Source organism: Rissa tridactyla, chromosome 25, assembly GCF_028500815.1.
Source record: "Rissa tridactyla isolate bRisTri1 chromosome 25, bRisTri1.patW.cur.20221130, whole genome shotgun sequence".
Taxonomy (NCBI): domain Eukaryota; kingdom Metazoa; phylum Chordata; class Aves; order Charadriiformes; family Laridae; genus Rissa; species Rissa tridactyla.
This window is the reverse complement of record NC_071490.1, coordinates 1,999,598-2,067,124: the sequence shown is the minus strand read 5'-3', so window position 1 is coordinate 2,067,124 and position 67,527 is coordinate 1,999,598.

Here is a 67,527-nt window from a genome sequence, read left to right as displayed (position 1 = left end):
AAAGAGCTTTAGAACAAGGCATAGTTTTCCGTGCTGCCTCCTTGGGCGGGGGACCCATCTCTAGCCATAGGCCATTTTTCTGCCTGGCGCGACGCCCAGAGGGAAAGGGTGGTGTTGAGGCTGAAGGCAGCAGGAAAGCCCGCAGCCCCCAGGTCTGTGGGGCTACGCAAGCGGTTCCCAAATAGCCTTAGAACAAGGGATATTTTTCCCTGCTGGATCTTTGGGCGGGACACCCATCTCCAGCCGTATGGCCATTTTTGTGCCTGGTGCGGTGCCTAGTGGGAAAGGGTTGTTTTGAGACTGAAGGCAGCAGGAAAGCCCGCAGCCCCCAGGTCTGTGGGGCTACGCAAGCGGTTCCCAAAGAGCTTTAGAACAAGGCATAGTTTTCCCTGCTGGCTCTTTGGGCGAGGGACCCATCTCCAGCCGTATGGCCATTTTGTGCCTGGCGCGGCGCCCAGAGGGAAAGGGTGGTGTTGAGCCTGAAGGCAGCAGGAAAGTCCGCAGCCCCAAGGTCTGTGGGGCTACGCAAGCGGTTCCCAAAGAGCTTTAGAACAAGGCATAGTTTTCCCTGATGGCTCTTTGGGCGGGGGACCCATCTCCAGCCGTATGGCCATTTTTGGGCCTGGCGCGGCACCAAGTGGGAAAGGGTGGTGTCGAGGCTGAAGGCAGCAGGAAGGTCCGCAGCCCCCAGGTCTGTGTGGCTACGCAAGCGGTTCCCAAAGAGTTTTAGAACAAGGCATAGTTTTCCCTGCTGGATCTTTGGGCGGGACACCCATCTCCAGCCGTATGGCCATTTTTGTGCCTGGCGCGGCGCCAAGTGGGAAAGGGTGGTGTCGAGGCTAAACGCAGCAGGAAAGCCCGCAGCCCCCAGGTCTGTGGGACAACATAAGCGGTTCCCAAAGAGCTTTAAAACAAGGCATAGTTTTCCCTGCTGGCTCTTTGGGCGTGGCACACTTCTCCAGCTGTATGGCCATTCTTGGGCCTGGCGCGGCACCAATTGGGAAAGGGTGGTGTCGAGGCTGAAGGCAGCAGGAAAGCCCGCAGCCCCCAGGTCTGTGGGGCTACGCAAGCGGTTCCCAAAGAGCTTTAGAACAAGGCATAGTTTTCCCTGCTGGCTCTTTGGGCGGGGGACCGATCTCCAGCCGTATGGCCATTTTTATGCCTGGCGTGGCGCCCAGAAGGAAAGGGTGCTTTTGAGGCTGAAGGCAGCAGGAAGGCCCGCAGCCCCAAGGTCTGTGGGGCTACGCAAGCGGTTCCCAAAGAGCTTTAGAACAAGGCATAGTTTTCCCTGCTGGCTCTTTGGGCGGGGGACCCATCTGCAGCCGTATGGCCATTTTTGGGCCTGGCGCGGCACCAAGTGGGAAAGGGTGGTTTTGAGGCTGAACGCAGCATGAAGGCCCGCAGCCCCCAGGTCTGTGGGGCTATGCAAGCGGTTCCCAAAGAGCTTTAGAACAAGGGATAGTTTTCCCTGCTGGCTCTTTGGGCGTGGGACCGATCTCTAGCCATGTGGCCATTATTGTGCTTGGCCTGGCGCCAAGTGGGAAAGGGTGGTTTTGAGGCTGAAGGCAGCAGGAAGGCCCGCAGCTCCCAGGACTGTGGGGCTATGCAAGCGGTTCCCAAAGAGCTTTAGAACAAGGCATAGTTTTCCCTGCTGGCTCTTTGGGCGTGGCACCCATCTCCAGCCGTATGGCCATTTTTGTGCCTGGCGCGGCGCCAAGAGGGAAAGGGTGGTTTTGAGGCTGAAGGCAGCAGGAAAGCCCGCAGCCCCCAGGTCTGTGGGGCTACGCAAGCGGTTCCCAAAGAGCTTTAGAACAAGGCATAGTTTTCCCTGCTGGCTCTTTTGGCGTGGGACCCATCTCCAGCCATATGGCCATTTTTGTGCCTGGCGCGGCGCCAAGTGGGAAAGGGTGGTTTTGAGACTGAAGGCAGCAGAAAAACCCGCAGCCCCCACGTCTGTGGGGCTACGCAAGCAGTTCCCAAAGAGCTTTAGAACAAGGCATAGTTTTCCCTGCTGGCTCCTTGGGCGGGGGACCATTCTCCAGCCGTATGGCCATTTTTGTGCCTGGCGCGGTGCCCAGTTGGAAAGGGTTGTTTTGAGACTGAAGGCAGCAGAAAAGCCCGCAGCACCCAGGTATGTGGGGCTACGCAAGCAGTTCCCAAAGAGCTTTAGAACAAGGCATATTTTTCCCTGCTGGCTCTTTGGGCGGGGGACCCATCTCTAGAAATAGGCCATTTTTGTGCCTAGCGCGGCGCCAAGTGTGAAAGGGTGTTTTTGAGGCTGAAGGCAGCAGGAAAGCCCGCAGCCCCCAGATCTGTGGGGCTACGCAAGCAGTTCCCAAAGAGCTTTAGAACAAGGCATAGTTTTCCCTGCTGCCTCCTTGGGCAGGGGACCCATCTCCAGCCGTATGGCCATTTTTGTGCCTGGCGCGGCGCCCAGAGGGAAAGGGTGGTGTTGAGCCTGAAGGCAGCAGGAAAGCCCGCAGCCCCCAGTTCTGTGGGGCTACGCAAGCGGTTCACAAAGAGCTTTAGAACAAGGCATAGTTTTCCCTGCTGGCTCTTTGGGCGGGGGACCCATCTCCAGCCATATGGCCATTTCTGTGCCTGGCGCGGCATCAAGTGGGAAAGCGTGGTGTCGAGGCTGAAGGCAGCAGGAAAGCCCGCAGCCCTCAGGTCTGTGGGGCTACGCAAGCGGTTCCCAAAGACCTTTAGAACAAGGCATAGTTTTCCCTGCTGGCACTTTGGGCGGGGGACCCATCTCCAGCCGTATGGCCATTTTTGTGCCTGGCGCGGCGCCAAGTGGGAAAGGGTGGTTTTGAGGCTGAAGGCAGCAGGAAAGCCCGCAGCCCCCAGGTCTTTGGGGCTACGCAAGCGGTTCCCAAAGAGCTTTAGAACAAGGCATAGTTTTCCGTGCTGCCTCCTTGGGCGGGGGACCCATCTCTAGCCATAGGCCATTTTTCTGCCTGGCGCGGCGCCCAGAGGGAAAGGGTGGTGTTGAGCCTGAAGGCAGCAGGAAAGTCCGCAGCCCCAAGGTCTGTGGGGCTACGCAAGCGGTTCCCAAAGAGCTTTAGAACAAGGCATAGTTTTCCCTGCTGGCTCTTTGGGCGGGGCACCCATCTCCAGCCGTATGGCTATTTTTGTGCCTGGCGCGGCGCCAAGTGGGAAAGGGTGCTTTTGAGGGTGAAGGCAGCAGGAAAGCCCGCAGCCCCCAGGTCTGTGGGGCTACGCAAGCGGTTCCCAAAGAGCTTTAGAACAAGGCATAATTTTTTCCTGCTGGCTCTTTGGGCGGGGGACCCATCTCTAGAAATAGGCCATTTGTGTGCCTAGCGCGGCGCCAAGTATGAAAGGGTGTTTTGGAGGCTGAAGGCAGCAGGAAAGCCCGCAGCCCCCAGATCTGTGGGGCTACGCAAGCGGTTCCCAAAGAGCTTTAGAACAAGGCATAGTTTTCCCGGCTGCCTCCTTGGGCAGGGGACCCATCTCCAGCTGTATGGCCATTTTTGTGCCTGGCGCGGCACCAAGTGGGAAAGGGTGTTTTTGAGCCTGAAGGCAGCAGGAAAGTCCGCAGCCCCAAGGTCTGTGGGGCTACGCAAGCGGTTCCCAAAGAGCTTTAGAACAAGGCATAGTTTTCCCTGATGGCTCTTTGGGCGGGGGACCCATCTCCAGCCATATGGCCATTTCTGTGCCTGGCGCGGCGCCAAGTGGGAAAGGGTGGTGTCGAGGCTGAAGGCAGCAGGAAGGTCCGCAGCCCCCAGGTCTGTGGGGCCAAGCAAGCGGTTCCCAAAGAGCTTTAGAACAAGGCATAGTTTTCCCTGCTGGCTTATTGGGCGTGGGACCCATCTCTAGCCATAGGCCTTTTTTGTGCCTGGGGCAGGGCCAAGTGGGAAAGGGTGGTTTTGAGGCTGAAGGCAGCAGGAAAGCCCACAGCCCCCAGGTCTGTGGGACAACGTAAGCGGTTCCCAAAGAGCTTTAGAACAAGGCATAGTTTTCCCTGCTGGCTCTTTGGGCGGGGGACCCATCTCCAGCCGTATGGCCATTCTTGTGCCTGGCGCGGCGCCAAGTGGGAAAGGGTGACTTTGAGGCTGAAGGCAGCAGGAAAGCCTGCAGCCCGCAGGTCTGTGGGGCTATGCAAGCGGTTCCCAAAGAGCTTTAGAACAAGGCATAGTTTTCCCTGCTGGCTCTTTGGGCGGGGGACCCATCTCCAGCCGTATGGCCATTTTTGTGCCTGGCGCGGTACAAAGTGGGAAAGGGTGGTGTCGAGGCTGAAGGCAGCAGCAAAGCCCGCAGCCCCCAGGTCTGTGTGGCTACGCAAGCGGTTCCCAAAGAGCTTTACAACAAGGCATAGTTTTCCCTGATGGCTCTATGGGCGTGGGACCCATCTCTAGCCATAGGCCTTTTTTGTGCCTGGCCCGGCGCTCAGAGGAAAAGGGTGGTGTCGAGGCTGAAGGCAGCAGGAAAGCCTGCAACCCCCAGGTCTGTGGGGCTACGCAAGCGTTTCCCAAAGACCTTTAGAACAAGGCATATTTTTCCCTGCTGGCTCTTTGGGCGGGGGACCCATCTCCAGCCATAGGCCATTTTTGTGCCTGGCGCGGTGCCAAGTGGGAAAGGGTGGTGTTGAGGCTGAAGGCAGCAGGAAAGCCTGCAGCCCCCAGGTCTGTGGGACAACATAAGCGGTTCCAAAAGAGCTTTAGAACAAGGCATAGTTTTCCCTGCTGGCTCTTTGGGCGTGGCACACTTCTCCAGCCGTATGGCCATTCCTGGGCCTGGCGCGGCACCAAGTGGGAAAAGGTGGTGTCGAGGCTCAAGGCAGCAGGAAAGCCCGCAGCCCCCAGGTCTGTGGGGCTACGCAAGCGGTTCCCAAAGAGCTTTAGAACAAGGCATAGTTTTCCCTGATGGCTCTTTGGGAGTGGGACCCATCTCTAGCCATAGGCCTTTTTTGTGCCTGGCCCGGCGCTCAGAGGAAAAGGGTGGTGTCGAGGCTGAAGGCAGCAGGAAAGCCTGCAACCCCCAGGTCTGTGGGGCTACGCAAGCGGTTCCCAAAGAGCTTTAGATCAAGGCATAATTTTCCCTGCTGGCTCCTTGGGTAGGGGACCCATCTCCAGCGGTATGGCCATTTTTGTGCCTGGCGCGGCGCCAAGTGGGAAAGGGTGTTTTTGAGGCTGAAGGCAGCAGGAAAGCCCGCAGCCCCCAGGTCTGTGGGGCTACGCAAGCGGTTCCCAAAGAGCTTTAGAACAAGGCATAATTTTCCCTGCTGGCTCTTTGGGCGTGGCACACTTCTCCAGCCGTATGGCCATTCCTGGGCCTGGCGCGGCACCAAGTGGGAAAAGGTGGTGTCGAGGCTCAAGGCAGCAGGAAAGCCCGCAGCCCCCAGGTCTGTGGGGCTACGCAAGCGGTTCCCAAAGAGCTTTAGAACAAGGCATATTTTTCCCTGATGGCTCTTTGGGAGTGGGACCCATCTCTAGCCATAGGCCTTTTTTGTGCCTGGCCCTGCGCTCAGAGGAAAAGGGTGGTGTCGAGGCTGAAGGCAGCAGGAAAGTCTGCAACCCCCAGGTCTGTGGGGCTACGCAAGCGGTTCCCAAAGAGCTTTAGAACAAGGCATAATTTTCCCTGCTGGCTCCTTGGGTAGGGGACCCATCTCCAGCGGTATGGCCATTTTTGTGCCTGGCGCGGCACCAAGTGGGAAAGGGTGTTTTTGAGGCTGAAGGCAGCAGGAAAGCCCGCAGCCCCCAGGTCTGTGGGGCTACGCAAGCGGTTCCCAAAGAGCTTTAGAACAAGGCATAGTTTTCCCTGCTGGCTCTTTGGGCGTGGCACACTTCTCCAGCTGTATGGCCATTCTTGGGCCTGGCGCGGCACCAATTGGGAAAGGGTGGTGTGGAGGCTGAAGGCAGCAGGAAAGCCCGCAGCCCCCAGGTCTGTGGGGCTACGCAAGCGGTTCCCAAAGAGCTTTAGAACAAGGCATAGTTTTCCCTGCTGGCTCTTTGGGCGGGGGACCGATCTCCAGCCGTATGGCCATTTTTGTGCCTGGCGTGGCGCCCAGAAGGAAAGGGTGCTTTTGAGGCTGAAGGCAGCAGGAAGGCCCGCAGCCCCAAGGTCTGTGGGGCTACGCAAGCGGTTCCCAAAGAGCTTTAGAACAAGGCATAGTTTTCCCTGCTGGCTCTTTGGGCGGGGGACCCATCTGCAGCCGTATGGCCATTTTTGGGCCTGGCGCGGCACCAAGTGGGAAAGGGTGGTGTCGAGGCTGAAGGCAGCAGGAAGGCCCGCAGCCCCAAGGTCTGTGGGGCTACGCAAGCGGTTCCCAAAGACCTTTAGAACAAGGCATAGTTTTCCCTGCTGGCTCTTTGGGCGTGGGACCGATCTCTAGCCATGTGGCCATTATTGTGCTTGGCGCGGCGCCAAGTGGGAAAGGGTGGTTTTGAGGCTGAAGGCAGCAGGAAGGCCCGCAGCTCCCAGGTCTGTGGGGCTATGCAAGCGGTTCCCAAAGAGCTTTAGAACAAGGCATAGTTTTCCCTGCTGGCTCTTTGGGCGTGGCACCCATCTCCAGCTGTATGGCCATTTTTGTGCCTGGCGCGGCGCCAAGAGGGAAAGGGTGGTTTTGAGGCTGAAGGCAGCAGGAAAGCCCGCAGCCCCCAGGTCTGTGGGGCTACGCAAGCGGTTCCCAAAGACCTTTAGAACAAGGCATAGTTTTCCCTGCTGGCTCTTTGGGCGTGGGACCCATCTCCAGCCATATGGCCATTTTTGTGCCTGGCGCGGCGCCAAGTGGGAAAGGGTGGTTTTGAGACTGAAGGCAGCAGAAAAGCCCGCAGCCCCCACGTCTGTGGGGCTACGCAAGCAGTTCTCAAATAGCTTTAGAACAAGGCATAGTTTTCCCTGCTGGCTCCTTGGGCGGGGGACCATTCTCCAGCCGTATGGCCATTTTTGTGCCTGTCGCGGTGCCCAGTTGGAAAGGGTTGTTTTGAGACTGAAGGCAGCAGAAAAGCCCACAGCAACCAGGTATGTGGGGCTACACAAGCGGTTCCCAAAGAGCTTTAGAACAAGGCATAGTTTTCCCTGCTGGCTCTTTGGGCGTGGCACACTTCTCCAGCTGTATGGCCATTCTTGGGCCTGGCGCGGCACCAATTGGGAAAGGGTGGTGTGGAGGCTGAAGGCAGCAGGAAAGCCCGCAGCCCCCAGGTCTGTGGGGCTACGCAAGCGGTTCCCAAAGAGCTTTAGAACAAGGCATAGTTTTCCCTGCTGGCTCTTTGGGCGGGGGACCGATCTCCAGCCGTATGGCCATTTTTGTGCCTGGCGTGGCGCCCAGAAGGAAAGGGTGCTTTTGAGGCTGAAGGCAGCAGGAAGGCCCGCAGCCCCAAGGTCTGTGGGGCTACGCAAGCGGTTCCCAAAGAGCTTTAGAACAAGGCATAGTTTTCCCTGCTGGCTCTTTGTGTGGGGGACCCATCTGCAGCCGTATGGCCATTTTTGGGCCTGGCGCGGCACCAAGTGGGAAAGGGTGGTGTCGAGGCTGAAGGCAGCAGGAAGGCCCGCAGCCCCAAGGTCTGTGGGGCTACGCAAGCGGTTCCCAAAGACCTTTAGAACAAGGCATAGTTTTCCCTGCTGGCTCTTTGGGCGTGGGACCGATCTCTAGCCATGTGGCCATTATTGTGCTTGGCGCGGCGCCAAGTGGGAAAGGGTGGTTTTGAGGCTGAAGGCAGCAGGAAGGCCCGCAGCTCCCAGGTCTGTGGGGCTATGCAAGCGGTTCCCAAAGAGCTTTAGAACAAGGCATAGTTTTCCCTGCTGGCTCTTTGGGCGTGGCACCCATCTCCAGCTGTATGGCCATTTTTGTGCCTGGCGCGGCGCCAAGAGGGAAAGGGTGGTTTTGAGGCTGAAGGCAGCAGGAAAGCCCGCAGCCCCCAGGTCTGTGGGGCTACGCAAGCGGTTCCCAAAGACCTTTAGAACAAGGCATAGTTTTCCCTGCTGGCTCTTTGGGCGTGGGACCCATCTCCAGCCATATGGCCATTTTTGTGCCTGGCGCGGCGCCAAGTGGGAAAGGGTGGTTTTGAGACTGAAGGCAGCAGAAAAGCCCGCAGCCCCCACGTCTGTGGGGCTACGCAAGCAGTTCTCAAATAGCTTTAGAACAAGGCATAGTTTTCCCTGCTGGCTCCTTGGGCGGGGGACCATTCTCCAGCCGTATGGCCATTTTTGTGCCTGTCGCGGTGCCCAGTTGGAAAGGGTTGTTTTGAGACTGAAGGCAGCAGAAAAGCCCACAGCAACCAGGTATGTGGGGCTACACAAGCGGTTCCCAAAGAGTTTTAGAACAAGGCATAGTTTTCCCTGCTGGCTCTTTGGGCGGGGGACCCATCTCCAGCCGTATGGCCATTTTTGTGTCTGGCCCGGCGCCAAGTGTGAAAGGGTGTTTTTGAGGCTGAAGGCAGCAGGAAAACCCGCAGCCCCCAGGTCTGTGGGGCTACGCAAGCAGTTCCCAAAGAGCTTTAGAACAAGGCATATTTTTCCCTGCTGGCTCTTTGGGCGGGGGACCCATCTCTAGAAATAGGCCATTTTTGTGCCTAGCGCGGCGCCAAGTGTGAAAGGGTGTTTTTGAGGCTGAAGGCAGCAGGAAAGCCCGCAGCCCCCAGATCTGTGGGGCTACGCAAGCGGTTCCCAAAGAGCTTTAGAACAAGGCATAGTTTTCCCTGCTGGCTCTTTGGGCGGGGGACCCATCTCCAGCCATATGGCCATTTCTGTGCCTGGCGCGGCATCAAGTGGGAAAGCGTGGTGTCGAGGCTGAAGGCAGCAGGAAAGCCCGCAGCCCTCAGGTCTGTGGGGCTACGCAAGCGGTTCCCAAAGACCTTTAGAACAAGGCACAGTTTTCCCTGCTGGCTCTTTGGGCGGGGGACCCATCTCCAGCCGTATGGCCATTTTTGTGCCTGGCGCGGCGCCAAGTGGGAAAGGGTGTTTTTGAGGCTGAAGGCAGCAGGAAAGCCCGCAGCCCCCAGGTCTGTGGGGCTACGCAAGCGGTTCCCAAAGAGCTTTAGAACAAGGCATAGTTTTCCCTGCTGGCTCTTTGGGCGTGGCACACTTCTCCAGCTGTATGGCCATTCTTGGGCCTGGCGCGGCACCAATTGGGAAAGGGTGGTGTGGAGGCTGAAGGCAGCAGGAAAGCCCGCAGCCCCCAGGTCTGTGGGGCTACGCAAGCGGTTCCCAAAGAGCTTTAGAACAAGGCATAGTTTTCCCTGCTGGCTCTTTGGGCGGGGGACCGATCTCCAGCCGTATGGCCATTTTTGTGCCTGGCGTGGCGCCCAGAAGGAAAGGGTGCTTTTGAGGCTGAAGGCAGCAGGAAGGCCCGCAGCCCCAAGGTCTGTGGGGCTACGCAAGCGGTTCCCAAAGAGCTTTAGAACAAGGCATAGTTTTCCCTGCTGGCTCTTTGGGCGGGGGACCCATCTGCAGCCGTATGGCCATTTTTGGGCCTGGCGCGGCACCAAGTGGGAAAGGGTGGTGTCGAGGCTGAACGCAGCATGATGGCCCGCAGCCCCCAGGTCTGTGGGGCTACGCAAGCGGTTCCCAAAGACCTTTAGAACAAGGCATAGTTTTCCCTGCTGGCTCTTTGGGCGTGGCACCCATCTCCAGCCGTATGGCCATTTTTGTGCCTGGCGCGGCGCCAAGAGGGAAAGGGTGGTTTTGAGGCTGAAGGCAGCAGGAAAGCCCGCAGCCCCCAGGTCTGTGGGGCTACGCAAGCGGTTCCCAAAGAGCTTTAGAACAAGGCATAGTTTTCCCTGCTGGCTCTTTTGGCGTGGGACCCATCTCCAGCCATATGGCCATTTTTGTGCCTGGCGCGGCGCCAAGTGGGAAAGGGTGGTTTTGAGACTGAAGGCAGCAGAAAAGCCCGCAGCCCCCACGTCTGTGGGGCTACGCAAGCAGTTCTCAAATAGCTTTAGAACAAGGCATAGTTTTCCCTGCTGGCTCCTTGGGCGGGGGACCATTCTCCAGCCGTATGGCCATTTTTGTGCCTGTCGCGGTGCCCAGTTGGAAAGGGTTGTTTTGAGACTGAAGGCAGCAGAAAAGCCCGCAGCACCCAGGTATGTGGGGCTACACAAGCGGTTCCCAAAGAGTTTTAGAACAAGGCATAGTTTTCCCTGCTGGCTCTTTGGGCGGGGGACCCATCTCCAGCCGTATGGCCATTTTTGTGTCTGGCCCGGCGCCAGGTGTGAAAGGGTGTTTTTGAGGCTGAAGGCAGCAGGAAAACCCGCAGCCCCCAGGTCTGTGGGGCTACGCAAGCAGTTCCCAAAGAGCTTTAGAACAAGGCATATTTTTCCCTGCTGGCTCTTTGGGCGGGGGACCCATCTCTAGAAATAGGCCATTTTTGTGCCTAGCGCGGCGCCAAGTGTGAAAGGGTGTTTTTGAGGCTGAAGGCAGCAGGAAAGCCCGCAGCCCCCAGGTCTGTGGGGCTACGCAAGCGGTTCCCAAATAGCCTTAGAACAAGGGATATTTTTCCCTGCTGGCTCTTTGGGCGGGGGACCCATCTCCAGCCGTATGGCCATTTTTGTGCCTGGCGCGGCGCCAAGTGGGAAAGGGTGGTTTTGAGGCTGAAGGCAGCAGGAAAGCCCGCAGCCCCCAGGTCTGTGGGGCTACGCAAGCGGTTCTCAAAGAGTTTTAGAACAAGGCATAGTTTTCCCTGCTGGCTCTTTGGGCGGGGCACCCATCTCCAGCCGTATGGCCATTTTTGTGCCTGGCGCGGCGCCAAGTGGGAAAGGGTGGTGTCGAGGCTGAAGGCAGCAGGAAAGCCCGCAGCCCCCAGGTCTGTGGGGCTACGCAAGCAGTTCCCAAAGAGCTTTAGAACAAGGCATATTTTTCCCTGCTGGCTCCTTGGGCGGAGTACCCATTTCCAGCCTTATGGCCATTTTTGTGCCTGGCGCACTGACCAGTGGGAAAGGGTGCTTTTGAGGCTGAAGGCAGCAGGAAAGCCCGCAGCCCCCAGGTCTGTGGGGCTACGCAAGCGGTTCCCAAAGAGCTTTAGAACAAGGCATAGTTTTTTCCTGCTGGCTCTTTGGGCGGGGGACCCATCTCTAGAAATAGGCCATTTGTGTGCCTAGCGCGGCGCCAAGTATGAAAGGGTGTTTTGGAGGCTGAAGGCAGCAGGAAAGCCCGCAGCCCCCAGATCTGTGGGGCTACGCAAGCGGTTCCCAAAGAGCTTTAGAACAAGGCATAGTTTTCCCGGCTGCCTCCTTGGGCAGGGGACCCATCTCAAGCTGTATGGCCATTTTTGTGCCTGGCGCGGCACCAAGTGGGAAAGGGTGTTTTTGAGGCTGAAGGCAGCAGGAAAGCCCGCAGCCCCCAGGTCTGTGGGGCTACGCAAGCGGTTCCCAAAGAGCTTTAGAACAAGGCATAGTTTTTTCCTGCTGGCTCTTTGGGCGGGGGACCCATCTCTAGAAATAGGCCATTTGTGTGCCTAGCGCGGCGCCAAGTATGAAAGGGTGTTTTGGAGGCTGAAGGCAGCAGGAAAGCCCGCAGCCCCCAGATCTGTGGGGCTACGCAAGCGGTTCCCAAAGAGCTTTAGAACAAGGCATAGTTTTCCCGGCTGCCTCCTTGGGCAGGGGACCCATCTCAAGCTGTATGGCCCTTTTTGTGCCTGGCGCGGCACCAAGTGGGAAAGGGTGTTTTTGAGGCTGAAGGCAGCAGGAAAGCCCGCAGGCCCCAGGTCTGTGGGGCTACGCAAGCGGTTCCCAAAGAGCTTTAGAACAAGGCACAGTTTTCCCTGCTGGCTCTTTGGGCGTGGGACCCATCTCCAGCCATAGGCCTTTTTTGTGCCTGGCGCGGCGCCCAGAGGGAAAGTGTGGTGTCGAGGCTGAAGGCAGCAGGAAAGCCCGCAGCCCCCAGGTTTGTGGGGCTACGCAAGAGTTTCCAAAAGAGCTTTAGAACAAGGCATATTTTTCCCTGCTGGCTCCTTAGGCGTGGGACCCATCTCCAGCCATATGGCCATTTTTGTGCCTGGCGCGGCGCCAAGTGGGAAAGGGTGGTTTCGAGGCTGAAGGCAGCAGGAAAGCCTGCAGCCCCCAGGTCTGTGGGGCCACGCAAGCGGTTCCCAAAGAGCTTTAGAACAAGGCATAATTTTCCCTGCTGGCTCCTTGGGCGGGGGACCCATTTCCATCCTTATGGCCATTTTTGTGCCTGGCGCACTGCCCAGTGGGAAAGGGTGCTTTTGAGGCTGAAGGCAGCATGAAAGCCCGCAGCCCCCAGGTCTGCGGGGCTACGCAAGCGGTTCCAAAGAGCTTTAGAACAAGGCATAGTTTTCCCTGCTGGCTCTTTGGGCGGGGGACCCATCTCCAGCCATAGGCCTTTTTTGTGCCTGGCGCGGCGCCCAGAGGGAAAGGGTGGTGTCGAGGCTGAAGGCAGCAGGAAAGCCCGCAGCCCCCAGGTCTGTGGGGCTACCCAAGCGGTTCCCAAAGAGCTTTAGAACAAGGCATAGTTTTCCCTGATGGCTCTTTGGGCGTGGGACCCATCTCCAGCCACAGGCCTTTTCTGTGCCTGGCCCGGCTCCCAAAGGGAAATGGTGGTGTCGAGGCTGAAGGCAGCAGGAAAGCCCGCAGCCCCCAGGTCTGTGGGGCTACACAAGCGGTTCCCAAAGAGCTTTAGAACAAGGCATAGTTTTTCCTGCTGGCTCTTTGGGCCTGGGACCCATCTCCAGCCGTATGGCCATTTTTGTGCCTGGCGCGGCACCCAGACGGAAAGGGTGGTTTTGAGGCTGAAGGCAGCAGGAAAGCCCGCAGCCCCCAGGTCTGTGGGGCTACGCAAGCAGTTCCCAAAGACCTTTAGAACAAGGCATAGTTTTCCCTGCTGGCTCTTTGGGCGGGGGACCCATCTCCAGCCGTATGGTCATTTTTGTGCCTGGCGTGGCGCCAAGTGATAAAGGGCGGTTTTGAGGCTGAAGGCAGCATCAAAGCCTGCAGCCCCCAGGTCTGTGGGGCTACGCAAGCGGTTCCCAAAGAGCTTTACAACAAGGCATAGTTTTCCCTGCTGGCTCCTTGGGCAGGGGACCCATCTCCAGCCGTATGGCCATTATTGTGCTTGGCGCGGCGCCTACAGGGAAAGGGTGGTGTCGAGCCTGAAGGTAACAGGAAAGCCCGCAGCCCCCAGGTCTGTGGGGCTGCGCAAGCGGTTCCCAAAGAGCTTTAGAACAAGGCATAGTTTTCCCTGCTGGCTCCTTGGGCAGGGGACCCATCTCCAGCCGTATGGCCATTTTTGTGCCTGTCGCGGCGCCAAGTGGGAAAGGGTGGTTTTGAGGCTGAAGGCACCAGGAAAGCCTGCAGCCCCCAGATCTGTTGGGCTACGCAAGCGGTTCCCAAAGAGCTTTAGAACAAGGCATAGTTTTCCCTGCAGTCTCTTTGGGCAGGGGACCCATCTCCAGCCACAGGCCTATTCTGTGCCTGGCCCGGCTCCCTAAGGGAAATGGTGGTGTCGAGGCTGAAGGCAGCAGGAAAGCCCGCAGCCCCCAGGTCTGTGGGCCTACACAAGCGGTTCCCAAAGAGCTTTAGAACAAGGCATAGTTTTCCCTGCTGGCTCCTTGGGCGGGGGACCCATCTCCAGCCATATGGCCATTATTGTGCCTGGCGCGGCGCCAAGTGTGAAAGGGTGGTTTTGAGGCTGAAGGCAGCATGAAAGCCCGCAGCCTCCAGGTATGTGGGGCTACGCAAGCGGTTCTCAAAGAGCTTTAGAACAAGGCATAGTTTTCCCTGCTGGCTCTTTGGGCGGGGGACCCATCTCCAGCCGTACGGCCATTTTTGTGCCTGGCGCGGCGCCAAGTGGGAAAGGGTGGTTTTGAGGCTGAAGGCAGCAGGAAAGCCCGCAGCCCCCAGATCTGTGGGGCTACGCAAGCGGTTCCCAAAGAGCTTTAGAACAAGGCATAGTTTTCCCTGCTGCCTCCTTGGGCAGGGGACCCATCTCCAGCCGTATGGCCATTTTTGTGCCTGGCGCGGCGCCCAGAGGGAAAGGGTGGTGTTGAGCCTGAAGGCAGCAGGAAAGCCCGCAGCGCCCAGTTCTGTGGGGCTACGCAAGCGGTTCACAAAGAGCTTTAGAACAAGGCATAGTTTTCCCTGCTGGCTCTTTGGGCGGGGGACCCATCTCCAGCCATATGGCCATTTCTGTGCCTGGCGCGGCATCAAGTGGGAAAGCGTGGTGTCGAGGCTGAAGGCAGCAGGAAAGCCCGCAGCCCCCAGGTCTGTGGGGCTACGCAAGCGGTTCCCAAAGACCTTTAGAACAAGGCATAGTTTTCCCTGCTGGCTCCTTGGGCAGGGTACCCATCTCCAGCCGTATGGCCATTTTTGTGCCTGGCGCGGCGCCAAGTGGGAAAGGGTGGTTTTGAGGCTGAAGGCAGCAGGAAAGCCGGCAGCCCCCAGGTCTGTGGGGCTACGCAAGCGGTTCCCAAAGAGCTTTAGAAGAAGGCATAGTTTTCCCTGCTGGCTCTTTGGGCGTGGCACACATCTCCAGCCATATGGCCATTTTTGTTCCTGGCGCGGCACCAATTGGGAAAGGGTGGTGTCGAGGCTGAAGGCAGCAGGAAAGCCTGCAGCCCACAGGTCTGTGGGGCTACGGAAGCAGTTCCCAAAGAGCTTTAGAACAAGGCATAGTTTTCCCTGCTGGCTCCTTGGGCGGGGGACCCATCTCCAGCCGTACGGCAATTTTTGTGCCTGGCGCGGCACCAAGTGGGAAAGGGTGGTGTCGAGGGTGAAGGCAGCAGGAAAGCCCGCAGCCCCCAGGTCTGTGGGGCTACGCAAGCAGTTCCCAAAGAGCTTTAGAACAAGGCATAGTTTTCCCTGCTGGCTCCTTGGGCGGGGGACCCATCTCCAGCCGTACGGCAATTTTTGTGCCTGGCGCGGCACCAAGTGGGAAAGGGTGGTGTCGAGGGTGAAGGCAGCAGGAAAGCCCGCAGCCCCCAGGTCTGTGGGGCTACGCAAGCGGTTCCCAAAGAGCTTTACAACAAGGCATAGTTTTCCCTGCTGGCTCCTTGGGCGGGGGACCATTCTCCAGCCGTATGGCCATTTTTGTGCCTGGCGCGGCGCCAAGTGGGAAAGGGTTGTTTTGAGACTGAAGGCAGCAGAAAAGCCCGCAGCACCCAGGTATGTGGGGCTACGCAAGCGGTTCTCAAAGAGTTTTAGAACAAGGCATAGTTTTCCCTGCTGGCTCTTTGGGCGGGGCACCCATCTCCAGCCGTATGGCCATTTTTGTGCCTGGCGCGGCGCCAAGTGGGAAAGGGTGGTGTCGAGGCTGAAGGCAGCAGGAAAGCCCGCAGCCCCCAGGTCTGTGGGGCTACGCAAGCAGTTCCCAAAGAGCTTTAGAACAAGGCATATTTTTCCCTGCTTGCTCCTTGGGCGGAGTACCCATTTCCAGCCTTATGGCCATTTTTCTGCCTGGAGCACTGACCAGTGGGAAAGGGTGTTTTTGAGGCTGAAGGCAGCAGGAAAGCCCGCAGGCCCCAGGTCTGTGGGGCTACGCAAGCGGTTCCCAAAGAGCTTTAGAACAAGGCACAGTTTTCCCTGCTGGCTCTTTGGGCGTGGGACCCATCTCCAGCCATAGGCCTTTTTTGTGCCTGGCGCGGCGCCCAGAGGGAAAGTGTGGTGTCGAGCCTGAAGGCAGCAGGAAAGCCCGCAGCCCCCAGTTCTGTGGGGCTACGCAAGCGGTTCCCAAAGACCTTTAGAACAAGGCACAGTTTTCCCTGCTGGCTCTTTGGGCGTGGGACCCATCTCCAGCCATAGGCCTTTTTTGTGCCTGGCGCGGCGCCCAGAGGGAAAGTGTGGTGTCGAGGCTGAAGGCAGCAGGAAAGCCCGCAGCCCCCAGGTTTGTGGGGCTACGCAAGAGTTTCCAAAAGAGCTTTAGAACAAGGCATATGTTTCCCTGCTGGCTCCTTAGGCGTGGGACCCATCTCCAGCCATATGGCCATTTTTCTGCCTGGCGCGGCGCCAAGTGGGAAAGGGTGGTGTCGAGGCTGAAGGCAGCAGGAAAGCCTGCAGCCCCCAGGTCTGTGGGGCCACGCAAGCGGTTCCCAAAGACCTTTAGAACAAGGCATAGTTTTCCCTGCTGGCTCTTTGGGCGTGGGACCGATCTCTAGCCATGTGGCCATTATTGTGCTTGGCGCGGCGCCAAGTGGGAAAGGGTGGTTTTGAGGCTGAAGGCAGCAGGAAGGCCCGCAGCTCCCAGGTCTGTGGGGCTATGCAAGCGGTTCCCAAAGAGCTTTAGAACAAGGCATAGTTTTCCCTGCTGGCTCTTTGGGCGTGGGACCCATCTCCAGCCGTATGGCCATTTTTGTGCCTGGCGCGGTGCCCAGTGGGAAAGGGTGGTGTCGAGGCTGAAGGCAGCAGGAAAGCCCGCAGCCCCCAGGTCTGTGGGGCTACGCAAGCGGTTCCCAAAGAGCTTTAGAACAAGGCATAGTTTTCCCTGATGGCTCTTTGGGCGTGGGACCCATCTCCAGCCGTATGGCCATTTTTGTGCCTGGCGCGGTGCCCAGTGGGAAAGGGTGGTTTTGAGGCTGAAGGCAGCATGAAAGCCCGCAGCCTCCAGGTCTGTGGGGCTACGCAAGCGGTTCCCAAAGAGCTTTAGAACAAGGCATAGTTTTCCCTGCTGGCTCTTTGGGCGGGGGACCCATCTCCAGCCACAGGCCTTTTCTATGCCTGGCCCGGCTCCCAATAGGGAAATGGTGGTGTCGAGGCTGAAGGCAGCAGGAAAGCCCGCAGCCCCCAGGTCTGTGGGGCTACGCAAGCGGTTCCCAAAGAGCTTTAGAACAAGGCATATTTTTCCCTGATGGCTCTTTGGGAGTGGGACCCATCTCTAGCCATAGGCCTTTTTTGTGCCTGGCCCGGCGCTCAGAGGAAAAGGGTGGTGTCGAGGCTGAAGGCAGCAGGAAAGCCTGCAACCCCCAGGTCTGTGGGGCTACGCAAGCGGTTCCCAAAGAGCTTTAGATCAAGGCATAATTTTCCCTGCTGGCTCCTTGGGTAGGGGACCCATCTCCAGCGGTATGGCCATTTTTGTGCCTGGCGCGGCGCCAAGTGGGAAAGGGTGTTTTTGAGGCTGAAGGCAGCAGGAAAGCCCGCAGCCCCCAGGTCTGTGGGGCTACGCAAGCGGTTCCCAAAGAGCTTTAGAACAAGGCATAGTTTTCCCTGCTGGCTCTTTGGGCGGGGGACCCATCTGCAGCCGTATGGCCATTTTTGGGCCTGGCGCGGCACCAAGTGGGAAAGGGTGGTGTCGAGGCTGAAGGCAGCAGGAAGGCCCGCAGCCCCCAGGTCTGTGGGGCTACGCAAGCGGTTCCCAAAGACCTTTAGAACAAGGCATAGTTTTCCCTGCTGGCTCTTTGGGCGTGGGACCGATCTCTAGCCATGTGGCCATTATTGTGCTTGGCGCGGCGCCAAGTGGGAAAGGGTGGTTTTGAGGCTGAAGGCAGCAGGAAGGCCCGCAGCTCCCAGGTCTGTGGGGCTACGCAAGCGGTTCCCAAAGAGCTTTAGAACAAGGCATAGTTTTCCCTGCTGGCTCTTTGGGCGTGGCACCCATCTCCAGCTGTATGGCCATTTTTGTGCCTGGCGCGGCGCCAAGAGGGAAAGGGTGGTTTTGAGGCTGAAGGCAGCAGGAAAGCCCGCAGCCCCCAGGTCTGTGGGGCTACGCAAGCGGTTCCCAAAGAGCTTTAGAACAAGGCATAGTTTTCCCTGCTGGCTCTTTGGGCGTGGGACCCATCTCCAGCCATATGGCCATTTTTGTGCCTGTCGCGGTGCCCAGTTGGAAAGGGTTGTTTTGAGACTGAAGGCAGCAGAAAAGCCCACAGCAACCAGGTATGTGGGGCTACACAAGCGGTTCCCAAAGAGTTTTAGAACAAGGCATAGTTTTCCCTGCTGGCTCTTTGGGCGGGGGACCCATCTCCAGCCGTATGGCCATTTTTGTGTCTGGCCCGGCGCCAAGTGTGAAAGGGTGTTTTTGAGGCTGAAGGCAGCAGGAAAACCCGCAGCCCCCAGGTCTGTGGGGCTACGCAAGCAGTTCCCAAAGAGCTTTAGAACAAGGCATATTTTTCCCTGCTGGCTCTTTGGGCGGGGGACCCATCTCTAGAAATAGGCCATTTTTGTGCCTAGCGCGGCGCCAAGTGTGAAAGGGTGTTTTTGAGGCTGAAGGCAGCAGGAAAGCCCGCAGCCCCCAGATCTGTGGGGCTACGCAAGCGGTTCCCAAAGAGCTTTAGAACAAGGCATAGTTTTCCCTGCTGGCTCTTTGGGCGGGGGACCCATCTCCAGCCATATGGCCATTTCTGTGCCTGGCGCGGCATCAAGTGGGAAAGCGTGGTGTCGAGGCTGAAGGCAGCAGGAAAGCCCGCAGCCCTCAGGTCTGTGGGGCTACGCAAGCGGTTCCCAAAGACCTTTAGAACAAGGCACAGTTTTCCCTGCTGGCTCTTTGGGCGGGGGACCCATCTCCAGCCGTATGGCCATTTTTGTGCCTGGCGCGGCGCCAAGTGGGAAAGGGTGTTTTTGAGGCTGAAGGCAGCAGGAAAGCCCGCAGCCCCCAGGTCTGTGGGGCTACGCAAGCGGTTCCCAAAGAGCTTTAGAACAAGGCATAGTTTTCCCTGCTGGCTCTTTGGGCGTGGCACACTTCTCCAGCTGTTTGGCCATTCTTGGGCCTGGCGCGGCACCAATTGGGAAAGGGTGGTGTGGAGGCTGAAGGCAGCAGGAAAGCCCGCAGCCCCCAGGTCTGTGGGGCTACGCAAGCGGTTCCCAAAGAGCTTTAGAACAAGGCATAGTTTTCCCTGCTGGCTCTTTGGGCGGGGGACCGATCTCCAGCCGTATGGCCATTTTTGTGCCTGGCGTGGCGCCCAGAAGGAAAGGGTGCTTTTGAGGCTGAAGGCAGCAGGAAGGCCCGCAGCCCCAAGGTCTGTGGGGCTACGCAAGCGGTTCCCAAAGAGCTTTAGAACAAGGCATAGTTTTCCCTGCTGGCTCTTTGGGCGGGGGACCCATCTGCAGCCGTATGGCCATTTTTGGGCCTGGCGCGGCACCAAGTGGGAAAGGGTGGTGTCGAGGCTGAACGCAGCATGAAGGCCCGCAGCCCCCAGGTCTGTGGGGCTACGCAAGCGGTTCCCAAAGACCTTTAGAACAAGGCATAGTTTTCCCTGCTGGCTCCTTGGGCGTGGGACCGATCTATAGCCATGTGGCCATTATTGTGCTTGGCGCGGCGCCAAGTGGGAAAGGGTGGTTTTGAGGCTGAAGGCAGCAGGAAGGCCCGCAGCTCCCAGGTCTGTGGGGCTATGCAAGCGGTTCCCAAAGAGCTTTAGAACAAGGCATAGTTTTCCCTGCTGGCTCTTTGGGCGTGGCACCCATCTCCAGCCGTATGGCCATCTTTGTGCCTGGCGCGGCGCCAAGAGGGAAAGGGTGGTTTTGAGGCTGAAGGCAGCAGGAAAGCCCGCAGCCCCCAGATCTGTGGGGCTACGCAAGCGGTTCCCAAAGAGCTTTAGAACAAGGCATAGTTTTCCCTGCTGGCTCTTTTGGCGTGGGACCCATCTCCAGCCATATGGCCATTTTTGTGCCTGGCGCGGCGCCAAGTGGGAAAGGGTGGTTTTGAGACTGAAGGCAGCAGAAAAGCCCGCAGCCCCCACGTCTGTGGGGCTACGCAAGCAGTTCTCAAATAGCTTTAGAACAAGGCATAGTTTTCCCTGCTGGCTCCTTGGGCGGGGGACCATTCTCCAGCCGTATGGCCATTTTTGTGCCTGTCGCGGTGCCCAGTTGGAAAGGGTTGTTTTGAGACTGAAGGCAGCAGAAAAGCCCGCAGCACCCAGGTATGTGGGGCTACACAAGCGGTTCCCAAAGAGTTTTAGAACAAGGCATAGTTTTCCCTGCTGGCTCTTTGGGCGGGGGACCCATCTCTAGAAATAGGCCATTTTTGTGCCTAGCGCGGCGCCAAGTGTGAAAGGGTGTTTTTGAGGCTGAAGGCAGCAGGAAAGCCCGCAGCCCCCAGATCTGTGGGGCTACGCAAGCGGTTCCCAAAGAGCTTTAGAACAAGGCATAGTTTTCCCTGCTGGCTCTTTGGGCGGGGGACCCATCTCCAGCCATATGGCCATTTCTGTGCCTGGCGCGGCATCAAGTGGGAAAGCGTGGTGTCGAGGCTGAAGGCAGCAGGAAAGCCCGCAGCCCTCAGGTCTGTGGGGCTACGCAAGCGGTTCCCAAAGACCTTTAGAACAAGGCACAGTTTTCCCTGCTGGCTCTTTGGGCGGGGGACCCATCTCCAGCCGTATGGCCATTTTTGTGCCTGGCGCGGCGCCAAGTGGGAAAGGGTGGTTTTGAGGCTGAAGGCAGCAGGAAAGCCCGCAGCCCCCAGGTCTGTGGGGCTACACAAGCGGTTCCCAAAGAGCTTTAGAACAAGGCATAGTTTTCCGTGCTGCCTCCTTGGGCGGGGGACCCATCTCTAGCCATAGGCCATTTTTCTGCCTGGCGCGACGCCCAGAGGGAAAGGGTGGTGTTGAGGCTGAAGGCAGCAGGAAAGCCCGCAGCCCCCAGGTCTGTGGGGCTACGCAAGCGGTTCCCAAATAGCCTTAGAACAAGGGATATTTTTCCCTGCTGGCTCTTTGGGCGGGGGACCCATCTCCAGCCGTATGGCCATTTTTGTGCCTGGTGCGGTGCCTAGTGGGAAAGGGTTGTTTTGAGACTGAAGGCAGCAGGAAAGCCGGCAGCCCCCAGGTCTGTGGGGCTACGCAAGCGGTTCCCAAAGAGCTTTAGAACAAGGCATAGTTTTCCCTGCTGCCTCCTTGGGCAGGGGACCCATCTCCAGCCGTATGGCCATTTTTGTGCCTGGCGCGGCGCCCAGAGGGAAAGGGTGGTGTTGAGCCTGAAGGCAGCAGGAAAGTCCGCAGCCCCAAGGTCTGTGGGGCTACGCAAGCGGTTCCCAAAGAGCTTTAGAACAAGGCATAGTTTTCCCCGCTGGCTCTTTGGGCGGGGGACCCATCTCCAGCCATATGGCCATTTCTGTGCCTGGCGCGGCATCAAGTGGGAAAGCGTGGTGTCGAGGCTGAAGGCAGCAGGAAAGCCCGCAGCCCTCAGGTCTGTGGGGCTACGCAAGCGGTTCCCAAAGACCTTTAGAACAAGGCATAGTTTTCCCTGCTGGCTCTTTGGGCGGGGGACCCATCTCCAGCCGTATGGCCATTTTTGTGCCTGGCGTGGCGCCAAGTGGGAAAGGGTGGTTTTGAGGCTGAAGGCAGCAGGAAAGCCCGCAGCCCCCAGGTCTGTGGGGCTACGCAAGCGTTTCCCAAAGAGCTTTAGAACAAGGCATAGTTTTCCGTGCTGCCTCCTTGGGCGGGGGACCCATCTCTAGTCATAGGCCATTTTTCTGCCTGGCGCGACGCCCAGAGGGAAAGGGTGGTGTTGAGGCTGAAGGCAGCAGGAAAGCCCGCAGCCCCCAGGTCTGTGGGGCTACGCAAGCGGTTCCCAAATAGCCTTAGAACAAGGGATATTTTTCCCTGCTGGCTCTTTGGGCGGGGGACCCATCTCCAGCCGTATGGCCATTTTTGTGCCTGGCGTGGCGCCAAGTGGGAAAGGGTGGTTTTGAGGCTGAAGGCAGCAGGAAAGCCCGCAGCCCCCAGGTCTGTGGGGCTACGCAAGCGGTTCCCAAAGAGCTTTAGAACAAGGCATAGTTTTCCCTGCTGGCTCTTTTGGCGTGGGACCCATCTCCAGCCATATGGCCATTTTTGTGCATGGCGCGGCGCCAAGTGGGAAAGGGTGGTTTTGAGACTGAAGGCAGCAGAAAAGCCCGCAGCCCCCAGGTCTGTGGGGCTACGCAAGCAGTTCTCAAAGAGCTTTAGAACAAGGCATAGTTTTCCCTGCTGGCTCCTTGGGCGGGGGACCATTCTCCAGCCGTATGGCCATTTTTGTGCCTGGCGCGGCGCCAAGTGGGAAAGGGTTGTTTTGAGACTGAAGGCAGCAGAAAAGCCCGCAGCCCCCAGGTCTGTGGGGCTACGCAAGCGGTTCTCAAAGAGTTTTAGAACAAGGCATAGTTTTCCCTGCTGGCTCTTTGGGCGGGGCACCCATCTCCAGCCGTATGGCCATTTTTGTGCCTGGCGCGGCGCCAAGTGGGAAAGGGTGGTGTCGAGGCTGAAGGCAGCAGGAAAGCCCGCAGCCCCCAGGTCTGTGGGGCTACGCAAGCAGTTCCCAAAGAGCTTTAGAACAAGGCATATTTTTCCCTGCTGGCTCCTTGGGCGGAGTACCCATTTCCAGCCTTATGGCCATTTTTGTGCCTGGCGCACTGACCAGTGGGAAAGGGTGCTTCTGAGGCTGAAGGCAGCAGGAAAGCCCGCAGCCCCCAGGTCTGTGGGGCTACGCAAGCGGTTCCCAAAGAGCTTTAGAACAAGGCATAGTTTTTTCCTGCTGGCTCTTTGGGCGGGGGACCCGTCTCTAGAAATAGGCCATTTGTGTGCCTAGCGCGGCGCCAAGTATGAAAGGGTGTTTTGGAGGCTGAAGGCAGCAGGAAAGCCCGCAGCCCCCAGATCTGTGGGGCTACGCAAGCGGTTCCCAAAGAGCTTTAGAACAAGGCATAGTTTTCCCGGCTGCCTCCTTGGGCAGGGGACCCATCTCAAGCTGTATGGCCATTTTTGTGCCTGGCGCGGCACCAAGTGGGAAAGGGTGTTTTTGAGGCTGAAGGCAGCAGGAAAGCCCGCAGCCCCCAGGTCTGTGGGGCTACGCAAGCGGTTCCCAAAGAGCTTTAGAACAAGGCATAGTTTTTTCCTGCTGGCTCTTTGGGCGGGGGACCCATCTCTAGAAATAGGCCATTTGTGTGCCTAGCGCGGCGCCAAGTATGAAAGGGTGTTTTGGAGGCTGAAGGCAGCAGGAAAGCCCGCAGCCCCCAGATCTGTGGGGCTACGCAAGCGGTTCCCAAAGAGCTTTAGAACAAGGCATAGTTTTCCCGGCTGCCTCCTTGGGCAGGGGACCCATCTCAAGCTGTATGGCCATTTTTGTGCCTGGCGCGGCACCAAGTGGGAAAGGGTGTTTTTGAGGCTGAAGGCAGCAGGAAAGCCCGCAGGCCCCAGGTCTGTGGGGCTACGCAAGCGGTTCCCAAAGAGCTTTAGAACAAGGCACAGTTTTCCCTGCTGGCTCTTTGGGCGTGGGACCCATCTCCAGCCATAGGCCTTTTTTGTGCCTGGCGCGGCGCCCAGAGGGAAAGTGTGGTGTCGAGCCTGAAGGCAGCAGGAAAGCCCGCAGCCCCCAGTTCTGTGGGGCTACGCAAGCGGTTCCCAAAGACCTTTAGAACAAGGCACAGTTTTCCCTGCTGGCTCTTTGGGCGTGGGACCCATCTCCAGCCATAGGCCTTTTTTGTGCCTGGCGCGGCGCCCAAAGGGAAAGTGTGGTGTCGAGGCTGAAGGCAGCATGAAAGCCCGCAGCCCCCAGGTCTGCGGGGCTACGCAAGCGGTTCCAAAGAGCTTTAGAACAAGGCATAGTTTTCCCTGCTGGCTCTTTGGGCGGGGGACCCATCTCCAGCCATAGGCCTTTTTTGTGCCTGGCGCGGCGCCCAGAGGGAAAGGGTGGTGTCGAGGCTGAAGGCAGCAGGAAAGCCCGCAGCCCCCAGGTCTGTGGGGCTACCCAAGCGGTTCCCAAAGAGCTTTAGAACAAGGCATAGTTTTCCCTGATGGCTCTTTGGGCGTGGGACCCATCTCCAGCCACAGGCCTTTTCTGTGCCTGGCCCGGCTCCCAAAGGGAAATGGTGGTGTCGAGGCTGAAGGCAGCAGGAAAGCCCGCAGCCCCCAGGTCTGTGGGGCTACACAAGCGGTTCCCAAAGAGCTTTAGAACAAGGCATAGTTTTTCCTGCTGGCTCTTTGGGCCTGGGACCCATCTCCAGCCGTATGGCCATTTTTGTGCCTGGCGCGGCACCCAGACGGAAAGGGTGGTTTTGAGGCTGAAGGCAGCAGGAAAGCCCGCAGCCCCCAGGTCTGTGGGGCTACGCAAGCAGTTCCCAAAGACCTTTAGAACAAGGCATAGTTTTCCCTGCTGCCTCTTTGGGCGGGGGACCCATCTCCAGCCGTATGGTCATTTTTGTGCCTGGCGTGGCGCCAAGTGATAAAGGGCGGTTTTGAGGCTGAAGGCAGCATCAAAGCCCGCAGCCCCCAGGTCTGTGGGGCTACGCAAGCGGTTCCCAAAGAGCTTTAGAACAAGGCATAGTTTTCCCTGCTGGCTCCTTGGGCAGGGGACCCATCTCCAGCCGTATGGCCATTATTGTGCTTGGCGCGGCGCCTACAGGGAAAGGGTGGTGTCGAGGCTGAAGGTAACAGGAAAGCCCGCAGCCCCCAGGTCTGTGGGGCTGCGCAAGCGGTTCCCAAAGAGCTTTAGAACAAGGCATAGTTTTCCCTGCTGGCTCCTTGGGCAGGGGACCCATCTCCAGCCGTATGGCCATTTTTGTGCCTGTCGCGGCGCCAAGTGGGAAAGGGTGGTTTTGAGGCTGAAGGCACCAGGAAAGCCTGCAGCCCCCAGATCTGTTGGGCTACGCAAGCGGTTCCCAAAGAGCTTTAGAACAAGGCATAGTTTTCCCTGCTGTCTCTTTGGGCAGGGGACCCATCTCCAGCCACAGGCCTATTCTGTGCCTGGCCCGGCTCCCTAAGGGAAATGGTGGTGTCGAGGCTGAAGGCAGCAGGAAAGCCCGCAGCCCCCAGGTCTGTGGGCCTACACAAGCGGTTCCCAAAGAGCTTTAGAACAAGGCATAGTTTTCCCTGCTGGCTCCTTGGGCGGGGGACCCATCTCCAGCCATATGGCCATTATTGTGCCTGGCGCGGCGCCAAGTGTGAAAGGGTGGTTTTGAGGCTGAAGGCAGCATGAAAGCCCGCAGCCTCCAGGTATGTGGGGCTACGCAAGCGGTTCTCAAAGAGCTTTAGAACAAGGCATAGTTTTCCCTGCTGGCTCTTTGGGCATGGGACCCATCTCCAGCCGTACGGCCATTTTTGTGCCTGGCGCGGCGCCAAGTGGGAGAGGGTGGTTTTGAGGCTGAAGGCAGCAGGAAAGCCCGCAGCCCCCAGATCTGTGGGGCTACGCAAGCGGTTCCCAAAGAGCTTTAGAACAAGGCATAGTTTTCCCTGCTGGCTCCTTGGGCAGGGGACCCATCTCCAGCCGTATGGCCATTTTTGTGCCTGGCGCGGCGCCCAGAGGGAAAGGGTGGTGTTGAGCCTGAAGGCAGCAGGAAAGCCCGCAGCGCCCAGTTCTGTGGGGCTACGCAAGCGGTTCACAAAGAGCTTTAGAACAAGGCATAGTTTTCCCTGCTGGCTCTTTGGGCGGGGGACCCATCTCCAACCATATGGCCATTTCTGTGCCTGGCGCGGCATCAAGTGGGAAAGCGTGTTGTCGAGGCTGAAGGCAGCAGGAAAGCCCGCAGCCCCCAGGTCTGTGGGGCTACGCAAGCGGTTCCCAAAGAGCTTTAGAACAAGGCATAGTTTTCCCTGCTGGCTCCTTGGGCAGGGTACCCATCTCCAGCCGTATGGCCATTTTTGTGCCTGGCGCGGCGCCAAGTGGGAAAGGGTGGTTTTGAGGCTGAAGGCAGCAGGAAAGCCGGCAGCCCCCAGGTCTGTGGGGCTACGCAAGCGGTTCCCAAAGAGCTTTAGAAGAAGGCATAGTTTTCCCTGCTGGCTCTTTGGGCGTGGCACACATCTCCAGCCATATGGCCATTTTTGTTCCTGGCGCGGCACCAATTGGGAAAGGGTGGTGTCGAGGCTGAAGGCAGCAGGAAAGCCTGCAGCCCACAGGTCTGTGGGGCTACGGAAGCAGTTCCCAAAGAGCTTTAGAACAAGGCATAGTTTTCCCTGCTGGCTCCTTGGGCGGGGGACCCATCTCCAGCTGTACGGCAATTTTTGTGCCTGGCGCGGCACCAAGTGGGAAAGGGTGGTGTCGAGGGTGAAGGCAGCAGGAAAGCCCGCAGCCCCCAGGTCTGTGGGGCTACGCAAGCAGTTCCCAAAGAGCTTTAGAACAAGGCATAGTTTTCCCTGCTGGCTCTTTGGGCGGGGGACCCATCTCCAGCCGTACGGCAATTTTTGTGCCTGGCGCGGCACCAAGTGGGAAAGGGTGGTGTCGAGGGTGAAGGCAGCAGGAAAGCCCGCAGCCCCCAGGTCTGTGGGGCTACGCAAGCGGTTCCCAAAGAGCTTTAGAACAAGGCATAGTTTTCCCTGCTGGCTCCTTGGGCGGGGGACCCATCTCCAGCCGTATGGCCATTTTTGTGCCTGGCGCGGCGCCAAGTGGGAAAGGGTTGTTTTGAGACTGAAGGCAGCAGAAAAGCCCGCAGCACCCAGGTATGTGGGGCTACGCAAGCGGTTCTCAAAGAGTTTTAGAACAAGGCATAGTTTTCCCTGCTGGCTCTTTGGGCGGGGCACCCATCTCCAGCCGTATGGCCATTTTTGTGCCTGGCGCGGCGCCAAGTGGGAAAGGGTGGTGTCGAGGCTGAAGGCAGCAGGAAAGCCCGCAGCCCCCAGGTCTGTGGGGCTACGCAAGCAGTTCCCAAAGAGCTTTAGAACAAGGCATATTTTTCCCTGCTTGCTCCTTGGGCGGAGTACCCATTTCCAGCCTTATGGCCATTTTTGTGCCTGGCGCACTGACCAGTGGGAAAGGGTGCTTTTGAGGCTGAAGGCAGCAGGAAAGCCCGCAGCCCCCAGGTCTGTGGGGCTGCGCAAGCGGTTCCCAAAGAGCTTTAGAACAAGGCATAGTTTTTTCCTGCTGGCTCTTTGGGCGGGGGACCCATCTCTAGAAATAGGCCATTTGTGTGCCTAGCGCGGCGCCAAGTATGAAAGGGTGTTTTGGAGGCTGAAGGCAGCAGGAAAGCCCGCAGCCCCCAGGTCTGTGGGGCTACGCAAGCGGTTCCCAAAGAGCTTTAGAACAAGGCATAGTTTTCCCGGCTGCCTCCTTGGGCAGGGGACCCATCTCAAGCTGTATGGCCATTTTTGTGCCTGGCGCGGCACCAAGTGGGAAAGGGTGTTTTTGAGGCTGAAGGCAGCAGGAAAGCCCGCAGGCCCCAGGTCTGTGGGGCTACGCAAGCGGTTCCCAAAGAGCTTTAGAACAAGGCACAGTTTTCCCTGCTGGCTCTTTGGGCGTGGGACCCATCTCCAGCCATAGGCCTTTTTTGTGCCTGGCGCGGCGCCCAGAGGGAAAGTGTGGTGTCGAGCCTGAAGGCAGCAGGAAAGCGCGCAGCCCCCAGTTCTGTGGGGCTACGCAAGCGGTTCCCAAAGACCTTTAGAACAAGGCACAGTTTTCCCTGCTGGCTCTTTGGGCGTGGGACCCATCTCCAGCCATAGGCCTTTTTTGTGCCTGGCGCGGCGCCCAGAGGGAAAGTGTGGTGTCGAGGCTGAAGGCAGCAGGAAAGCCCGCAGCCCCCAGGTTTGTGGGGCTACGCAAGAGTTTCCCAAAGAGCTTTAGAACAAGGCATATTTTTCCCTGCTGGCTCTTTAGGCGTGGGACCCATCTCCAGCCATATGGCCATTTTTCTGCCTGGCGCGGCGCCAAGTGGGAAAGGGTGGTGTCGAGGCTGAAGGCAGCAGGAAAGCCTGCAGCCCCCAGGTCTGTGGGGCCACGCAAGCGGTTCCCAAAGAGCTTTAGAACAAGGCATAATTTTCCCTGCTGGCTCCTTGGGCGGGGGACCCATTTCCATCCTTATGGCCATTTTTGTGCCTGGCGCACTGCCCAGTGGGAAAGGGTGCTTTTGAGGCTGAAGGCAGCATGAAAGCCCGCAGCCCCCAGGTCTGCGGGGCTACGCAAGCAGTTCCCAAAGAGCTTTAGAACAAGGCATAGTTTTCCCTGCTGGCTCTTTGGGCGTGGGACCCATCTCCAGCCGTATGGCCATTTTTGTGCCTGGCGCGGTGCCCAGTGGGAAAGGGTGGTGTCGAGGCTGAAGGCAGCAGGAAAGCCCGCAGCCCCCAGGTCTGTGGGGCTACGCAAGCGGTTCCCAAAGAGCTTTAGAACAAGGCATAGTTTTCCCTGCTGGCTCTTTGGGCGGGGGACCCATCTCCAGCCACAGGCCTTTTCTATGCCTGGCCCGGCTCCCAATAAGGAAATGGTGGTGTCGAGGCTGAAGGCAGCAGGAAAGCCCGCAGTCCCCAGGTCTGTGGGGCTACACAAGCGGTTCCCAAAGAGCTTTAGAACAAGGCATAGTTTTTCCTGCTGGCTCTTTGGGCCTGGGACCCATCTCCAGCCGTATGGCCATTTTTGTGCCTGGCGCGGCACCCAGAGGGAAAGGGTGGTTTTGAGGCTGAAGGCAGCAGGAAAGCCCGCAGCCCCCAGGTCTGTGGGGCTACGCAAGCAGTTCCCAAAGACCTTTAGAACAAGGCATAGTTTTCCCTGCTGCCTCTTTGGGCGGGGGACCCATCTCCAGCCGTATGGTCATTTTTGTGCCTGGCGTGGCGCCAAGTGATAAAGGGCGGTTTTGAGGCTGAAGGCAGCATCAAAGCCTGCAGCCCCAAGGTCTGTGGGGCTACGCAAGCGGTTCCCAAAGAGCTTTACAACAAGGCATAGTTTTCCCTGCTGGCTCCTTGGGCAGGGGACCCATCTCCAGCCGTATGGCCATTATTGTGCTTGGCGCGGCGCCTACAGGGAAAGGGTGGTGTCGAGGCTGAAGGTAACAGGAAAGCCCGCAGCCCCCAGGTCTGTGGGGCTACGCAAGCGGTTCCCAAAGAGCTTTAGAACAAGGCATAGTTTTCCCTGCTGGCTCCTTGGGCAGGGGACCCATCTCCAGCCGTATGGCCATTTTTGTGCCTGTCGCGGCGCCAAGTGGGAAAGGGTGGTTTTGAGGCTGAAGGCACCAGGAAAGCCTGCAGCCCCCAGATCTGTTGGGCTATGCAAGCGGTTCCCAAAGAGCTTTAGAACAAGGCATAGTTTTCCCTGCTGTCTCTTTGGGCAGGGGACCCATCTCCAGCCACAGGCCTATTCTGTGCCTGGCCCGGCTCCCTAAGGGAAATGGTGGTGTCGAGGCTGAAGGCAGCAGGAAAGCCCGCAGCCCCCAGGTCTGTGGGGCTACACAAGCGGTTCCCAAAGAGCTTTAGAACAAGGCATAGTTTTCCCTGCTGGCTCCTTGGGCGGGGGACCCATCTCCAGCCATATGGCCATTATTGTGCCTGGCGCGGCGCCAAGTGTGAAAGGGTGGTTTGGAGGCTGAAGGCAGCATGAAAGCCCGCAGCCTCCAGGTATGTGGGGCTACGCAAGCGGTTCTCAAAGAGCTTTAGAACAAGGCATAGTTTTCCCTGCTGGCTCTTTGGGCGGGGGACCCATCTCCAGCCGTACGGCCATTTTTGTGCCTGGCGCGGCGCCAAGTGGGAAAGGGTGGTTTTGAGGCTGAAGGCAGCAGGAAAGCCCGCAGCCCCCAGATCTGTGGGGCTACGCAAGCGGTTCCCAAAGAGCTTTAGAACAAGGCATAGTTTTCCCTGCTGCCTCCTTGGGCAGGGGACCCATCTCCAGCCGTATGGCCATTTTTGTGCCTGGCGCGGCGCCCAGAGGGAAAGGGTGGTGTTGAGCCTGAAGGCAGCAGGAAAGCCCGCAGCGCCCAGTTCTGTGGGGCTACGCAAGCGGTTCACAAAGAGCTTTAGAACAAGGCATAGTTTTCCCTGCTGGCTCTTTGGGCGGGGGACCCATCTCCAGCCATATGGCCATTTCTGTGCCTGGCGCGGCATCAAGTGGGAAAGCGTGGTGTCGAGGCTGAAGGCAGCAGGAAAGCCCGCAGCCCCCAGGTCTGTGGGGCTACGCAAGCGGTTCCCAAAGACCTTTAGAACAAGGCATAGTTTTCCCTGCTGGCTCCTTGGGCAGGGTACCCATCTCCAGCCGTATGGCCATTTTTGTGCCTGGCGCGGCGCCAAGTGGGAAAGGGTGGTTTTGAGGCTGAAGGCAGCAGGAAAGCCGGCAGCCCCCAGGTCTGTGGGGCTACGCAAGCGGTTCCCAAAGAGCTTTAGAAGAAGGCATAGTTTTCCCTGCTGGCTCTTTGGGCGTGGCACACATCTCCAGCCATATGGCCATTTTTGTTCCTGGCGCGGCACCAATTGGGAAAGGGTGGTGTCGAGGCTGAAGGCAGCAGGAAAGCCTGCAGCCCACAGGTCTGTGGGGCTACGGAAGCAGTTCCCAAAGAGCTTTAGAACAAGGCATAGTTTTCCCTGCTGGCTCCTTGGGCGGGGGACCCATCTCCAGCCGTACGGCAATTTTTGTGCCTGGCGCGGCACCAAGTGGGAAAGGGTGGTGTCGAGGGTGAAGGCAGCAGGAAAGCCCGCAGCCCCCAGGTCTGTGGGGCTACGCAAGCGGTTCCCAAAGAGCTTTAGAACAAGGCATAGTTTTCCCTGCTGGCTCTTTGGGCGGGGGACCCATCTCCAGCCATATGGCCATTATTGTGCTTGGCGCGGCGCTCAGAGGGAAAGGGTGGTTTTGAGGCTGAAGGCAGCAGGAAAGCCCGCAGCCCCCAGTTCTGTGGGGCTACGCAAGCGGTTCCCAAAGACCTTTAGAACAAGGCACAGTTTTCCCTGCTGGCTCTTTGGGCGTGGGACCCATCTCCAGCCATAGGCCTTTTTTGTGCCTGGCGCGGCGCCCAGAGGGAAAGTGTGGTGTGGAGGCTGAAGGCAGCAGGAAAGCCCGCAGCCCCCAGGTCTGTGGGGTTACGCAAGCGGTTCCAAAAGAGCTTTAGAACAAGGCATAGTTTTCCCTGCTGGCTCCTTAGGCGTGGGACCCATCTCCAGCCATATGGCCATTTTTGTGCCTGGCGCGGCGCCAAGTGGGAAAGGGTGGTGTCGAGGCTGAAGGCAGCAGGAAGGCCGCAGCCTCCAGGTCTGTGGGGCTACGCAAGCGGTTCCCAAAGAGCTTTAGAAGAAGGCATAGTTTTCCCTGCTGGCTCTTTGGGCGGGGGACCCATCTCCAGCCGTATGGCCATTTTTGTGCCTGGCGCGGCGCCAAGTGGGAAAGGGTGGTGTTGAGGCTGAAGGCAGCAGGAAAGCCCGCAGCCCCCAGGTCTGTGGGGCTACGCAAGCGGTTCCCAAAGAGCTTTAGAACAAGGCATAGTTTTCCCTGCTGGCTCTTTTGGCGTGGGACCCATCTCCAGCCATATGGCCATTTTTGTGCCTGGCGCGGCGCCAAGTGGGAAAGGGTGGTTTTGAGACTGAAGGCAGCAGAAAAGCCCGCAGCCCCCAGGTCTGTGGGGCTACGCAAGCAGTTCTCAAATAGCTTTAGAACAAGGCATAGTTTTCCCTGCTGGCTCCTTGGGCGGGGGACCATTCTCCAGCCGTATGGCCATTTTTGTGCCTGGCGCGGTGCCCAGTAGGAAAGGGTTGTTTTGAGACTGAAGGCAGCAGAAAAGCCCGCAGCACCCAGGTATGTGGGGCTACGCAAGCGGTTCTCAAAGAGTTTTAGAACAAGGCATAGTTTTCCCTGCTGGCTCTTTGGGCGGGGCACCCATCTCCAGCCGTATGGCCATTTTTGTGCCTGGCGCGGCGCCAAGTGGGAAAGGATGGTGTCGAGGCTGAAGGCAGCAGGAAAGCCCGCAGCCCCCACGTCTGTGGGGCTACGCAAGCGGTTCCCAAAGAGCTTTAGAACAAGGCATATTTTTCCCTGCTGGCTCCTTGGGCGGGGTACCAATTTCCAGTCTTATGGCCATTTTTGTGCCTGGCGCACTGACCAGTGGGAAAGGGTGCTTTTGAGGCTGAAGGCAGCAGGAAAGCCCGCAGCCCCCAGATCTGTGGGGCTACGCAAGCGGTTCCCAAAGAGCTTTAGAACAAGGCATAGTTTTCCCTGCTGCCTCCTTGGGCAGGGGACCCATCTCCAGCCGTATGGCTATTTTTGTGCCTGGTGCGGCGCCCAGAGGGAAAGGGTGGTGTTGAGCCTGAAGGCAGCAGGAAAGCCCGCAGCCCCCAGTTCTGTGGGGCTACGCAAGCGGTTCCCAAAGAGCTTTAGAAGAAGGCATAGTTTTCCCTGCTGGTTCCTTGGGCGGGGGACCCATCTCCAGCCGTACGGCAATTTTTGTGCCTGGCGCGGCACCAAGTGGGAAAGGGTGGTTTTGAGGCTGAAGGCAGCAGGAAAGCCCGCAGCCCCCAGGTCTGTGGGGCTACGCAAGCGGTTCCCAAAGAGCTTTAGAACAAGGCATAATTTTCCATGCTGGCTCTTTGGGCGTGGCACCCATCTCCAGCCGTACGGCCATTTTTGTGCCTAGCGTGGCGCCAAGTGGGAAAGGGTTTTTTTGAGGCTGAAGGCAGCAGGAAAGCCCGCAGCCCCCAGGTCTGTGGGGCTACGCAAGCGGTTCCCAAAGACCTTTAGAACAAGGCACAGTTTTCCCTGCTGGCTCTTTGGGCATGGGACCCATCTCCAGCCATAGGCCTTTTTTGTGCCTGGCGCGGCGCCCAGAGGGAAAGTGTGGTGTCGAGGCTGAAGGCAGCAGGAAAGCCCGCAGCCTCCAGGTTTGTGGGGCTACGCAAGAGTTTCCAAAAGAGCTTTAGAACAAGGCATATTTTTCCCTGCTGGCTCTTTGGGCGGGGGACCCATCTCCAGCCATATGGCCATTTTTGTGCCTGGCGCGGCGCCAAGTGGGAAAGGGTGGTGTCGAGGCTGAAGGCAGCAGGAAAGCCTGCAGCCCCCAGGTCTGTGGGGCCACGCAAGCGGTTCCCAAAGAGCTTTAGAACAAGGCATAGTTTTCCCTGCTGGCTCCTTGGGCGGGGGACCCATTTCCATCCTTATGGCCATTTTTGTGCCTGGCGCACTGCTCAGTGGGAAAGGGTGCTTTTGAGGCTGAAGGCAGCATGAAAGCCCGCAGCCCCCAGGTCTGTGGGGCTATGCAAGCGATTCCCAAAGAGCTTTAGAACAAGGCATAGTTTTCCCTGCTGGCTCTTTGGGCGGGGGACCCATCTCCAGCCATAGGCCTTTTTTGTGCCTGGCGCGGCGCCCAGTGGGAAAGGGTTGTGTCGAGGCTGAAGGCAGCAGGAATGCCCGCAGCCCCCAGGTCTGTGGGGCTACGCAAGCGGTTCCCAAAGAGCTTTAGAACAAGGCATAGTTTTCCCTGCTGGCTCTTTGGGCGTGGGACCCATCTCCAGCCGTATGGCCATTTTTGTGCCTGGCGCGGTGCCCAGTGGGAAAGGGTGGTTTTGAGGCTGAAGGCAGCATGAAAGCCCGCAGCCTCCAGGTCTGTGGGGCTACGCAAGCGGTTCCCAAAGAGCTTTAGAACAAGGCATAGTTTTCCCTGCTGGCTCCTTGGGCGGGGGACCCATCTCCAGCCACAGGCCTTTTCTGTGCCTGGCCCGGCTCCCAAAGGGAAATGGTGGTGTCGAGGCTGAAGGCAGCAGGAAAGCCCGCAGCCCCCAGGTCTGTGGGTCTACACAAGCGGTTCCCAAAGAGCTTTAGAACAAGGCATAGTTTTCCCTGCTGGCTCTTTGGGCATGGGACCCATCTCCAGCCGTATGGCCATTTTTGTGCCTGGCGCAGCGCCAAGTGGGAAAGGGTGGTGTTGAGGCTGAAGGCAGCAGGAAAGCCCGCAGCCCCCAGGTCTCTGGGGCTACGAAAGCGGTTCCCAAACAGCTTTAGAACAAGGCATAGTTTTCCCTGCTGGCTCTTTGGGCGGGGGACCCATCTCCAGCCTTATGGCCATTTCTGTTCCTGGCGTGGCGCCAAGTGGGAAAGGGTGGTTTTGAGGCTGAAGGCAGCAGGAAAGCCCGCAGCCCCCAGGTCTGTGGGGGTACGCAAGCGGTTCCCAAGGAGCTTTAGAACAAGGCATAGTTTTCCCTGCTGGCTCTTTGGGCGGGGGACCCATCTCCAGCCGTATGGCCATTATTGTGCTTGGCGCGGCGCCTACAGGGAAAGGATGGTGTCGAGGCTGAAGGCAACAGGAAAGCCCGCAGCCCCCAGGTCTGTGGGGCTACGCAAGCGGTTCCCAAAGAGCTTTAGAACAAGGCATAGTTTTCCCTGCTGCCTCCTTGGGCAGGGGACCCATCTCCAGCCGTATGGCCATTTTTGTGCCTGGCGCGGCGCCAAGTGGGAAAGGGTGGTTTTGAGGCTGAAGGCAGCAGGAAGGCCCGCAGCCCCAAGGTCTGTGGGGCTACGCAAGCGGTTCCCAAAGAGCTTTAGAACAAGGCATAGTTTTCCCTGCTGGCTCCTTGGGCAGGGGACCCATCTCTAGCCGTATGGCCATTTTTGTGCTTGGCGCGGCGCCAAGTGGGAAAGGGTGTTTTTGAGGCTGAAGGCAGCAGGAAAGCCTGCAGCCCCCACGTCTGTGGGGCTACGCAAGCGGTTCCCAAAGAGCTTTAGAACAAGGCATAGTTTTCCCTGCTGTCTCTTTGGGCAGGGGATCCATCTCCAGCCACAGGCCTCTTCTGTGCCTGGCCCGGCTCCCTAAGGGAAATGGTGGTGTCGAGGCTGAAGGCAGCAGGAAAGCCCGCAGCCCCCAGGTCTGTGGGGCTACACAAGCGGTTCCCAAAGAGCTTTAGAACAAGGCATAGTTTTCCTTGCTGGCTCCTTGGGCGGGGGACCCATCTCCAGCCACAGGCCATTTTTGTGCCTGGCGCGGCGCCAAGTGGGAAAGGGTGGTGTCGAGGCTGAAGGCAGCAGGAAAGCCCGCAGCCCCCAGGTCTGTGGGGCTACGCAAGCGGTTCCCAAAGACCTTTAGAACAAGGCATAGTTTTCCCTGCTGGCTCTTTGGGCATGGGACCCATCTCCAGCCGTATGGCCATTTTTGTGCCTGGCGCAGCGCCAAGTGGGAAAGGGTGGTGTTGAGGCTGAAGGCAGCAGGAAAGCCCGCAGCCCCCAGGTCTGTGGCGGTACGCAAGCGGTTCCCAAAGAGCTTTAGAACAAGGCATAGTTTTCCCTGCTGCCTCCTTGGGCAGGGGACCCATCTCCAGCCGTATGGCCATTTTTGTGCCTTGCGCGGCGCCAATTGGGAAAGGGTGGCTTTGAGGCTCAAGGCAGCAGAAAAGCCTGCAGCCCGCAGGTCTGTGGGGCTACGCAAGCGGTTCCCAAAGAGCTTTAGAACAAGGCATAGTTTTCCCTGCTGCCTCCTTGGGCAGGGGACACATCTCCAGCCGTATGGCCATTTTTGTGCCTGGCGCGGCGCCCAGAGGGAAAGGGTGGTGTCGAGCCTGAAGGCAGCAGGAAAGCCCGCAGCCCCCAGGTCTGTGGGGCTACGCAAGCGGTTCCCAAAGAGCTTTAGAACAAGGCACAGTTTTCACTGCTGGCTCTTTGGGCGGGGGACCCATCTCCAGCCATAGGCATTTTTTGTGCCTGGCGCGGCACCCAGAGGGAAAGGGTGGTTTTGAGGCTGAAGGCAGCAGGAAAGCCCGCAGCCCCCAGGTCTGTGGGGCTACGCAAGCAGTTCCCAAAGACCATTAGAACAAGGCATAGTTTTCCCTGCTGCCTCCTTGGGCGGGGGACCCATCTCCAGCCGTATGGCCATTTCTGTTCCTGGCGTGGCGCCAAGTGGGAAAGGGTGGTTTTGAGGCTGAAGGCAGCAGGAAAGCCCGCAGCCCCCAGGTCTGTGGGGGTACGCAAGCGGTTCCCAAAGAGCTTTAGAACAAGGCATAGTTTTCCCTGCTGGCTCTTTGGGCGGGGGACCCATCTGCAGCCGTATGGCCATTTTTGGGCCTGGCGCGGCACCAAGTGGGAAAGGGTGGTGTCGAGGCTGAACGCAGCATGAAGGCCCGCAGCCCCCAGGTCTGTGGGGCTACGCAAGCGGTTCCCAAAGACCTTTAGAACAAGGCATAGTTTTCCCTGCTGGCTCTTTGGGCGTGGGACCGATCTCTAGCCATGTGGCCATTATTGTGCTTGGCGCGGCGCCAAGTGGGAAAGGGTGGTTTTGAGGCTGAAGGCAGCAGGAAGGCCCGCAGCTCCCAGGTCTGTGGGGCTATGCAAGCGGTTCCCAAAGAGCTTTAGAACAAGGCATAGTTTTCCCTGCTGGCTCTTTGGGCGTGGCACCCATCTCCAGCCGTATGGCCATTTTTGTGCCTGGCGCGGCGCCAAGAGGGAAAGGGTGGTTTTGAGGCTGAAGGCAGCAGGAAAGCCCGCAGCCCCCAGGTCTGTGGGGCTACGCAAGCGGTTCCCAAAGAGCTTTAGAACAAGGCATAGTTTTCCCTGCTGGCTCTTTTGGCGTGGGACCCATCTCCAGCCATATGGCCATTTTTGTGCCTGGCGCGGCGCCAAGTGGGAAAGGGTGGTTTTGAGACTGAAGGCAGCAGAAAAGCCCGCAGCCCCCACGTCTGTGGGGCTACGCAAGCAGTTCTCAAATAGCTTTAGAACAAGGCATAGTTTTCCCTGCTGGCTCCTTGGGCGGGGGACCATTCTCCAGCCGTATGGCCATTTTTGTGCCTGGCGCGGTGCCCAGTTGGAAAGGGTGTTTTTGAGGCTGAAGGCAGCAGGAAAACCCGCAGCCCCCAGGTCTGTGGGGCTACGCAAGCAGTTCCCAAAGAGCTTTAGAACAAGGCATATTTTTCCCTGCTGGCTCTTTGGGCGGGGGACCCATCTCTAGAAATAGGCCATTTTTGTGCCTAGCGCGGCGCCAAGTGTGAAAGGGTGTTTTTGAGGCTGAAGGCAGCAGGAAAGCCCGCAGCCCCCAGATCTGTGGGGCTACGCAAGCGGTTCCCAAAGAGCTTTAGAACAAGGCATAGTTTTCCCTGCTGGCTCTTTGGGCGGGGGACCCATCTCCAGCCATATGGCCATTTCTGTGCCTGGCGCGGCATCAAGTGGGAAAGCGTGGTGTCGAGGCTGAAGGCAGCAGGAAAGCCCGCAGCCCTCAGGTCTGTGGGGCTACGCAAGCGGTTCCCAAAGACCTTTAGAACAAGGCACAGTTTTCCCTGCTGGCTCTTTGGGCGGGGGACCCATCTCCAGCCGTATGGCCATTTTTGTGCCTGGCGCGGCGCCAAGTGGGAAAGGGTGGTGTCGAGGCTGAAGGCAGCAGGAAAGCCCGCAGCCCCCAGGTCTGTGGGGCTACGCAAGCGGTTCCCAAATAGCCTTAGAACAAGGGATATTTTTCCCTGCTGGCTCTTTGGGCGGGGGACCCATCTCCAGCCGTATGGCCATTTTTGTGCCTGGCGCGGCGCCAAGTGGGAAAGGGTGGTTTTGAGGCTGAAGGCAGCAGGAAAGCCCGCAGCCCCCAGGTCTGTGGGGCTACGCAAGCGGTTCCCAAAGACCTTTAGAACAAGGCATAGTTTTCCCTGCTGGCTCTTTTGGCGTGGGACCCATCTCCAGCCATATGGCCATTTTTGTGCCTGGCGCGGCGCCAAGTGGGAAAGGGTGGTTTTGAGACTGAAGGCAGCAGAAAAGCCCGCAGCCCCCAGGTCTGTGGGGCTACGCAAGCAGTTCTCAAAGAGCTTTAGAACAAGGCATAGTTTTCCCTGCTGGCTCCTTGGGCGGGGGACCATTCTCCAGCCGTATGGCCATTTTTGTGCCTGGCGCGGCGCCAAGTGGGAAAGGGTTGTTTTGAGACTGAAGGCAGCAGAAAAGCCCGCAGCCCCCAGGTCTGTGGGGCTACGCAAGCGGTTCTCAAAGAGTTTTAGAACAAGGCATAGTTTTCCCTGCTGGCTCTTTGGGCGGGGCACCCATCTCCAGCCGTATGGCCATTTTTGTGCCTGGCGCGGCGCCAAGTGGGAAAGGGTGGTGTCGAGGCTGAAGGCAGCAGGAAAGCCCGCAGCCCCCAGGTCTGTGGGGCTACGGAAGCAGTTCCCAAAGAGCTTTAGAACAAGGCATATTTTTCCCTGCTGGCTCCTTGGGCGGAGTACCCATTTCCAGCCTTATGGCCATTTTTGTGCCTGGCGCACTGACCAGTGGGAAAGGGTGCTTTTGAGGCTGAAGGCAGCAGGAAAGCCCGCAGCCCCCAGATCTGTGGGGCTACGCAAGCGGTTCCCAAAGAGCTTTAGAACAAGGCATAGTTTTTTCCTGCTGGCTCTTTGGGCGGGGGACCCATCTCTAGAAATAGGCCATTTGTGTGCCTAGCGCGGCGCCAAGTATGAAAGGGTGTTTTGGAGGCTGAAGGCAGCAGGAAAGCCCGCAGCCCCCAGATCTGTGGGGCTACGCAAGCGGTTCCCAAAGAGCTTTAGAACAAGGCATAGTTTTCCCTGCTGGCTCTTTGGGCGGGGGACCCATCTCCAGCCGTACGGCCATTTTTGTGCCTGGCGCGGCGCCAAGTGGGAAAGGGTGGTTTTGAGGCTGAAGGCAGCAGGAAAGCCCGCAGCCCCCAGATCTGTGGGGCTACGCAAGCGGTTCCCAAAGAGCTTTAGAACAAGGCATAGTTTTCCCTGCTGCCTCCTTGGGCAGGGGACCCATCTCCAGCCGTATGGCCATTTTTGTGCCTGGCGCGGCGCCCAGAGGGAAAGGGTGGTGTTGAGCCTGAAGGCAGCAGGAAAGCCCGCAGCGCCCAGTTCTGTGGGGCTACGCAAGCGGTTCACAAAGAGCTTTAGAACAAGGCATAGTTTTCCCTGCTGGCTCTTTGGGCGGGGGACCCATCTCCAGCCATATGGCCATTTCTGTGCCTGGCGCGGCATCAAGTGGGAAAGCGTGGTGTCGAGGCTGAAGGCAGCAGGAAAGCCCGCAGCCCCCAGGTCTGTGGGGCTACGCAAGCGGTTCCCAAAGACCTTTAGAACAAGGCATAGTTTTCCCTGCTGGCTCCTTGGGCAGGGTACCCATCTCCAGCCGTATGGCCATTTTTGTGCCTGGCGCGGCGCCAAGTGGGAAAGGGTGGTTTTGAGGCTGAAGGCAGCAGGAAAGCCGGCAGCCCCCAGGTCTGTGGGGCTACGCAAGCGGTTCCCAAAGAGCTTTAGAAGAAGGCATAGTTTTCCCTGCTGGCTCTTTGGGCGTGGCACACATCTCCAGCCATATGGCCATTTTTGTTCCTGGCGCGGCACCAATTGGGAAAGGGTGGTGTCGAGGCTGAAGGCAGCAGGAAAGCCTGCAGCCCACAGGTCTGTGGGGCTACGGAAGCAGTTCCCAAAGAGCTTTAGAACAAGGCATAGTTTTCCCTGCTGGCTCCTTGGGCGGGGGACCCATCTCCAGCCGTACGGCAATTTTTGTGCCTGGCGCGGCACCAAGTGGGAAAGGGTGGTGTCGAGGGTGAAGGCAGCAGGAAAGCCCGCAGCCCCCAGGTCTGTGGGGCTACGCAAGCGGTTCCCAAAGAGCTTTAGAACAAGGCATAGTTTTCCCTGCTGGCTCTTTGGGCGGGGGACCCATCTCCAGCCATATGGCCATTATTGTGCTTGGCGCGGCGCTCAGAGGGAAAGGGTGGTTTTGAGGCTGAAGGCAGCAGGAAAGCCCGCAGCCCCCAGTTCTGTGGGGCTACGCAAGCGGTTCCCAAAGACCTTTAGAACAAGGCACAGTTTTCCCTGCTGGCTCTTTGGGCGTGGGACCCATCTCCAGCCATAGGCCTTTTTTGTGCCTGGCGCGGCGCCCAGAGGGAAAGTGTGGTGTGGAGGCTGAAGGCAGCAGGAAAGCCCGCAGCCCCCAGGTCTGTGGGGTTACGCAAGCGGTTCCAAAAGAGCTTTAGAACAAGGCATAGTTTTCCCTGCTGGCTCCTTAGGCGTGGGACCCATCTCCAGCCATATGGCCATTTTTGTGCCTGGCGCGGCGCCAAGTGGGAAAGGGTGGTGTCGAGGCTGAAGGCAGCAGGAAGGCCGCAGCCTCCAGGTCTGTGGGGCTACGCAAGCGGTTCCCAAAGAGCTTTAGAAGAAGGCATAGTTTTCCCTGCTGGCTCTTTGGGCGGGGGACCCATCTCCAGCCGTATGGCCATTTTTGTGCCTGGCGCGGCGCCAAGTGGGAAAGGGTGGTGTTGAGGCTGAAGGCAGCAGGAAAGCCCGCAGCCCCCAGGTCTGTGGGGCTACGCAAGCGGTTCCCAAAGACCTTTAGAACAAGGCATAGTTTTCCCTGCTGGCTCTTTTGGCGTGGGACCCATCTCCAGCCATATGGCCATTTTTGTGCCTGGCGCGGCGCCAAGTGGGAAAGGGTGGTTTTGAGACTGAAGGCAGCAGAAAAGCCCGCAGCCCCCAGGTCTGTGGGGCTACGCAAGCAGTTCTCAAATAGCTTTAGAACAAGGCATAGTTTTCCCTGCTGGCTCCTTGGGCGGGGGACCATTCTCCAGCCGTATGGCCATTTTTGTGCCTGGCGCGGTGCCCAGTAGGAAAGGGTTGTTTTGAGACTGAAGGCAGCAGAAAAGCCCGCAGCACCCAGGTATGTGGGGCTACGCAAGCGGTTCTCAAAGAGTTTTAGAACAAGGCATAGTTTTCCCTGCTGGCTCTTTGGGCGGGGCACCCATCTCCAGCCGTATGGCCATTTTTGTGCCTGGCGCGGCGCCAAGTGGGAAAGGATGGTGTCGAGGCTGAAGGCAGCAGGAAAGCCCGCAGCCCCCACGTCTGTGGGGCTACGCAAGCGGTTCCCAAAGAGCTTTAGAACAAGGCATATTTTTCCCTGCTGGCTCCTTGGGCGGGGTACCAATTTCCAGTCTTATGGCCATTTTTGTGCCTGGCGCACTGACCAGTGGGAAAGGGTGCTTTTGAGGCTGAAGGCAGCAGGAAAGCCCGCAGCCCCCAGATCTGTGGGGCTACGCAAGCGGTTCCCAAAGAGCTTTAGAACAAGGCATAGTTTTCCCTGCTGCCTCCTTGGGCAGGGGACCCATCTCCAGCCGTATGGCTATTTTTGTGCCTGGTGCGGCGCCCAGAGGGAAAGGGTGGTGTTGAGCCTGAAGGCAGCAGGAAAGCCCGCAGCCCCCAGTTCTGTGGGGCTACGCAAGCGGTTCCCAAAGAGCTTTAGAAGAAGGCATAGTTTTCCCTGCTGGTTCCTTGGGCGGGGGACCCATCTCCAGCCGTACGGCAATTTTTGTGCCTGGCGCGGCACCAAGTGGGAAAGGGTGGTTTTGAGGCTGAAGGCAGCAGGAAAGCCCGCAGCCCCCAGGTCTGTGGGGCTACGCAAGCGGTTCCCAAATAGTTTTAGAACAAGGCATAATTTTCCATGCTGGCTCTTTGGGCGTGGCACCCATCTCCAGCCGTACGGCCATTTTTGTGCCTAGCGTGGCGCCAAGTGGGAAAGGGTTTTTTTGAGGCTGAAGGCAGCAGGAAAGCCCGCAGCCCCCAGGTCTGTGGGGCTACGCAAGCGGTTCCCAAAGACCTTTAGAACAAGGCACAGTTTTCCCTGCTGGCTCTTTGGGCATGGGACCCATCTCCAGCCATAGGCCTTTTTTGTGCCTGGCGCGGCGCCCAGAGGGAAAGTGTGGTGTCGAGGCTGAAGGCAGCAGGAAAGCCCGCAGCCTCCAGGTTTGTGGGGCTACGCAAGAGTTTCCAAAAGAGCTTTAGAACAAGGCATATTTTTCCCTGCTGGCTCTTTGGGCGGGGGACCCATCTCCAGCCATATGGCCATTTTTGTGCCTGGCGCGGCGCCAAGTGGGAAAGGGTGGTGTCGAGGCTGAAGGCAGCAGGAAAGCCTGCAGCCCCCAGGTCTGTGGGGCCACGCAAGCGGTTCCCAAAGAGCTTTAGAACAAGGCATAGTTTTCCCTGCTGGCTCCTTGGGCGGGGGACCCATTTCCATCCTTATGGCCATTTTTGTGCCTGGCGCACTGCTCAGTGGGAAAGGGTGCTTTTGAGGCTGAAGGCAGCATGAAAGCCCGCAGCCCCCAGGTCTGTGGGGCTATGCAAGCGATTCCCAAAGAGCTTTAGAACAAGGCATAGTTTTCCCTGCTGGCTCTTTGGGCGGGGGACCCATCTCCAGCCATAGGCCTTTTTTGTGCCTGGCGCGGCGCCCAGTGGGAAAGGGTTGTGTCGAGGCTGAAGGCAGCAGGAATGCCCGCAGCCCCCAGGTCTGTGGGGCTACGCAAGCGGTTCCCAAAGAGCTTTAGAACAAGGCATAGTTTTCCCTGCTGGCTCTTTGGGCGTGGGACCCATCTCCAGCCGTATGGCCATTTTTGTGCCTGGCGCGGTGCCCAGTGGGAAAGGGTGGTTTTGAGGCTGAAGGCAGCATGAAAGCCCGCAGCCTCCAGGTCTGTGGGGCTACGCAAGCGGTTCCCAAAGAGCTTTAGAACAAGGCATAGTTTTCCCTGCTGGCTCCTTGGGCGGGGGACCCATCTCCAGCCACAGGCCTTTTCTGTGCCTGGCCCGGCTCCCAAAGGGAAATGGTGGTGTCGAGGCTGAAGGCAGCAGGAAAGCCCGCAGCCCCCAGGTCTGTGGGGCTACACAAGCGGTTCCCAAAGAGCTTTAGAACAAGGCATAGTTTTCCCTGCTGGCTCTTTGGGCATGGGACCCATCTCCAGCCGTATGGCCATTTTTGTGCCTGGCGCAGCGCCAAGTGGGAAAGGGTGGTGTTGAGGCTGAAGGCAGCAGGAAAGCCCGCAGCCCCCAGGTCTCTGGGGCTACGAAAGCGGTTCCCAAACAGCTTTAGAACAAGGCATAGTTTTCCCTGCTGGCTCTTTGGGCGGGGGACCCATCTCCAGCCTTATGGCCATTTCTGTTCCTGGCGTGGCGCCAAGTGGGAAAGGGTGGTTTTGAGGCTGAAGGCAGCAGGAAAGCCCGCAGCCCCCAGGTCTGTGGGGGTACGCAAGCGGTTCCCAAGGAGCTTTAGAACAAGGCATAGTTTTCCCTGCTGGCTCTTTGGGCGGGGGACCCATCTCCAGCCGTATGGCCATTATTGTGCTTGGCGCGGCGCCTACAGGGAAAGGATGGTGTCGAGGCTGAAGGCAACAGGAAAGCCCGCAGCCCCCAGGTCTGTGGGGCTACGCAAGCGGTTCCCAAAGAGCTTTAGAACAAGGCATAGTTTTCCCTGCTGCCTCCTTGGGCAGGGGACCCATCTCCAGCCGTATGGCCATTTTTGTGCCTGGCGCGGCGCCAAGTGGGAAAGGGTGGTTTTGAGGCTGAAGGCAGCAGGAAGGCCCGCAGCCCCAAGGTCTGTGGGGCTACGCAAGCGGTTCCCAAAGAGCTTTAGAACAAGGCATAGTTTTCCCTGCTGGCTCCTTGGGCAGGGGACCCATCTCTAGCCGTATGGCCATTTTTGTGCTTGGCGCGGCGCCAAGTGGGAAAGGGTGTTTTTGAGGCTGAAGGCAGCAGGAAAGCCTGCAGCCCCCACGTCTGTGGGGCTACGCAAGCGGTTCCCAAAGAGCTTTAGAACAAGGCATAGTTTTCCCTGCTGTCTCTTTGGGCAGGGGATCCATCTCCAGCCACAGGCCTCTTCTGTGCCTGGCCCGGCTCCCTAAGGGAAATGGTGGTGTCGAGGCTGAAGGCAGCAGGAAAGCCCGCAGCCCCCAGGTCTGTGGGGCTACACAAGCGGTTCCCAAAGAGCTTTAGAACAAGGCATAGTTTTCCTTGCTGGCTCCTTGGGCGGGGGACCCATCTCCAGCCACAGGCCATTTTTGTGCCTGGCGCGGCGCCAAGTGGGAAAGGGTGGTGTCGAGGCTGAAGGCAGCAGGAAAGCCCGCAGCCCCCAGGTCTGTGGGGCTACGAAAGCGGTTCCCAAAGACCTTTAGAACAAGGCATAGTTTTCCCTGCTGGCTCTTTGGGCATGGGACCCATCTCCAGCCGTATGGCCATTTTTGTGCCTGGCGCAGCGCCAAGTGGGAAAGGGTGGTGTTGAGGCTGAAGGCAGCAGGAAAGCCCGCAGCCCCCAGGTCTGTGGCGGTACGCAAGCGGTTCCCAAAGAGCTTTAGAACAAGGCATAGTTTTCCCTGCTGCCTCCTTGGGCAGGGGACCCATCTCCAGCCGTATGGCCATTTTTGTGCCTGGCGCGGCGCCAATTGGGAAAGGGTGGCTTTGAGGCTCAAGGCAGCAGAAAAGCCTGCAGCCCGCAGGTCTGTGGGGCTACGCAAGCGGTTCCCACAGAGCTTTAGAACAAGGCATAGTTTTCCCTGCTGCCTCCTTGGGCAGGGGACACATCTCCAGCCGTATGGCCATTTTTGTGCCTGGCGCGGCGCCCAGAGGGAAAGGGTGGTGTCGAGCCTGAAGGCAGCAGGAAAGCCCGCAGCCCCCAGGTCTGTGGGGCTACGCAAGCGGTTCCCAAAGAGCTTTAGAACAAGGCACAGTTTTCACTGCTGGCTCTTTGGGCGGGGGACCCATCTCCAGCCATAGGCATTTTTTGTGCCTGGCGCGGCACCCAGAGGGAAAGGGTGGTTTTGAGGCTGAAGGCAGCAGGAAAGCCCGCAGCCCCCAGGTCTGTGGGGCTACGCAAGCAGTTCCCAAAGACCATTAGAACAAGGCATAGTTTTCCCTGCTGCCTCCTTGGGCGGGGGACCCATCTCCAGCCGTATGGCCATTTCTGTTCCTGGCGTGGCGCCAAGTGGGAAAGGGTGGTTTTGAGGCTGAAGGCAGCAGGAAAGCCCGCAGCCCCCAGGTCTGTGGGGGTACGCAAGCGGTTCCCAAAGAGCTTTAGAACAAGGCATAGTTTTCCCTGCTGGCTCTTTGGGCGGGGGACCCATCTGCAGCCGTATGGCCATTTTTGGGCCTGGCGCGGCACCAAGTGGGAAAGGGTGGTGTCGAGGCTGAACGCAGCATGAAGGCCCGCAGCCCCCAGGTCTGTGGGGCTACGCAAGCGGTTCCCAAAGACCTTTAGAACAAGGCATAGTTTTCCCTGCTGGCTCTTTGGGCGTGGGACCGATCTCTAGCCATGTGGCCATTATTGTGCTTGGCGCGGCGCCAAGTGGGAAAGGGTGGTTTTGAGGCTGAAGGCAGCAGGAAGGCCCGCAGCTCCCAGGTCTGTGGGGCTATGCAAGCGGTTCCCAAAGAGCTTTAGAACAAGGCATAGTTTTCCCTGCTGGCTCTTTGGGCGTGGCACCCATCTCCAGCCGTATGGCCATTTTTGTGCCTGGCGCGGCGCCAAGAGGGAAAGGGTGGTTTTGAGGCTGAAGGCAGCAGGAAAGCCCGCAGCCCCCAGGTCTGTGGGGCTACGCAAGCGGTTCCCAAAGAGCTTTAGAACAAGGCATAGTTTTCCCTGCTGGCTCTTTTGGCGTGGGACCCATCTCCAGCCATATGGCCATTTTTGTGCCTGGCGCGGCGCCAAGTGGGAAAGGGTGGTTTTGAGACTGAAGGCAGCAGAAAAGCCCGCAGCCCCCACGTCTGTGGGGCTACGCAAGCAGTTCTCAAATAGCTTTAGAACAAGGCATAGTTTTCCCTGCTGGCTCCTTGGGCGGGGGACCATTCTCCAGCCGTATGGCCATTTTTGTGCCTGGCGCGGTGCCCAGTTGGAAAGGGTTGTTTTGAGACTGAAGGCAGCAGAAAAGCCCGCAGCACCCAGGTATGTGGGGCTACACAAGCGGTTCCCAAAGAGTTTTAGAACAAGGCATAGTTTTCCCTGCTGGCTCTTTGGGCGGGGGACCCATCTCCAGCCGTATGGCCATTTTTGTGTCTGGCCCGGCGCCAAGTGTGAAAGGGTGTTTTTGAGGCTGAAGGCAGCAGGAAAACCCGCAGCCCCCAGGTCTGTGGGGCTACGCAAGCAGTTCCCAAAGAGCTTTAGAACAAGGCATATTTTTCCCTGCTGGCTCTTTGGGCGGGGGACCCATCTCTAGAAATAGGCCATTTTTGTGCCTAGCGCGGCGCCAAGTGTGAAAGGGTGTTTTTGAGGCTGAAGGCAGCAGGAAAGCCCGCAGCCCCCAGATCTGTGGGGCTACGCAAGCGGTTCCCAAAGAGCTTTAGAACAAGGCATAGTTTTCCCTGCTGGCTCTTTGGGCGGGGGACCCATCTCCAGCCATATGGCCATTTCTGTGCCTGGCGCGGCATCAAGTGGGAAAGCGTGGTGTCGAGGCTGAAGGCAGCAGGAAAGCCCGCAGCCCTCAGGTCTGTGGGGCTACGCAAGCGGTTCCCAAAGACCTTTAGAACAAGGCACAGTTTTCCCTGCTGGCTCTTTGGGCGGGGGACCCATCTCCAGCCGTATGGCCATTTTTGTGCCTGGCGCGGCGCCAAGTGGGAAAGGGTGGTTTTGAGGCTGAAGGCAGCAGGAAAGCCCGCAGCCCCCAGGTCTGTGGGGCTACGCAAGCGGTTCCCAAAGAGCTTTAGAACAAGGCATAGTTTTCCGTGCTGCCTCCTTGGGCGGGGGAACCATCTCTAGCCATAGGCCATTTTTCTGCCTGGCGCGACGCCCAGAGGGAAAGGGTGGTGTTGAGACTGAAGGCAGCAGGAAAGCCGGCAGCCCCCAGGTCTGTGGGGCTACGCAAGCGGTTCCCAAAGAGCTTTAGAACAAGGCATAGTTTTCCCTGCTGCCTCCTTGGGCAGGGGACCCATCTCCAGCCGTATGGCCATTTTTGTGCCTGGCGCGGCGCCCAGAGGGAAAGGGTGGTGTTGAGCCTGAAGGCAGCAGGAAAGTCCGCAGCCCCAAGGTCTGTGGGGCTACGCAAGCGGTTCCCAAAGAGCTTTAGAACAAGGCATATTTTTCCCCGCTGGCTCTTTGGGCGGGGGACCCATCTCCAGCCATATGGCCATTTCTGTGCCTGGCGCGGCATCAAGTGGGAAAGCGTGGTGTCGAGGCTGAAGGCAGCAGGAAACCCCGCAGCCCTCAGGTCTGTGGGGCTACGCAAGCGGTTCCCAAAGACCTTTAGAACAAGGCATAGTTTTCCCTGCTGGCTCTTTGGGCGGGGGACCCATCTCCAGCCGTATGGCCATTTTTGTGCCTGGCGTGGCGCCAAGTGGGAAAGGGTGGTTTTGAGGCTGAAGGCAGCAGGAAAGCACGCAGCCCCCAGGTCTGTGAGGCTACGCAAGCGGTTCCCAAAGAGCTTTAGAACAAGGCATAGTTTTCCGTGCTGCCTCCTTGGGCGGGGGACCCATCTCTAGCCATAGGCCATTTTTCTGCCTGGCGCGACGCCCAGAGGGAAAGGGTGGTGTTGAGGCTGAAGGCAGCAGGAAAGCCCGCAGCCCCCAGGTCTGTGGGGCTACGCAAGCGGTTCCCAAATAGCCTTAGAACAAGGGATATTTTTCCCTGCTGGCTCTTTGGGCGGGGGACCCATCTCCAGCCGTATGGCCATTTTTGTGCCTGGCGCGGCGCCAAGTGGGAAAGGGTGGTTTTGAGGCTGAAGGCAGCAGGAAAGCCCGCAGCCCCCAGGTCTGTGGGGCTACGCAAGCGGTTCCCAAAGACCTTTAGAACAAGGCATAGTTTTCCCTGCTGGCTCTTTTGGCGTGGGACCCATCTCCAGCCATATGGCCATTTTTGTGCCTGGCGCGGCGCCAAGTGGGAAAGGGTGGTTTTGAGACTGAAGGCAGCAGAAAAGCCCGCAGCCCCCAGGTCTGTGGGGCTACGCAAGCAGTTCTCAAAGAGCTTTAGAACAAGGCATAGTTTTCCCTGCTGGCTCCTTGGGCGGGGGACCATTCTCCAGCCGTATGGCCATTTTTGTGCCTGGCGCGGCGCCAAGTGGGAAAGGGTTGTTTTGAGACTGAAGGCAGCAGAAAAGCCCGCAGCCCCCAGGTCTGTGGGGCTACGCAAGCGGTTCTCAAAGAGTTTTAGAACAAGGCATAGTTTTCCCTGCTGGCTCTTTGGGCGGGGCACCCATCTCCAGCCGTATGGCCATTTTTGTGCCTGGCGCAGCGCCAAGTGGGAAAGGGTGGTGTCGAGGCTGAAGGCAGCAGGAAAGCCCGCAGCCCCCAGGTCTGTGGGGCTACGGAAGCAGTTCCCAAAGAGCTTTAGAACAAGGCATATTTTTCCCTGCTGGCTCCTTGGGCGGAGTACCCATTTCCAGCCTTATGGCCATTTTTGTGCCTGGCGCACTGACCAGTGGGAAAGGGTGCTTTTGAGGCTGAAGGCAGCAGGAAAGCCCGCAGCCCCCAGGTCTGTGGGGCTACGCAAGCGGTTCCCAAAGAGCTTTAGAACAAGGCATAGTTTTTTCCTGCTGGCTCTTTGGGCGGGGGACCCATCTCTAGAAATAGGCCATTTGTGTGCCTAGCGCGGCGCCAAGTATGAAAGGGTGTTTTGGAGGCTGAAGGCAGCAGGAAAGCCCGCAGCCCCCAGATCTGTGGGGCTACGCAAGCGGTTCCCAAAGAGCTTTAGAACAAGGCATAGTTTTCCCGGCTGCCTCCTTGGGCAGGGGACCCATCTCAAGCTGTATGGCCATTTTTGTGCCTGGCGCGGCACCAAGTGGGAAAGGGTGTTTTTGAGGCTGAAGGCAGCAGGAAAGCCCGCAGCCCCCAGGTCTGTGGGGCTACGCAAGCGGTTCCCAAAGAGCTTTAGAACAAGGCATAGTTTTTTCCTGCTGGCTCTTTGGGCGGGGGACCCATCTCTAGAAATAGGCCATTTGTGTGCCTAGCGCGGCGCCCAGAGGGAAAGTGTGGTGTCGAGGCTGAAGGCAGCAGGAAAGCCGGCAGCCCCCAGGTCTGTGGGGCTACGCAAGAGTTTCCAAAAGAGCTTTAGAACAAGGCATATTTTTCCCTGCTGGCTCCTTAGGCGTGGGACCCATCTCCAGCCATATGGCCATTTTTCTGCTTGGCGCGGCGCCAAGTGGGAAAGGGTGGTGTCGAGGCTGAAGGCAGCAGGAAAGCCCGCAGCCCCCAGGTCTGTGGGGCCACGCAAGCGGTTCCCAAAGAGCTTTAGAACAAGGCATAATTTTCCCTGCTGGCTCCTTGGGCGGGGGACCCATTTCCATCCTTATGGCCATTTTTGTGCCTGGCGCACTGCCCAGTGGGAAAGGGTGCTTTTGAGGCTGAAGGCAGCAGGAAAGCCCGCAGCCCCCAGGTCTGCGGGGCTACGCAAGTGGTTCCCAAAGAGCTTTAGAACAAGGCATAGTTTTCCCTGCTGGCTCTTTGGGCGGGGGACCCATCTCCAGCCGTATGGCCATTATTGTGCTTGGCGCGGCGCCTACAGGGAAAGGGTGGTGTCGAGGCTGAAGGTAACAGGAAAGCCCGCAGCCCCCAGGTCTGTGGGGCTGCGCAAGCGGTTCCCAAAGAGCTTTAGAACAAGGCATAGTTTTCCCTGCTGGCTCCTTGGGCAGGGGAGCCATCTCCAGCCGTATGGCCATTTTTGTGCCTGTCGCGGCGCCAAGTGGGAAAGGGTGCTTTTGAGGCTGAAGGCACCAGGAAAGCCTGCAGCCCCCAGATCTGTTGGGCTACGCAAGCGGTTCCCAAAGAGCTTTAGAACAAGGCATAGTTTTCCCTGCTGTCTCTTTGGGCAGGGGACCCATCTCCAGCCACAGGCCTATTCTGTGCCTGGCCCGGCTCCCTAAGGGAAATGGTGGTGTCGAGGCTGAAGGCAGCAGGAAAGCCCGCAGCCCCCAGGTCTGTGGGGCTACACAAGCGGTTCCCAAAGAGCTTTAGAACAAGGCATAGTTTTCCCTGCTGGCTCCTTGGGCGGGGGACCCATCTCCAGCCATATGGCCATTATTGTGCCTGGCGCGGCGCCAAGTGTGAAAGGGTGGTTTTGAGGCTGAAGGCAGCATGAAAGCGCGCAGCCTCCAGGTATGTGGGGCTACGCAAGCGGTTCTCAAAGAGCTTTAGAACAAGGCATAGTTTTCCCTGCTGGCTCTTTGGGCGGGGGACCCATCTCCAGCCGTACGGCCATTTTTGTGCCTGGCGCGGCGCCAAGTGGGAAAGGGTGGTTTTGAGGCTGAAGGCAGCAGGAAAGCCCGCAGCCCCCAGATCTGTGGGGTTACGCAAGCGGTTCCCAAAGAGCTTTAGAACAAGGCATAGTTTTCCCTGCTGCCTCCTTGGGCAGGGGACCCATCTCCAGCCGTATGGCCATTTTTGTGCCTGGCGCGGCGCCCAGAGGGAAAGGGTGGTGTTGAGCCTGAAGGCAGCAGGAAAGCCCGCAGCGCCCAGTTCTGTGGGGCTACGCAAGCGGTTCCCAAAGAGCTTTAGAACAAGGCATAGTTTTCCCTGCTGCCTCCTTGGGCAGGGGACCCATCTCCAGCCGTATGGCCATTTCTGTGCCTGGCGCGGCATCAAGTGGGAAAGCGTGGTGTCGAGGCTGAAGGCAGCAGGAAAGCCCGCAGCCCCCAGGTCTGTGGGGCTACGCAAGCGGTTCCCAAAGACCTTTAGAACAAGGCATAGTTTTCCCTGCTGGCTCCTTGGGCGGGGGACCCATCTCCAGCCGTATGGCCATTTTTGTGCCTGGCGCGGCGCCAAGTGGGAAAGGGTGGTTTTGAGGCTGAAGGCAGCAGGAAAGCCGGCAGCCCCCAGGTCTGTGGGGCTACGCAAGCGGTTCCCAAAGAGCTTTAGAAGAAGGCATAGTTTTCCCTGCTGGCTCTTTGGGCGTGGCACACATCTCCAGCCATATGGCCATTTTTGTTCCTGGCGCGGCACCAATTGGGAAAGGGTGGTGTCGAGGCTGAAGGCAGCAGGAAAGCCTGCAGCCCACAGGTCTGTGGGGCTACGGAAGCAGTTCCCAAAGAGCTTTAGAACAAGGCATAGTTTTCCCTGCTGGCTCCTTGGGCGGGGGACCCATCTCCAGCCGTACGGCAATTTTTGTGCCTGGCGCGGCACCAAGTGGGAAAGGGTGGTGTCGAGGCTGAAGGCAGCAGGAAAGCCCGCAGCCCCCAGGTTTGTGGGGCTACGCAAGAGTTTCCAAAAGAGCTTTAGAACAAGGCATATTTTTCCCTGCTGGCTCCTTAGGCGTGGGACCCATCTCCAGCCATATGGCCATTTTTCTGCCTGGCGCGGCGCCAAGTGGGAAAGGGTGGTGTCGAGGCTGAAGGCAGCAGGAAAGCCTGCAGCCCCCAGGTCTGTGGGGCCACGCAAGCGGTTCCCAAAGAGCTTTAGAACAAGGCATAATTTTCCCTGCTGGCTCCTTGGGCGGGGGACCCATTTCCATCCTTATGGCCATTTTTGTGCCTGGCGCACTGCCCAGTGGGAAAGGGTGCTTTTGAGGCTGAAGGCAGCATGAAAGCCCGCAGCCCCCAGGTCTGCGGGGCTACGCAAGCGGTTCCCAAAGAGCTTTAGAACAAGGCATAGTTTTCCCTGCTGGCTCTTTGGGCGGGGGACCCATCTCCAGCCATAGGCCTTTTTTGTGCCTGGCGCGGCGCCCAGAGGGAAAGGGTGGTGTCGAGGCTGAAGGCAGCAGGAAAGCCCGCAGCCCCCAGGTCTGTGGGGCTACGCAAGCGGTTCCCAAAGAGCTTTAGAACAAGGCATAGTTTTCCCTGATGGCTCTTTGGGCGTGGGACCCATCTCCAGCCGTATGGCCATTTTTGTGCCTGGCGCGGTGCCCAGTGGGAAAGGGTGGTTTTGAGGCTGAAGGCAGCATGAAAGCCCGCAGCCTCCAGGTCTGTGGGGCTACGCAAGCGGTTCCCAAAGAGCTTTAGAACAAGGCATAGTTTTCCCTGCTGGCTCTTTGGGCGGGGGACCCATCTCCAGCCACAGGCCTTTTCTATGCCTGGCCCGGCTCCCAAAGGGAAATGGTGGTGTCGAGGCTGAAGGCAGCAGGAAAGCCGGCAGCCCCCAGGTCTGTGGGGCTACACAAGCGGTTCCCAAAGAGCTTTAGAACAAGGCATAGTTTTTCCTGCTGGCTCTTTGGGCCTGGGACCCATCTCCAGCCGTATGGCCATTTTTGTGCCTGGCGCGGCACCCAGAGGGAAAGGGTGGTTTTGAGGCTGAAGGCAGCAGGAAAGCCCGCAGCCCCCAGGTCTGTGGGGCTACGCAAGCAGTTCCCAAAGACCTTTAGAACAAGGCATAGTTTTCCCTGCTGCCTCTTTGGGCGGGGGACCCATCTCCAGCCGTATGGTCATTTTTGTGCCTGGCGTGGCGCCAAGTGATAAAGGGCGGTTTTGAGGCTGAAGGCAGCATCAAAGCCTGCAGCCCCAAGGTCTGTGGGGCTACGCAAGCGGTTCCCAAAGAGCTTTACAACAAGGCATAGTTTTCCCTCCTGGCTCCTTGGGCAGGGGACCCATCTCCAGCCGTATGGCCATTATTGTGCTTGGCGCGGCGCCTACAGGGAAAGGGTGGTGTCGAGGCTGAAGGTAACAGGAAAGCCCGCAGCCCCCAGGTCTGTGGGGCTGCGCAAGCGGTTCCCAAAGAGCTTTAGAACAAGGCATAGTTTTCCCTGCTGGCTCCTTGGGCAGGGGACCCATCTCCAGCCGTATGGCCATTTTTGTGCCTGTCGCGGCGCCAAGTGGGAAAGGGTGGTTTTGAGGCTGAAGGCACCAGGAAAGCCTGCAGCCCCCAGATCTGTTGGGCTACGCAAGCGGTTCCCAAAGAGCTTTAGAACAAGGCATAGTTTTCCCTGCTGTCTCTTTGGGCAGGGGACCCATCTCCAGCCACAGTCCTATTCTGTGCCTGGCCCGGCTCCCTAAGGGAAATGGTGGTGTCGAGGCTGAAGGCAGCAGGAAAGCCCGCAGCCCCCAGGTCTGTGGGGCTACACAAGCGGTTCCCAAAGAGCTTTAGAACAAGGCATAGTTTTCCCTGCTGGCTCCTTGGGCAGGGGACCCATCTCCAGCCATATGGCCATTATTGTGCCTGGCGCGGCGCCAAGTGTGAAAGGGTGGTTTGGAGGCTGAAGGCAGCATGAAAGCCCGCAGCCTCCAGGTATGTGGGGCTACGCAAGCGGTTCTCAAAGAGCTTTAGAACAAGGCATAGTTTTCCCTGCTGGCTCTTTGGGCGGGGGACCCATCTCCAGCCGTACGGCCATTTTTGTGCCTGGCGTGGCGCCAAGTGGGAAAGGGTGGTTTTGAGGCTGAAGGCAGCAGGAAAGCCCGCAGCCCCCAGATCTGTGGGGCTACGCAAGCGGTTCCCAAAGAGCTTTAGAACAAGGCATAGTTTTCCCTGCTGCCTCCTTGGGCAGGGGACCCATCTCCAGCCGTATGGCCATTTTTGTGCCTGGCGCGGCGCCCAGAGGGAAAGGGTGGTGTTGAGCCTGAAGGCAGCAGGAAAGCCCGCAGCGCCCAGTTCTGTGGGGCTACGCAAGCGGTTCCCAAAGAGCTTTAGAACAAGGCATAGTTTTCCCTGCTGGCTCTTTGGGCGGGGGACCCATCTCCAGCCATAGGGCCATTTCTGTGCCTGGCGCGGCATCAAGTGGGAAAGCGTGGTGTCGAGGCTGAAGGCAGCAGGAAAGCCCGCAGCCCCCAGGTCTGTGGGGCTACGCAAGCGGTTCCCAAAGACCTTTAGAACAAGGCATAGTTTTCCCTGCTGGCTCCTTGGGCAGGGTACCCATCTCCAGCCGTATGGCCATTTTTGTGCCTGGCGCGGCGCCAAGTGGGAAAGGGTGGTTTTGAGGCTGAAGGCAGCAGGAAAGCCGGCAGCCCCCAGGTCTGTGGGGCTACGCAAGCGGTTCCCAAAGAGCTTTAGAAGAAGGCATAGTTTTCCCTGCTGGCTCTTTGGGCGTGGCACACATCTCCAGCCATATGGCCATTTTTGTTCCTGGCGCGGCACCAATTGGGAAAGGGTGGTGTCGAGGCTGAAGGCAGCAGGAAAGCCTGCAGCCCACAGGTCTGTGGGGCTACGGAAGCAGTTCCCAAAGAGCTTTAGAACAAGGCATAGTTTTCCCTGCTGGCTCCTTGGGCGGGGGACCCATCTCCAGCCGTGTGGCCATTTTTTTGCCTGGCGCGGCGCCAAGTGGGAAAGGGTGGTGTTGAGGCTGAAGGCAGCAGGAAAGCCCGCAGCCCCCAGGTCTGTGGGGCTACGCAAGCGGTTCCCAAAGAGCTTTAGAACAAGGCATAGTTTTCCCTGCTGGCTCTTTTGGCGTGGGACCCGTCTCCAGCCATATGGCCATTTTTGTGCCTGGCGCGGCGCCAAGTGGGAAAGGGTGGTTTTGAGGCTGAAGGCAGCAGAAAAGCCCGCAGCCCCCAGGTCTGTGGGGCTACGCAAGCAGTTCTCAAATACCTTTAGAACAAGGCATAGTTTTCCCTGCTGGCTCCTTGGGCGGGGGACCATTTTCCAGCCGTATGGCCATTTTTGTGCCTGGCGCACTGACCAGTGGGAAAGGGTGCTTTTGAGGCTGAAGGCAGCAGGAAAGCCCGCAGCCCCCAGATCTGTGGGGCTACGCAAGCGGTTCCCAAAGAGCTTTAGAACAAGGCATAGTTTTCCCTGCTGCCTCCTTGGGCAGGGGACCCATCTCCAGCCGTATGGCCATTTCTGTGCCTGGCGCGGCATCAAGTGGGAAAGCGTGGTGTCGAGGCTGAAGGCAGCAGGAAAGCCCGCAGCCCTCAGGTCTGTGGGGCTACGCAAGCGGTTCCCAAAGACCTTTAGAACAAGGCATAGTTTTCCCTGCTGGCTCTTTGGGCGTGGCACCCATCTCCAGCCGTATGGCCATTTTTGTGCCTGGCGCGGCGCCAAGTGGGAAAGGGTGGTTTTGAGGCTGAAGGCAGCAGCAAAGCCCACAGCCCCCAGGTCTGTGGGACAACGTAAGCGGTTCCCAAAGAGCTTTAGAACAAGGCATATTTTTCCCTGCTGGCTCCTTGGGCGGGGTACCAATTTCCAGTCTTATGGCCATTTTTGTGCCTGGCGCACTGACCAGTGGGAAAGGGTGCTTTTGAGGCTGAAGGCAGCAGGAAAGCCCGCAGCCCCCAGATCTGTGGGGCTACGCAAGCGGTTCCCAAAGAGCTTTAGAACAAGGCATAGTTTTCCCTGCTGCCTCCTTGGGCAGGGGACCCATCTCCAGCCGTATGGCTATTTTTGTGCCTGGTGCGGCGCCCAGAGGGAAAGGGTGGTGTTGAGCCTGAAGGCAGCAGGAAAGCCCGCAGCCCCCAGTTCTGTGGGGCTACGCAAGCGGTTCCCAAAGAGCTTTAGAAGAAGGCATAGTTTTCCCTGCTGGTTCCTTGGGCGGGGGACCCATCTCCAGCCGTACGGCAATTTTTGTGCCTGGCGCGGCACCAAGTGGGAAAGGGTGGTTTTGAGGCTGAAGGCAGCAGGAAAGCCCGCAGCCCCCAGGTCTGTGGGGCTACGCAAGCGGTTCCCAAAGAGCTTTAGAACAAGGCATAATTTTCCATGCTGGCTCTTTGGGCGTGGCACCCATCTCCAGCCGTACGGCCATTTTTGTGCCTAGCGTGGCGCCAAGTGGGAAAGGGTTTTTTTGAGGCTGAAGGCAGCAGGAAAGCCCGCAGCCCCCAGGTCTGTGGGGCTACGCAAGCGGTTCCCAAAGACCTTTAGAACAAGGCACAGTTTTCCCTGCTGGCTCTTTGGGCATGGGACCCATCTCCAGCCATAGGCCTTTTTTGTGCCTGGCGCGGCGCCCAGAGGGAAAGTGTGGTGTCGAGGCTGAAGGCAGCAGGAAAGCCCGCAGCCTCCAGGTTTGTGGGGCTACGCAAGAGTTTCCAAAAGAGCTTTAGAACAAGGCATATTTTTCCCTGCTGGCTCTTTGGGCGGGGGACCCATCTCCAGCCATATGGCCATTTTTGTGCCTGGCGCGGCGCCAAGTGGGAAAGGGTGGTGTCGAGGCTGAAGGCAGCAGGAAAGCCTGCAGCCCCCAGGTCTGTGGGGCCACGCAAGCGGTTCCCAAAGAGCTTTAGAACAAGGCATAGTTTTCCCTGCTGGCTCCTTGGGCGGGGGACCCATTTCCATCCTTATGGCCATTTTTGTGCCTGGCGCACTGCTCAGTGGGAAAGGGTGCTTTTGAGGCTGAAGGCAGCATGAAAGCCCGCAGCCCCCAGGTCTGTGGGGCTATGCAAGCGATTCCCAAAGAGCTTTAGAACAAGGCATAGTTTTCCCTGCTGGCTCTTTGGGCGGGGGACCCATCTCCAGCCATAGGCCTTTTTTGTGCCTGGCGCGGCGCCCAGTGGGAAAGGGTTGTGTCGAGGCTGAAGGCAGCAGGAATGCCCGCAGCCCCCAGGTCTGTGGGGCTACGCAAGCGGTTCCCAAAGAGCTTTAGAACAAGGCATAGTTTTCCCTGCTGGCTCTTTGGGCGTGGGACCCATCTCCAGCCGTATGGCCATTTTTGTGCCTGGCGCGGTGCCCAGTGGGAAAGGGTGGTTTTGAGGCTGAAGGCAGCATGAAAGCCCGCAGCCTCCAGGTCTGTGGGGCTACGCAAGCGGTTCCCAAAGAGCTTTAGAACAAGGCATAGTTTTCCCTGCTGGCTCCTTGGGCGGGGGACCCATCTCCAGCCACAGGCCTTTTCTGTGCCTGGCCCGGCTCCCAAAGGGAAATGGTGGTGTCGAGGCTGAAGGCAGCAGGAAAGCCCGCAGCCCCCAGGTCTGTGGGTCTACACAAGCGGTTCCCAAAGAGCTTTAGAACAAGGCATAGTTTTCCCTGCTGGCTCTTTGGGCATGGGACCCATCTCCAGCCGTATGGCCATTTTTGTGCCTGGCGCAGCGCCAAGTGGGAAAGGGTGGTGTTGAGGCTGAAGGCAGCAGGAAAGCCCGCAGCCCCCAGGTCTCTGGGGCTACGAAAGCGGTTCCCAAACAGCTTTAGAACAAGGCATAGTTTTCCCTGCTGGCTCTTTGGGCGGGGGACCCATCTCCAGCCTTATGGCCATTTCTGTTCCTGGCGTGGCGCCAAGTGGGAAAGGGTGGTTTTGAGGCTGAAGGCAGCAGGAAAGCCCGCAGCCCCCAGGTCTGTGGGGGTACGCAAGCGGTTCCCAAGGAGCTTTAGAACAAGGCATAGTTTTCCCTGCTGGCTCTTTGGGCGGGGGACCCATCTCCAGCCGTATGGCCATTATTGTGCTTGGCGCGGCGCCTACAGGGAAAGGATGGTGTCGAGGCTGAAGGCAACAGGAAAGCCCGCAGCCCCCAGGTCTGTGGGGCTACGCAAGCGGTTCCCAAAGAGCTTTAGAACAAGGCATAGTTTTCCCTGCTGCCTCCTTGGGCAGGGGACCCATCTCCAGCCGTATGGCCATTTTTGTGCCTGGCGCGGCGCCAAGTGGGAAAGGGTGGTTTTGAGGCTGAAGGCAGCAGGAAGGCCCGCAGCCCCAAGGTCTGTGGGGCTACGCAAGCGGTTCCCAAAGAGCTTTAGAACAAGGCATAGTTTTCCCTGCTGGCTCCTTGGGCAGGGGACCCATCTCTAGCCGTATGGCCATTTTTGTGCTTGGCGCGGCGCCAAGTGGGAAAGGGTGTTTTTGAGGCTGAAGGCAGCAGGAAAGCCTGCAGCCCCCACGTCTGTGGGGCTACGCAAGCGGTTCCCAAAGAGCTTTAGAACAAGGCATAGTTTTCCCTGCTGTCTCTTTGGGCAGGGGATCCATCTCCAGCCACAGGCCTCTTCTGTGCCTGGCCCGGCTCCCTAAGGGAAATGGTGGTGTCGAGGCTGAAGGCAGCAGGAAAGCCCGCAGCCCCCAGGTCTGTGGGGCTACACAAGCGGTTCCCAAAGAGCTTTAGAACAAGGCATAGTTTTCCTTGCTGGCTCCTTGGGCGGGGGACCCATCTCCAGCCACAGGCCATTTTTGTGCCTGGCGCGGCGCCAAGTGGGAAAGGGTGGTGTCGAGGCTGAAGGCAGCAGGAAAGCCCGCAGCCCCCAGGTCTGTGGGGCTACGCAAGCGGTTCCCAAAGACCTTTAGAACAAGGCATAGTTTTCCCTGCTGGCTCTTTGGGCATGGGACCCATCTCCAGCCGTATGGCCATTTTTGTGCCTGGCGCAGCGCCAAGTGGGAAAGGGTGGTGTTGAGGCTGAAGGCAGCAGGAAAGCCCGCAGCCCCCAGGTCTGTGGCGGTACGCAAGCGGTTCCCAAAGAGCTTTAGAACAAGGCATAGTTTTCCCTGCTGCCTCCTTGGGCAGGGGACCCATCTCCAGCCGTATGGCCATTTTTGTGCCTTGCGCGGCGCCAATTGGGAAAGGGTGGCTTTGAGGCTCAAGGCAGCAGAAAAGCCTGCAGCCCGCAGGTCTGTGGGGCTACGCAAGCGGTTCCCAAAGAGCTTTAGAACAAGGCATAGTTTTCCCTGCTGCCTCCTTGGGCAGGGGACACATCTCCAGCCGTATGGCCATTTTTGTGCCTGGCGCGGCGCCCAGAGGGAAAGGGTGGTGTCGAGCCTGAAGGCAGCAGGAAAGCCCGCAGCCCCCAGGTCTGTGGGGCTACGCAAGCGGTTCCCAAAGAGCTTTAGAACAAGGCACAGTTTTCACTGCTGGCTCTTTGGGCGGGGGACCCATCTCCAGCCATAGGCATTTTTTGTGCCTGGCGCGGCACCCAGAGGGAAAGGGTGGTTTTGAGGCTGAAGGCAGCAGGAAAGCCCGCAGCCCCCAGGTCTGTGGGGCTACGCAAGCAGTTCCCAAAGACCATTAGAACAAGGCATAGTTTTCCCTGCTGCCTCCTTGGGCGGGGGACCCATCTCCAGCCGTATGGCCATTTCTGTTCCTGGCGTGGCGCCAAGTGGGAAAGGGTGGTTTTGAGGCTGAAGGCAGCAGGAAAGCCCGCAGCCCCCAGGTCTGTGGGGGTACGCAAGCGGTTCCCAAAGAGCTTTAGAACAAGGCATAGTTTTCCCTGCTGGCTCTTTGGGCGGGGGACCCATCTGCAGCCGTATGGCCATTTTTGGGCCTGGCGCGGCACCAAGTGGGAAAGGGTGGTGTCGAGGCTGAACGCAGCATGAAGGCCCGCAGCCCCCAGGTCTGTGGGGCTACGCAAGCGGTTCCCAAAGACCTTTAGAACAAGGCATAGTTTTCCCTGCTGGCTCTTTGGGCGTGGGACCGATCTCTAGCCATGTGGCCATTATTGTGCTTGGCGCGGCGCCAAGTGGGAAAGGGTGGTTTTGAGGCTGAAGGCAGCAGGAAGGCCCGCAGCTCCCAGGTCTGTGGGGCTATGCAAGCGGTTCCCAAAGAGCTTTAGAACAAGGCATAGTTTTCCCTGCTGGCTCTTTGGGCGTGGCACCCATCTCCAGCCGTATGGCCATTTTTGTGCCTGGCGCGGCGCCAAGAGGGAAAGGGTGGTTTTGAGGCTGAAGGCAGCAGGAAAGCCCGCAGCCCCCAGGTCTGTGGGGCTACGCAAGCGGTTCCCAAAGAGCTTTAGAACAAGGCATAGTTTTCCCTGCTGGCTCTTTTGGCGTGGGACCCATCTCCAGCCATATGGCCATTTTTGTGCCTGGCGCGGCGCCAAGTGGGAAAGGGTGGTTTTGAGACTGAAGGCAGCAGAAAAGCCCGCAGCCCCCACGTCTGTGGGGCTACGCAAGCAGTTCTCAAATAGCTTTAGAACAAGGCATAGTTTTCCCTGCTGGCTCCTTGGGCGGGGGACCATTCTCCAGCCGTATGGCCATTTTTGTGCCTGGCGCGGTGCCCAGTTGGAAAGGGTGTTTTTGAGGCTGAAGGCAGCAGGAAAACCCGCAGCCCCCAGGTCTGTGGGGCTACGCAAGCAGTTCCCAAAGAGCTTTAGAACAAGGCATATTTTTCCCTGCTGGCTCTTTGGGCGGGGGACCCATCTCTAGAAATAGGCCATTTTTGTGCCTAGCGCGGCGCCAAGTGTGAAAGGGTGTTTTTGAGGCTGAAGGCAGCAGGAAAGCCCGCAGCCCCCAGATCTGTGGGGCTACGCAAGCGGTTCCCAAAGAGCTTTAGAACAAGGCATAGTTTTCCCTGCTGGCTCTTTGGGCGGGGGACCCATCTCCAGCCATATGGCCATTTCTGTGCCTGGCGCGGCATCAAGTGGGAAAGCGTGGTGTCGAGGCTGAAGGCAGCAGGAAAGCCCGCAGCCCTCAGGTCTGTGGGGCTACGCAAGCGGTTCCCAAAGACCTTTAGAACAAGGCACAGTTTTCCCTGCTGGCTCTTTGGGCGGGGGACCCATCTCCAGCCGTATGGCCATTTTTGTGCCTGGCGCGGCGCCAAGTGGGAAAGGGTGGTGTCGAGGCTGAAGGCAGCAGGAAAGCCCGCAGCCCCCAGGTCTGTGGGGCTACGCAAGCGGTTCCCAAATAGCCTTAGAACAAGGGATATTTTTCCCTGCTGGCTCTTTGGGCGGGGGACCCATCTCCAGCCGTATGGCCATTTTTGTGCCTGGCGCGGCGCCAAGTGGGAAAGGGTGGTTTTGAGGCTGAAGGCAGCAGGAAAGCCCGCAGCCCCCAGGTCTGTGGGGCTACGCAAGCGGTTCCCAAAGACCTTTAGAACAAGGCATAGTTTTCCCTGCTGGCTCTTTTGGCGTGGGACCCATCTCCAGCCATATGGCCATTTTTGTGCCTGGCGCGGCGCCAAGTGGGAAAGGGTGGTTTTGAGACTGAAGGCAGCAGAAAAGCCCGCAGCCCCCAGGTCTGTGGGGCTACGCAAGCAGTTCTCAAAGAGCTTTAGAACAAGGCATAGTTTTCCCTGCTGGCTCCTTGGGCGGGGGACCATTCTCCAGCCGTATGGCCATTTTTGTGCCTGGCGCGGCGCCAAGTGGGAAAGGGTTGTTTTGAGACTGAAGGCAGCAGAAAAGCCCGCAGCCCCCAGGTCTGTGGGGCTACGCAAGCGGTTCTCAAAGAGTTTTAGAACAAGGCATAGTTTTCCCTGCTGGCTCTTTGGGCGGGGCACCCATCTCCAGCCGTATGGCCATTTTTGTGCCTGGCGCGGCGCCAAGTGGGAAAGGGTGGTGTCGAGGCTGAAGGCAGCAGGAAAGCCCGCAGCCCCCAGGTCTGTGGGGCTACGGAAGCAGTTCCCAAAGAGCTTTAGAACAAGGCATATTTTTCCCTGCTGGCTCCTTGGGCGGAGTACCCATTTCCAGCCTTATGGCCATTTTTGTGCCTGGCGCACTGACCAGTGGGAAAGGGTGCTTTTGAGGCTGAAGGCAGCAGGAAAGCCCGCAGCCCCCAGATCTGTGGGGCTACGCAAGCGGTTCCCAAAGAGCTTTAGAACAAGGCATAGTTTTTTCCTGCTGGCTCTTTGGGCGGGGGACCCATCTCTAGAAATAGGCCATTTGTGTGCCTAGCGCGGCGCCAAGTATGAAAGGGTGTTTTGGAGGCTGAAGGCAGCAGGAAAGCCCGCAGCCCCCAGATCTGTGGGGCTACGCAAGCGGTTCCCAAAGAGCTTTAGAACAAGGCATAGTTTTCCCTGCTGGCTCTTTGGGCGGGGGACCCATCTCCAGCCGTACGGCCATTTTTGTGCCTGGCGCGGCGCCAAGTGGGAAAGGGTGGTTTTGAGGCTGAAGGCAGCAGGAAAGCCCGCAGCCCCCAGATCTGTGGGGCTACGCAAGCGGTTCCCAAAGAGCTTTAGAACAAGGCATAGTTTTCCCTGCTGCCTCCTTGGGCAGGGGACCCATCTCCAGCCGTATGGCCATTTTTGTGCCTGGCGCGGCGCCCAGAGGGAAAGGGTGGTGTTGAGCCTGAAGGCAGCAGGAAAGCCCGCAGCGCCCAGTTCTGTGGGGCTACGCAAGCGGTTCACAAAGAGCTTTAGAACAAGGCATAGTTTTCCCTGCTGGCTCTTTGGGCGGGGGACCCATCTCCAGCCATATGGCCATTTCTGTGCCTGGCGCGGCATCAAGTGGGAAAGCGTGGTGTCGAGGCTGAAGGCAGCAGGAAAGCCCGCAGCCCCCAGGTCTGTGGGGCTACGCAAGCGGTTCCCAAAGACCTTTAGAACAAGGCATAGTTTTCCCTGCTGGCTCCTTGGGCAGGGTACCCATCTCCAGCCGTATGGCCATTTTTGTGCCTGGCGCGGCGCCAAGTGGGAAAGGGTGGTTTTGAGGCTGAAGGCAGCAGGAAAGCCGGCAGCCCCCAGGTCTGTGGGGCTACGCAAGCGGTTCCCAAAGAGCTTTAGAAGAAGGCATAGTTTTCCCTGCTGGCTCTTTGGGCGTGGCACACATCTCCAGCCATATGGCCATTTTTGTTCCTGGCGCGGCACCAATTGGGAAAGGGTGGTGTCGAGGCTGAAGGCAGCAGGAAAGCCTGCAGCCCACAGGTCTGTGGGGCTACGGAAGCAGTTCCCAAAGAGCTTTAGAACAAGGCATAGTTTTCCCTGCTGGCTCCTTGGGCGGGGGACCCATCTCCAGCCGTACGGCAATTTTTGTGCCTGGCGCGGCACCAAGTGGGAAAGGGTGGTGTCGAGGGTGAAGGCAGCAGGAAAGCCCGCAGCCCCCAGGTCTGTGGGGCTACGCAAGCGGTTCCCAAAGAGCTTTAGAACAAGGCATAGTTTTCCCTGCTGGCTCTTTGGGCGGGGGACCCATCTCCAGCCATATGGCCATTATTGTGCTTGGCGCGGCGCTCAGAGGGAAAGGGTGGTTTTGAGGCTGAAGGCAGCAGGAAAGCCCGCAGCCCCCAGTTCTGTGGGGCTACGCAAGCGGTTCCCAAAGACCTTTAGAACAAGGCACAGTTTTCCCTGCTGGCTCTTTGGGCGTGGGACCCATCTCCAGCCATAGGCCTTTTTTGTGCCTGGCGCGGCGCCCAGAGGGAAAGTGTGGTGTGGAGGCTGAAGGCAGCAGGAAAGCCCGCAGCCCCCAGGTCTGTGGGGTTACGCAAGCGGTTCCAAAAGAGCTTTAGAACAAGGCATAGTTTTCCCTGCTGGCTCCTTAGGCGTGGGACCCATCTCCAGCCATATGGCCATTTTTGTGCCTGGCGCGGCGCCAAGTGGGAAAGGGTGGTGTCGAGGCTGAAGGCAGCAGGAAGGCCGCAGCCTCCAGGTCTGTGGGGCTACGCAAGCGGTTCCCAAAGAGCTTTAGAAGAAGGCATAGTTTTCCCTGCTGGCTCTTTGGGCGGGGGACCCATCTCCAGCCGTATGGCCATTTTTGTGCCTGGCGCGGCGCCAAGTGGGAAAGGGTGGTGTTGAGGCTGAAGGCAGCAGGAAAGCCCGCAGCCCCCAGGTCTGTGGGGCTACGCAAGCGGTTCCCAAAGACCTTTAGAACAAGGCATAGTTTTCCCTGCTGGCTCTTTTGGCGTGGGACCCATCTCCAGCCATATGGCCATTTTTGTGCCTGGCGCGGCGCCAAGTGGGAAAGGGTGGTTTTGAGACTGAAGGCAGCAGAAAAGCCCGCAGCCCCCAGGTCTGTGGGGCTACGCAAGCAGTTCTCAAATAGCTTTAGAACAAGGCATAGTTTTCCCTGCTGGCTCCTTGGGCGGGGGACCATTCTCCAGCCGTATGGCCATTTTTGTGCCTGGCGCGGTGCCCAGTAGGAAAGGGTTGTTTTGAGACTGAAGGCAGCAGAAAAGCCCGCAGCACCCAGGTATGTGGGGCTACGCAAGCGGTTCTCAAAGAGTTTTAGAACAAGGCATAGTTTTCCCTGCTGGCTCTTTGGGCGGGGCACCCATCTCCAGCCGTATGGCCATTTTTGTGCCTGGCGCGGCGCCAAGTGGGAAAGGATGGTGTCGAGGCTGAAGGCAGCAGGAAAGCCCGCAGCCCCCACGTCTGTGGGGCTACGCAAGCGGTTCCCAAAGAGCTTTAGAACAAGGCATATTTTTCCCTGCTGGCTCCTTGGGCGGGGTACCAATTTCCAGTCTTATGGCCATTTTTGTGCCTGGCGCACTGACCAGTGGGAAAGGGTGCTTTTGAGGCTGAAGGCAGCAGGAAAGCCCGCAGCCCCCAGATCTGTGGGGCTACGCAAGCGGTTCCCAAAGAGCTTTAGAACAAGGCATAGTTTTCCCTGCTGCCTCCTTGGGCAGGGGACCCATCTCCAGCCGTATGGCTATTTTTGTGCCTGGTGCGGCGCCCAGAGGGAAAGGGTGGTGTTGAGCCTGAAGGCAGCAGGAAAGCCCGCAGCCCCCAGTTCTGTGGGGCTACGCAAGCGGTTCCCAAAGAGCTTTAGAAGAAGGCATAGTTTTCCCTGCTGGTTCCTTGGGCGGGGGACCCATCTCCAGCCGTACGGCAATTTTTGTGCCTGGCGCGGCACCAAGTGGGAAAGGGTGGTTTTGAGGCTGAAGGCAGCAGGAAAGCCCGCAGCCCCCAGGTCTGTGGGGCTACGCAAGCGGTTCCCAAATAGTTTTAGAACAAGGCATAATTTTCCATGCTGGCTCTTTGGGCGTGGCACCCATCTCCAGCCGTACGGCCATTTTTGTGCCTAGCGTGGCGCCAAGTGGGAAAGGGTTTTTTTGAGGCTGAAGGCAGCAGGAAAGCCCGCAGCCCCCAGGTCTGTGGGGCTACGCAAGCGGTTCCCAAAGACCTTTAGAACAAGGCACAGTTTTCCCTGCTGGCTCTTTGGGCATGGGACCCATCTCCAGCCATAGGCCTTTTTTGTGCCTGGCGCGGCGCCCAGAGGGAAAGTGTGGTGTCGAGGCTGAAGGCAGCAGGAAAGCCCGCAGCCTCCAGGTTTGTGGGGCTACGCAAGAGTTTCCAAAAGAGCTTTAGAACAAGGCATATTTTTCCCTGCTGGCTCTTTGGGCGGGGGACCCATCTCCAGCCATATGGCCATTTTTGTGCCTGGCGCGGCGCCAAGTGGGAAAGGGTGGTGTCGAGGCTGAAGGCAGCAGGAAAGCCTGCAGCCCCCAGGTCTGTGGGGCCACGCAAGCGGTTCCCAAAGAGCTTTAGAACAAGGCATAGTTTTCCCTGCTGGCTCCTTGGGCGGGGGACCCATTTCCATCCTTATGGCCATTTTTGTGCCTGGCGCACTGCTCAGTGGGAAAGGGTGCTTTTGAGGCTGAAGGCAGCATGAAAGCCCGCAGCCCCCAGGTCTGTGGGGCTATGCAAGCGATTCCCAAAGAGCTTTAGAACAAGGCATAGTTTTCCCTGCTGGCTCTTTGGGCGGGGGACCCATCTCCAGCCATAGGCCTTTTTTGTGCCTGGCGCGGCGCCCAGTGGGAAAGGGTTGTGTCGAGGCTGAAGGCAGCAGGAATGCCCGCAGCCCCCAGGTCTGTGGGGCTACGCAAGCGGTTCCCAAAGAGCTTTAGAACAAGGCATAGTTTTCCCTGCTGGCTCTTTGGGCGTGGGACCCATCTCCAGCCGTATGGCCATTTTTGTGCCTGGCGCGGTGCCCAGTGGGAAAGGGTGGTTTTGAGGCTGAAGGCAGCATGAAAGCCCGCAGCCTCCAGGTCTGTGGGGCTACGCAAGCGGTTCCCAAAGAGCTTTAGAACAAGGCATAGTTTTCCCTGCTGGCTCCTTGGGCGGGGGACCCATCTCCAGCCACAGGCCTTTTCTGTGCCTGGCCCGGCTCCCAAAGGGAAATGGTGGTGTCGAGGCTGAAGGCAGCAGGAAAGCCCGCAGCCCCCAGGTCTGTGGGGCTACACAAGCGGTTCCCAAAGAGCTTTAGAACAAGGCATAGTTTTCCCTGCTGGCTCTTTGGGCATGGGACCCATCTCCAGCCGTATGGCCATTTTTGTGCCTGGCGCAGCGCCAAGTGGGAAAGGGTGGTGTTGAGGCTGAAGGCAGCAGGAAAGCCCGCAGCCCCCAGGTCTCTGGGGCTACGAAAGCGGTTCCCAAACAGCTTTAGAACAAGGCATAGTTTTCCCTGCTGGCTCTTTGGGCGGGGGACCCATCTCCAGCCTTATGGCCATTTCTGTTCCTGGCGTGGCGCCAAGTGGGAAAGGGTGGTTTTGAGGCTGAAGGCAGCAGGAAAGCCCGCAGCCCCCAGGTCTGTGGGGGTACGCAAGCGGTTCCCAAGGAGCTTTAGAACAAGGCATAGTTTTCCCTGCTGGCTCTTTGGGCGGGGGACCCATCTCCAGCCGTATGGCCATTATTGTGCTTGGCGCGGCGCCTACAGGGAAAGGATGGTGTCGAGGCTGAAGGCAACAGGAAAGCCCGCAGCCCCCAGGTCTGTGGGGCTACGCAAGCGGTTCCCAAAGAGCTTTAGAACAAGGCATAGTTTTCCCTGCTGCCTCCTTGGGCAGGGGACCCATCTCCAGCCGTATGGCCATTTTTGTGCCTGGCGCGGCGCCAAGTGGGAAAGGGTGGTTTTGAGGCTGAAGGCAGCAGGAAGGCCCGCAGCCCCAAGGTCTGTGGGGCTACGCAAGCGGTTCCCAAAGAGCTTTAGAACAAGGCATAGTTTTCCCTGCTGGCTCCTTGGGCAGGGGACCCATCTCTAGCCGTATGGCCATTTTTGTGCTTGGCGCGGCGCCAAGTGGGAAAGGGTGTTTTTGAGGCTGAAGGCAGCAGGAAAGCCTGCAGCCCCCACGTCTGTGGGGCTACGCAAGCGGTTCCCAAAGAGCTTTAGAACAAGGCATAGTTTTCCCTGCTGTCTCTTTGGGCAGGGGATCCATCTCCAGCCACAGGCCTCTTCTGTGCCTGGCCCGGCTCCCTAAGGGAAATGGTGGTGTCGAGGCTGAAGGCAGCAGGAAAGCCCGCAGCCCCCAGGTCTGTGGGGCTACACAAGCGGTTCCCAAAGAGCTTTAGAACAAGGCATAGTTTTCCTTGCTGGCTCCTTGGGCGGGGGACCCATCTCCAGCCACAGGCCATTTTTGTGCCTGGCGCGGCGCCAAGTGGGAAAGGGTGGTGTCGAGGCTGAAGGCAGCAGGAAAGCCCGCAGCCCCCAGGTCTGTGGGGCTACGAAAGCGGTTCCCAAAGACCTTTAGAACAAGGCATAGTTTTCCCTGCTGGCTCTTTGGGCATGGGACCCATCTCCAGCCGTATGGCCATTTTTGTGCCTGGCGCAGCGCCAAGTGGGAAAGGGTGGTGTTGAGGCTGAAGGCAGCAGGAAAGCCCGCAGCCCCCAGGTCTGTGGCGGTACGCAAGCGGTTCCCAAAGAGCTTTAGAACAAGGCATAGTTTTCCCTGCTGCCTCCTTGGGCAGGGGACCCATCTCCAGCCGTATGGCCATTTTTGTGCCTGGCGCGGCGCCAATTGGGAAAGGGTGGCTTTGAGGCTCAAGGCAGCAGAAAAGCCTGCAGCCCGCAGGTCTGTGGGGCTACGCAAGCGGTTCCCACAGAGCTTTAGAACAAGGCATAGTTTTCCCTGCTGCCTCCTTGGGCAGGGGACACATCTCCAGCCGTATGGCCATTTTTGTGCCTGGCGCGGCGCCCAGAGGGAAAGGGTGGTGTCGAGCCTGAAGGCAGCAGGAAAGCCCGCAGCCCCCAGGTCTGTGGGGCTACGCAAGCGGTTCCCAAAGAGCTTTAGAACAAGGCACAGTTTTCACTGCTGGCTCTTTGGGCGGGGGACCCATCTCCAGCCATAGGCATTTTTTGTGCCTGGCGCGGCACCCAGAGGGAAAGGGTGGTTTTGAGGCTGAAGGCAGCAGGAAAGCCCGCAGCCCCCAGGTCTGTGGGGCTACGCAAGCAGTTCCCAAAGACCATTAGAACAAGGCATAGTTTTCCCTGCTGCCTCCTTGGGCGGGGGACCCATCTCCAGCCGTATGGCCATTTCTGTTCCTGGCGTGGCGCCAAGTGGGAAAGGGTGGTTTTGAGGCTGAAGGCAGCAGGAAAGCCCGCAGCCCCCAGGTCTGTGGGGGTACGCAAGCGGTTCCCAAAGAGCTTTAGAACAAGGCATAGTTTTCCCTGCTGGCTCTTTGGGCGGGGGACCCATCTGCAGCCGTATGGCCATTTTTGGGCCTGGCGCGGCACCAAGTGGGAAAGGGTGGTGTCGAGGCTGAACGCAGCATGAAGGCCCGCAGCCCCCAGGTCTGTGGGGCTACGCAAGCGGTTCCCAAAGACCTTTAGAACAAGGCATAGTTTTCCCTGCTGGCTCTTTGGGCGTGGGACCGATCTCTAGCCATGTGGCCATTATTGTGCTTGGCGCGGCGCCAAGTGGGAAAGGGTGGTTTTGAGGCTGAAGGCAGCAGGAAGGCCCGCAGCTCCCAGGTCTGTGGGGCTATGCAAGCGGTTCCCAAAGAGCTTTAGAACAAGGCATAGTTTTCCCTGCTGGCTCTTTGGGCGTGGCACCCATCTCCAGCCGTATGGCCATTTTTGTGCCTGGCGCGGCGCCAAGAGGGAAAGGGTGGTTTTGAGGCTGAAGGCAGCAGGAAAGCCCGCAGCCCCCAGGTCTGTGGGGCTACGCAAGCGGTTCCCAAAGAGCTTTAGAACAAGGCATAGTTTTCCCTGCTGGCTCTTTTGGCGTGGGACCCATCTCCAGCCATATGGCCATTTTTGTGCCTGGCGCGGCGCCA